This window comes from Pleurodeles waltl, chromosome 6 (genome assembly GCF_031143425.1).
Source record: "Pleurodeles waltl isolate 20211129_DDA chromosome 6, aPleWal1.hap1.20221129, whole genome shotgun sequence".
In the NCBI taxonomy this organism is placed as follows: Eukaryota; Metazoa; Chordata; class Amphibia; order Caudata; family Salamandridae; genus Pleurodeles; species Pleurodeles waltl.
The window spans coordinates 233,810,656-233,882,744 of NC_090445.1; the positions used below are offsets into that span (position 1 = coordinate 233,810,656).

The 72,089-nt window shown below is 45.5% G+C and overlaps 1 protein-coding gene across 1 annotated transcript; it reads left to right on the top strand.

Moving 5' to 3' along the window:
• The first annotated feature begins 15,653 nt into the window (after positions 1-15,653).
• On the top strand, positions 15,654-60,168 carry WNT9B (Wnt family member 9B). Its single transcript, XM_069237978.1, has 4 exons — positions 15,654-15,817; positions 46,305-46,561; positions 47,214-47,479; positions 52,400-60,168. Exons 1-4 carry the CDS (start codon positions 15,735-15,737, stop codon positions 52,871-52,873), a joined length of 1,080 nt encoding a protein of 359 aa, XP_069094079.1. The 5' UTR covers positions 15,654-15,734; the 3' UTR covers positions 52,874-60,168.
• The last annotated feature ends 11,921 nt before the right edge of the window (positions 60,169-72,089 follow it).

The window sequence follows — 72,089 nt, forward strand, 5'->3', positions numbered from 1 at the left end:
TATATGGCCTTCACATTGACTTACTGTTAAATAGTTGGATATGTTGGTTCCATTAAACGTGTCATTGATTACTTCGGTTTTCCTGTACTTCTGTTTTTTGTAATTTATGTATTTGATTTAGAATGTGTTTGTGTTATACCGTGTGGGTTCCGAAATGTTGGGAATGTTCGGCGCAGTTGGAAGGCAGAGTTGCTGAAGTGCAGTCGTAGGTCTTACTCATTGAATAAACTTTTGAATGTTTCTAATATTTTTTTGAATTCCTGGCATTTCTTGTGAACCTTCCACCTTTCATGAAAACAGATAAAGTTATTTTACTTAATGTTTTCTTGTTACAATTTTCTCAAATTATACGACAATAAAATATCTATTATCAACACACTTTTTACCTGAGATTACCTGTGTTTCATTTTTTTAATTAGCAGCTGTTGTGCTGGTTCATTTCTGCTACCCTCAGCACCTGTTCAGTTGGGTTAGCACTCCCACTGGTGACCCACAAGCATATTGATGTGTCTGTAGTCTGTAAACATCTAGGATAGGGTGACAGTGCACCTATTGTATGTTACACCTCTAGCAACCCTCACACCCATGCGATGGAAGTCAGTTTTTACATTGGGGCCAGTGGTAATTTCTTGGGAGAGCTCCGATTTCTCTTTCAAGTTCTGTTCAACTGTCTGAAAACGACTAAAGTTATTTTTTATCACCTTACTACAGACATCTGTGACTGTCTGCTTGCAGTGTTAATTAACTCCATAATAGCAGGGCCACACCATATCGGGATGGTTACATTATGCTGTAGAGCAGTGGTTCCCAACCTTTTGACTTCTGTGGACCCCCACTTTATCATTACTGGAACCCAGGGACCCCCATGGAATCATTTTTGGATTCCGGGGACCCCCCACTGAGTCATTACTGAAAGCTGAGGACCTAATCTGTTAATATTATTTCATTTTCTAAGCAGTCACGGATCCCTGAGGAGGCTTCGCGGACCCCCTGGAGCCCTCAGACCACAGGTTGGGAAGCACTGTCGTAGAGAACATTATGCTGTAGGGTAGGTCGCTCCCCCTGCCGCTGCAGCTCCTCCAAGTTCCCGAGTTCCTGTGTTCCTGAGACCCACCTAACTGTAAGTACCCCCCTCCTCCCAGCCCCTCGCCCTGCCCCGCGCCACTCACCTTCTCTCCTGCTCCTGCTTCTTTTCCTCCTCTCTGTCTCTTCCTCCTCGCTCCCCCTCTGCAATCTTCTTCTGTGTTCTTCTGTTCTTCTCTTCTGTTCTTCTGTTCTTCCCTTCTGTTCTTCTGTGTTCTTCCGGTCTTCTGTGTTCTTCTTCTCTGTTCTTCTCGGTGCTTCTGTGTTCTTCTTCTCGGTTCTTCTGTGTTCTTCTGTGTTCTTCTCTGTTCTTCTCTGTTCTTCTGCTCTTCCGATCTTCTGTTCTTCTGTTCTTCTGTCTTCTGTTCTTCTGTCTTCTGTTCTTCTGCTCTTCCGGTCTTCTGTTCTTCTGTCTTCTGTTCTTCTGTCTTCTGTTCTCCTGTCTTCGGCTCTTCTACCTCCTCCGTCTTCTTCCCCCGAGCCTGCCCTCCTGCTCCTTCCTCATCCCCCTCCCTCACTCGCCTCCCCCTCTCTCACCCCTAGCTAACCCGTTCGCTATCTACCTCCCTCACTCCTCCTATCTTCCTATCTCTCTAGCTCCCTATCTCACTAACTCCCCCACTCTCCACCTCCTCCTACCTACCTATCTGTCTATCTATCTATTTCCCTATCTATCGACTTCTCTATCTATTTTCTCTATCTATTTCTCTATCTCTCCCCCCCTCCCGCCACCCCCTCTACTACCTATCTCCCTATCCTCTCACTCTACCTCTCTCCCTCACCCACCTCTACAACCCCCCCTCCCCTATCTTCACAACCCTACTCCTATCTCTCTCCCTAATCTCCAAACCTCCTAACACTCACCCTCCTCCACCCTAAACCCCCTCCCCCAGCTCCTCTCACTCTACCTGTCCCCCCCCCTCCCTCGCGCTTTCCCGCCGCGACCTCCTGCACGCCCCCGCCCCCAGCTCCCATTCGCCCCCAGCTGACCCCTCCCCCCCCTCCTACCTCTTATGGCGGCCGCTGCGCGACAGTGGTAGCGACCCTTGACCCAAGGGTAGGTCGCTCCCCCTGCCGCTGCAGCTCCTCCAAGTTCCCGAGTTCCTGTGTTCCTGAGACCCACCTAACTGTAAGTACCCCCCTCCTCCCAGCCCCTCGCCCTGCCCCGCGCCACTCACCTTCTCTCCTGCTCCTGCTTCTTTTCCTCCTCTCTGTCTCTTCCTCCTCGCTCCCCCTCTGCAATCTTCTTCTGTGTTCTTCTGTTCTTCTCTTCTGTTCTTCTGTTCTTCCCTTCTGTTCTTCTGTGTTCTTCCGGTCTTCTGTGTTCTTCTTCTCTGTTCTTCTTGGTGCTTCTGTGTTCTTCTTCTCGGTTCTTCTGTGTTCTTCTGTGTTCTTCTCTGTTCTTCTGTGTTCTTCTCTGTTCTTCTGCTCTTCCGATCTTCTGTGCTTCTGTCTTCTGTTCTTCTGTCTTCTGTTCTTCTGTTCTTCTGTTCTTCTGTTCTTCCGGTCTTCTGCTCTTCCGGTCTTCTGTTCTTCTGTCTTCTGTTCTTCTGTCTTCTGTTCTCCTGTCTTCGGCTCTTCTACCTCCTCCGTCTTCTTCCCCCGAGCCTGCCCTCCTGCTCCTTCCTCATCCCCCTCCCTCACTCGCCTCCCCCTCTCTCACCCCTAGCTAACCCGTTCGCTATCTACCTCCCTCACTCCTCCTATCTTCCTATCTCTCTAGCTCCCTATCTCACTATCTAACTCCCCCACTCTCCACCTCCTCCTACCTACCTATCTGTCTATCTATCTATTTCCCTATCTATCGACTTCTCTATCTATTTTCTCTATCTATTTCTCTATCTCTCCCCCCCTCCCGCCACCCCCTCTACTACCTATCTCCCTATCTTCTCACTCTACCTCTCTCCCTCACCCACCTCTACAACCCCCCCTCCCCTATCTTCACAACCCTACTCCTATCTCTCTCCCTAATCTCCAAACCTCCTAACACTCACCCTCCTCCACCCTAAACCCCCTCCCCCAGCTCCTCTCACTCTACCTGTCCCCCCCCCCTCCCTCGCGCTTTCCCGCCGCGACCTCCTGCACGCCCCCGCCCCCCAGCTCCCATTCGCCCCCAGCTGACCCCTCCCCCCCCCTCCTACCTCTTATGGCGGCCGCTGCGCGACAGTGGTAGCAACCCTTGACCCAAGGGTAGGTCGCTCCCCCTGCCGCTGCAGCTCCTCCAAGTTCCCGAGTTCCTGTGTTCCTGAGACCCACCTAACTGTAAGTACCCCCCTCCTCCCAGCCCCTCGCCCTGCCCCGCGCCACTCACCTTCTCTCCTGCTCCTGCTTCTTTTCCTCCTCTCTGTCTCTTCCTCCTCGCTCCCCCTCTGCAATCTTCTTCTGTGTTCTTCTGTTCTTCTCTTCTGTTCTTCTGTTCTTCCCTTCTGTTCTTCTGTGTTCTTCCGGTCTTCTGTGTTCTTCTTCTCTGTTCTTCTTGGTGCTTCTGTGTTCTTCTTCTCGGTTCTTCTGTGTTCTTCTCTGTTCTTCTCTGTTCTTCTCTGTTCTTCTGCTCTTCCGATCTTCTGTGCTTCTGTCTTCTGTTCTTCTGTCTTCTGTTCTTCTGTTCTTCTGTTCTTCTGTTCTTCCGGTCTTCTGCTCTTCCGGTCTTCTGCTCTTCCGGTCTTCTGTTCTTCCGTCTTCTGTTCTTCTGTCTTCTGTTCTTCTGTCTTCTGTTCTCCTGTCTTCGGCTCTTCTACCTCCTCCGTCTTCTTCCCCCGAGACTGCCCTCCTGCTCCTTCCTCATCCCCCTCCCTCACTCGCCTCCCCCTCTCTCACCCCTAGCTAACCCGTTCGCTATCTACCTCCCTCACTCCTCCTATTTTCCTATCTCTCTAGCTCCCTATCTCACTATCTAACTCCCCCACTCTCCACCTCCTCCTACCTACCTATCTGTCTATCTATCTATTTCCCTATCTATCGACTTCTCTATCTATTTTCTCTATCTATTTCTCTATCTCTCCCCCCCTCCCGCCACCCCCTCTACTACCTATCTCCCTATCCTCTCACTCTACCTCTCTCCCTCACCCACCTCTACAACCCCCCCTCCCCTATCTTCACAACCCTACTCCTATCTCTCTCCCTAATCTCCAAACCTCCTAACACTCACCCTCCTCCACCCTAAACCCCCTCCCCAGCTCCTCTCACTCTACCTGTCCCCCCCCTCCCTCGCGCTTTCCCGCCGCGACCTCCTGCACGCCCCCGCCCCCCAGCTCCCATTCGCCCCCAGCTGACCCCTCCCCCCCCTCCTACCTCTTATGGCGGCCGCTGCGCAACTGCGCAGCGGGCGCGCGCAGCGGGCACGCCGCTGGCGCGCCGGAGGCGCGCCAGAGGCAAGCCCGTCTGCGCCCGTCCGCGCCTGGCCCGCGCCCAGCGCCACGACCCCTGGTCCCCAGCTCCCCCAAGCCCCGCTGATCCGCTACGACCCCACCACCCTCCACGCCCTCAACCCAGGGCGCTCCAAAACCTGCTTCCTAGCTCACCCCAAACGCACCCATGGACCCTTCGCCTGCAACTCCTGCAAACGCATCTTCCACCACGCAACTACCACGACCACAAGCCCACGCGCCATCAACCACCTCAAGTGCATCCTGATCAACGCTCGTTCCGTCCACAAGCACGCCGTTGAACTTTGGGACCTCCTGGACTCCACAGCCCCGGACGTCGCCTTCATCACGGAGACATGGATGAACGCCTCCTCTGCTCCAGACATCGCTACCCGCCATCCCCGAAGGCTACAAGATCTCCAGAAAAGACCGCACCAACCAAGTAGGAGGAGGTGTCGCCATCATCTTCAAAGACTCCATCAGCGTCACCACCTCCACCGAAGACCCCCCCCTCGCCGCTGAACACCTGCATTTTCAGATTCGCACCGACCCAAGGACCACCCTCAGAGGATCCCTCGTCTACCGTCCTCCCGGACCTCGCGCCTCTTTCAGCGACGCCATCGCCGACTTCATCTCCCCGCACGCCCTCGCCTCACCGGACTACATCCTCCTAGGCGACCTCAACTTCCATCTGGAACAAAACAACGACCCCAACACCACCACCCTGCTCGACAACCTCGCCAACCTCGGCCTCAAACAACTGGTGAACACCGCCACCCACATCGCCGGACACACGCTCGACCCTATCTTCTCCGCCAGCAAACACGTCTTCTTCAGCCACACCTCTGCCCTACACTGGACCGACCACAGCTGCGTCCACTTCACATTCCGACGCGAGACCTCCCACCTCCGCACTCAACCCATCCCTCATCGACAGTGGAACAAGATCCCTGAAGAGCAACTCTTCTCCGCTCTCGCCGCCAACCAACCCACCCTCACCACCGACCCCAACGACGCAGCTCTCAACCTCACAAACTGGATCTCCAACTGCGCTGACAACCTTGCTCCCCTCAAACGCACGCATCGACAGACCAACACCAAAAAACCTCTCTGGTTCTCTGACACCCTCAAAGAATCAAAGAAAACTTGTCGTGCCCTTGAGAAGGCCTGGCGCAAGGACCACACCGCTGACAACATGACCGCCCTCAAGAATGCTACACGCGAACACCACCACCTGATCCGCACTGCCAAAAGGAACTTTTTCACCGACAGACTAGACAAAAACAGCCACAACAGCAGAGAACTCTTCAGCATCGTCAAAGAGTTCTCCAACTCCAGCGCCAGCGCCAACGCCGTCACGCCCTCACAGGATTTGTGCGAATCCCTCGCCACTTTCTTCCATCGCAAGATCAGCGACCTCCACGACAGCTTCGGACACCAGACCCAACCATACACCACTGAACCCGCTTCCCCGGACATCACCCTCAACAACTGGACCCACATCAACACGGAAGAAACCAAATCCATCATGAACTCTATCCACTCCGGCGCCCCTTCGGACCCCTGCCCGCACTTCATCTTTAACAAAGCCGACGACATCATCGCCCCGCACCTCCAGACCGTCATCAACTCTTCTTTTTCTTCTGCTACCTTCCCCGAATGCTGGAAGCACGCTGAAGTCAACGCCCTACTAAAGAAACCTACGGCTGACCCAAGCGACCTGAAAAACTTCCGCCCCATCTCTCTTCTACCTTTCCCAGCCAAGGTAATAGAAAAGACCGTCAACAAACAGCTGACCACCTTCCTGGAAGACAACAACCTGCTCGACCCTTCACAAACCGGATTCCGAACCAACCACAGCACGGAAACCGCCCTCATCTCAGTCACAGACGACATCAGAACCCTGATGGACAACGGTGAAACAGTCGCCCTCATTCTCCTCGACCTCTCGGCTGCCTTTGACACCGTCTGTCACCGCACCCTAATCACCCGCCTACGCTCCACCGGGATCCAAGGCCAGGCCCTGGACTGGATCGCCTCCTTCCTCGCTAACCGCTCCCAAAGAGTTTACCTCCCTCCGTTTCGCTCAGAACCCACCAAGATCATCTGCGGCGTACCTCAAGGCTCATCGCTCAGCCCGACACTCTTCAATGTCTACATGAGCCCCCTCGCCGACATCGTACGCAAGCACGACATCATCATCACCTCCTACGCCGACGACACCCAACTTGTACTCTCCCTCACCAAGGACCCCGCCAGCGCCAAGACCAACCTACAAGAGGGTATGAAGGACGTCGCAGATTGGATGAGGCTCAGCCGCCTAAAACTGAACTCTGAAAAAACGGAAGTCCTCATCCTCGGCAACACCCCGTCCGCCTGGGACGACTCCTGGTGGCCCACGGCCCTCGGCACCGCACCGACCCCCGCAGACCACGCCCGCAACCTCGGCTTCATCTTGGACCCTCTTCTCACCATGACCAAGCAAGTCAACGCCGTGTCCTCCGCCTGCTTCCTCACTCTCCGCATGCTCCGCAAGATCTTCCGCTGGATCCCCGCCGACACCAGAAAAACCGTAACCCACGCCCTTGTCACGAGTCGCCTGGACTACGGCAACACCCTCTACGCCGGGACCACCGCCAAACTCCAAAACCGCCTGCAACGCATCCAAAACGCCTCGGCCCGCCTCATCCTCGACGTACCCCGCAACAGCCACATCTCCGCACACCTGAGACACCTGCATTGGCTCCCAGTCAGCAAAAGGATCACCTTCCGTCTTCTCACCCACGCACACAAAGCCCTCCACAACAAGGGACCGGAATACCTCATCAGACGCCTCAGCTTCTACGTCCCCACCCGCCCCCTCCGCTCCGCTGGCCTCGCACTTGCTGCCGTCCCTCGCACCCGCCGCTCCACGGCGGGTGGGAGATCTTTCTCCTTCCTGGCGGCCAAGACCTGGAACTCCCTCCCCACCAGCCTCAGGACCACCCAGGACCACTCCGCTTTCCGGAGACTCCTAAAGACTTGGCTGTTCGAGCAGCGATAACCCCCCCTTTCCCCCCTAGCGCCTTGAGACCCGCACGGGTGAGTAGCGCGCTTTATAAATGTTAATGATTTGATTTGATTTGAAGTGGCTATGGTCTGTTTCTGCCGCACAGTTTTAAATACACAGAGTAGTGCTGTTTCTCTGGGCCTATTCTGTGTGTTACGGGCAAGCCAGACACGTTGGATTTGCCAAATACTTGTTTAGAATGGAGATGGGTCTGTTCTCTTGTCGGGGTGACTCTCCTGGCTCTAAGAGAACTGTGCCACGATTGCCACAGATGGATAATCTGCCCTGCTAGCACATTTGTGGCCTTTAAAATTCTATGCATACATAGAGGACTGCAAGATCCAATGCTGAAATATTGAGTACCATTTGTTATATAAAGTAAAACTATATTATGGATTGTTCATTGGTATCAGCAGTTGCCAAATGCCAAGCCGTACATTTTTAATTTCAATACTAAACCTAAAATGAAAAGTTGAACCATTTTTTCAAGAAAGTGATAACTAAAATATCAGTGTTCACATTTTTTGCAGAATACTGTTTTTCAATGTCGGTTAGTTCGGTGAGTCACTATTGAATCTGATTTTGTGCTAGTTTCTTTTATTGTATGTTTCTAGTATGAATGTAGGTTTGGCATATGTGGTGTAGTGATTGAGTAGTGTTCTATTTGGGACCCGCAGTAGTTTTCTTGATTGTCTAAATTAATATATTTATTATTGTTTATTCATTTTCAAATATATATCTCTTTGTATAGGTGATATTTAGATGCGTATATAAAATAAAATAATGTATCTTGATTTATATAATATGTAGTTGTTTTTTATTCTGGCTTCAAGAATACAACATTTAGCATAATTAATAAGGTCTTTGTACCCACTCTAATATTTTAGGAGAGGTAATAATATTTTTTGCATTGTTATTACGTGTTTCCCTGGTTTTAGCTCTCCTTATCTTTTCAGGGGCCCTTTTGGAGCTTTGATGTGATCAAATTCACACTTCTCCACTTCTATGTCTACATCACAACTTTCGCTCTCTGTACTACAACCTCTCTCGCTCTTCCATGAGCCTCACTCACTTTCTCTTCTTCACCTATGTCTCTCTAGTTTTTCTCTTTATGCTGTGTATGTAATTTCTCCTTACACTTTTTATCCCTCTCTCCCTACCTTTCTGACTCTCCCCTGTTTGTCTGGCCCAGCTTCCTATACCTCATCTCATGCTGCCCCTCTCTCTACCTCACAGCTAACTTTCTAAGTGGTGTCTCTCTGTTCCTTTCCCTACCTCAAGATTTTCTAGCAATCTAACTCTACCACTCTCTGCCTTTACCTCTCTCTAATTTACATCTCTTTATACTTGAACTCTCTCTGTCTACTTCAGTCATCATTGACCCCTCTCTCTATTTCCTTCTTTCTTGCGCTCTCTCTTTCATCTCTGTATCTGTTGCTCTACCTCCCATTGCCTACACCGTCCTCTCTCAACCTCTGTATTTTTCCTTGTGACTACTTCACTTCCCACCATTTATCCGGCATCTCTCCCTATCTCTACCTTAACTCTCCCTCTCCTTTCTCACTTTTTCACCCACTTGCTATGATGCCCCTTGATTCTTCCCATCTATCATTCCCCCAATGTCTCTTACTTTGCAGAGTCAAAAGAGCAGAAACAGGAAGACGAGTAGGATGAGGAAGGGAAATGAAATAATGAGAGAATTGGAAGGTTTCACCAGCGGAATGGTGAAAATCCTCAGAGCAGTGCTTAGATACCCAATCTTGCAGCAAGAACGCTAGTAGTGAAGGGGGCTTCAATAGCAAGGGCTATATCAATATGTCTTATTTTGATATTATACATTTGCTCACTAAACGTACTTCTGTTCACCCATACAGTCTTTCCTACAATGATAGTAACAAAAAGGCTGGTTAGAATCCAAAACTCCATGTGCAACGTCATTGTGAAAGGTAAAAAAAAAACTCTATCCAGTTGCAAAAGAAAATGGCTTGATCGATTTTTGTTCAAGCTCTCATATGTTACTGTTTGGCTGGAACACAGCAGACCACCTGACAGTCGCCTGTTTGCCCATGCCTCCGTTTCTGAAAATTTTGCATATATTTCAATATTGTTTAGCATCAGAAGGACTTAAATTAGGTGAAACATTTTTGCATTATTATTACGTGTTTCCCTGTACAGCAGCAGTGGCCAACACATATGGGCTGAGGGGCCACGCCCCCCACCTTTTTCCCAGCAAGAAGAGTGTCTGTCAGGCTGAACACAGGTAAGCCTGACAGACACTCTTCTTGTTCAGGTCAGGCAGCCAGGAGCTAGACATGTGCTAAATGCGCATGCTCCTGACTGCCTGAGTTGAACTTTTCCAGGCTGAGGATTTTACAGCCCTGTGACCACTTCAGCCCGGCCAATCTCACTGACACCAACCTACTTTGTGACGAGTGAGCGACTGCTGCCTTCCCTCACTGGTCTGCAGTCGCAACCCTTATGCAACCTCCCTCCCGGCTTCCCTCTCTACAGTGGAGGTACGTTTTGTTGACTTTGTTTGGTATGTTTGGTGCCTGCATGCATGTTTGTATGTTTAAATGTATGTGTGTTTGTTAGTGCCCTGAATAGATGTGTGAGTGCATATAGTTACCGGCTGTCACTGATTCACATTCGTCCCTAACTGGGGACCACAGAATATATCTTGCCGAGGGACAAAAAAATCCTTAAGTTGCCACTAAGGAAAAGGTTCTGGACACATGGAGTGGGCAGGAGACTCTATTTTTTCACCTTTCAGTCTTGTGTTCCAGGAGGCAATGTTCAATGGGAGGCATTGTTTCTAATAGCTGAGAAAATGACAAAGGCCGAGTAGAGCACACTAACTCATCCTTAGTCAATTCTTCAATACCCTGCCTAATAAGTGTCATCTGAGTTCTTTAAAAGTTGTTTCTTTAAAAAATCCAGGTAGTTTTAGAGGCCACCTTACGAAAATGAGTCATATAGGAAAGAATGTCACCATTTTCTTTTTGTATTCCACATTAGTCTTCTCAGCTGATAATTCTCCTTCTGATCTCTCACCCATCTTCTTTAAAGAGCGCCAAAAAGTTGGATAACCATCCAGATATGGGTTTGAGCCTGCTATCAATGCAGTAGGCCAAGCCAGAGAAACTCCAGTTAGACCTTTGAGCGATAAGAGGTAAGATTAATGTGGTGAAAGGCATAATGAACTAGAAGTGAGTTCATATATTCTTTTAATGTGGTTAGCTCCCCATCAATTACTTCACCATCTGAGAGCATGAGAACAGGAGTCGCGGAGGAGGAGAGCGGCATTTTGAGGTGTAGTGAGTGACGGCGGTGAGTAGCTGAGTGGGCCCCTCAGTAAGAGAGAAGCTGGGGGTTGATTCTGGTCTCCAATTGCCAGCAGCAGGGAGAGAAAGAGCGGGAAAGGAGGAGCGAGGTGGTGCGACTGGGCTCCCGCTTGCTCAGTTTAGCATTCTCCGGAGGGGTCGGAACTCCAGCGGTCTCCAGTCTACGGGAATCCAGACACCATGCTCGGGGTACGCATGGTGGACTGCTGAGCCAGCTCTCCTTGACTGCCTCCTGGTCAGCTCTCAGGTGTAGGGTAAGAAGAGTGGGGGCTAGGGAATGCTAAGAAGAGGAGAGAGGGAGGCTAACAGCAAGTATCAGAGTAAGAAGTGAGTCAGCCGCCTTACGCGAGCTGACGCGCAGTTGAGGATAGGTGGTGTGAAAGCAGCCGGCTAAGAGGTCGATGCAGCTTGCGCCTCAGCTGCCCCCGCTCCATCTCTCTCTCAAGGCCCTAAGGTAGGTTAAGTGCAAATTAAGTTCAAATCACCTACAAAAATGCCCACATTTTTCAGCAACCTGCAGTTTTACAGCTCTTGTGTTCATCTGTATGTTTGGAGCTTGTTTGTAGTGGTAGGTTCTTAATTACTTGGCAGAATAACCCTGGATAAAAGCTTCTGCGCTCTCTAAAGGCTGCTTGGACATGCGCGCTCTCAGTTCCACAGTACTAAGTATCACTAAGGAAAAGGGCAAAAAAGCAAAAATAAAAACAAAAACAGTTACAAGGGGAGAAAAAATAATCTGCATTACGTTTTTTTAACTTGGCCGAGCACCACAGTCTGAATTTTCCCGCCCCAGATGCGCTGCAGCTGCAGAGTAGTGAGGCATAAATATTAATGAAATCTGGTGGGCAACATGAGGGCATGAAGAGATATTTTAAGCGCAAATACAATGATGAAGGAGTGCTAGGGGGTCTGATGTTCATATAACTCTCATAGACTTTGATTTCAGCGAATGCTCAGCCCATAACAAAAGCTTGCCGGCCCAAATGGGTCAGAACAAGAGTGAACAGAAAAGTTCATACAGGGGCTGACAAGGATGGCAAGAAGAAAGATGGTGAGAAATCTCAGGATAAGCATGGGGATAAGGGTAAAACCAAAGATCCTTCTTCAAATCCTAAACACTCTTCAGGGGGTGGGGATAAATCAAATTCTTCCTCTTCTTCACAACAGACACACATTAAAAAGCCTTGGTGCTTTGTGTGTAAAAATAAAGGCCATAGGCCAGGGGATAAGTCCTGTCCAGGTAAACCCCCTGAGCCTACCACCACTAATACATCAAGCTCTAGTGCCCCTAGCAGTAGTGGTACTAGTGGTGGGACTGCTGGCAACAGTCAAAGTAAGGGTGTAGTTAGGTTCACTTATGGGTCCATCATAGAAACTGGGGTAGTCAGTCCCAAGACAGTTTCTGTCACACCTAGTGGCATTGGCCTTGCCACACTGGCTGCTTGTCCCCTTACAATGGATAAGTACAGGCAGACAGTTTCAATAAATGGTGTTGAGGCACAGGCCTACAGGGACACAGGTGCCAGTGTCACTCTGGTGACTGAAAACCTAGTGGCCCCTGAACAACACATCATTAGACAACAGTACAAGATTATTGATGTCCATAACTCCACTAAGTTTCTTCCCTTAGCTATAGTTCGGCTTAGTTGGGGTGGAGTTACTGGCCCTAAGCAGGTGGTAGTATCACCTAGCTTACCTGTAGACTGTCTCTTAGGTAATGACCTAGAGACCTCAGGTTGGGCTGAGGTAGACTTTTATACCCATGCTGGGTATCCCTGAGGAATTGCTTCCTCTCATTTCAGCTGAAATGAAAAAGCAAAGGAGAGAAAAAGGCCTGAAAACTCAGGATCCTTCTCCAACAACAGGTAAAAAGGGTATCACAGTATCCCCTAACCGCCCTGCCATTCAGGATACCATTCCTGTGGTGGGAGAAACCTCTCCTGGGGTGGCACCTGTACCAAGGGAATCATCAGCTGGCACAGCTGTACTCCCTGAGGTGAAAGTACCTCTCTGTGGGATAACTAATATTGGTGAGAAAAACGGCACCATTTTAGTTAACATGGAGCATCCCTCCAACCCTCCCAGAGAAACTTTAGTGCAGAAACCCTGCACTGCCTCACAACACTTGGGACAGCAGCCCTGCCCTAGTGTGGAGCTCATAGGACAGCATCCCTGCCCTGCTCCAACTAAAGAGAAACAGCATCCCTGTTCTCTCTTACAGCCATATGGACAAAGTTTTTTCCCAGCTATGGCTTTACTGAGACTGCATCCCTGTCTGGCATTCTCATCACTAGAAATAGGTCCAGTGGACAATTCCCACTGTTCTAAACTAAAACTTACTGATAGGAACTCAGAAAAAATATATCTTCACATTGTTGGTTAGCTAAAAAAACAAAGCAGTAGAAAACAACTTCAGGACGACAGGATATCAAAGGTGGAGGCTTGTAAAGGAGCATTTGTGACACATCGTACTGATGATTCCATCTCCTTATTAGGGGAAAACAGGAAGTGAGGAAGAAGAAGTAGGAAGTGACGTGCAAGAATGTACTCAACCATAATGTATTGTGGAAAGGACTGTTGGCATTTATATTCCTGAAGATTATAAATCAGGTAAAGGGACCATCTTCTGCTGAATCCAAGTTGAGGAGATGATGTTAAAGAACGGTGGGAGATAAGTGATATAATACAAAGCACTGAGACAGATTTAGAGGGGAGAGTGTGTGTCAGTCTTTCTCCATACAGCACCTATGGAGAATGCAACAAACATGTGGGTCTGAGTTTGCTAAAGGCTAAACTTGCACTGTAACTTCCTCCTTCAGTGAGCTACACCACAAGGGCCCAAATCCACCTACAGCGTCAAAGGGTGGACTGGTAAAAAACGGTGCTGTCTGCGGCCTTGCTGACTGTGCGGTGGCATAATGCACCCTTGAGTTCAGACGTGTCATTATCAACTCTAGGGTGCGTTGGCACTGGGTTTGGACAGCGGAGCTACAATAAGGCATGCTTGGAGAGGGGTGGTGGGTGGTTCTGCAGCACCCAATAAAACCTGAAAGACTTTAATTGAAGAATGAACAATAAAGAGGCCCGTCAAAGTTTTTAAACATCTAGGATAGGGTGACAGTGCACCTATTGTATGTTACACCTCTAGCAACCCTCACACCCATGCGATGGAAGTCAGTTTTTACATTGGTGCCAGTGGTAATTTCTTGGGAGAGCTCCGATTTCTCTTTCAAGTTCTGTTCAACTGTCTGAAAACGACTAAAGTTATTTTTTATCACCTTACTACAGACATCTGTGACTGTCTGCTTGCAGTGTTAATTAACTCCATAATAGCAGGGCCACACCACATCGGGATGGTTACATTATGCTGTAGAGCAGTGGTTCCCAACCTTTTGACTTCTGTGGACCCCCACCTTATCATTACTGGAACCCAGGGACCCCCATGGAATCATTTTTGGATTCCGGGGACCCCCCACTGAGTCATTACTGAAAGATCCAATGCTGAAATGTCAAAGTTTTTACGTTTTTTTTCTTGGCAGATATTTTATATATTAAATAAAACGCTGTCAAATATATTCCTTGCTTTAAAGAGATGGTGTTATTGCACAGCACCCCCACTCAATTAATAATTCCAGCACCACTGGGTTTTGGATGTGTTTGATTTAGTATGTTTCACGGTTGCGGTTGGAATGCATCACCTTTGATTTGTAGGTGTATCCTTTTTGCTTGGATGGGGGTGTGAAAGGTGTGGGAAGTTGTTAAATTTGAGGTGTGTCACTATTTACCTGTTGCAGTTGAGCTATTGGTCTATCACTGTTAAATAAGGGAGGGGCTGCAGGTAGGTTTGGAATGTATCACAGCCGGGTTACTCCAACTAGGACAATCGTGTTTCAGTTTGGGCTGTGTCACTGGTGTGTGTTTGGGTGTCATAGTTGGGTCTGAATGGTTTCATGGCTGGGTTGCTGACGTCTCAAAGTTGTGTATGAACTGGAATACGCTTCACCATTGACGCGAAGTTCTACGATATTTGCAGAACATTAATTCGCAATTAAATTTTTAATTAACATACGGATTTATAATGCATCAAAATTACAACCTTGTGTCAGATGTGTAGCTTGTTTCTGTCACTGCTGTGTTTTTCACACATAAAGCTGGGTTCTATTGTTTTTTTTTAGTCTGGGGCTGTTTAAAGTTGGTTCGTGCGCAGAGTCACTTTAAGGATTTTGGGGGCCCCTGTCAAGAAATATTTTGAGTGTTCCTGTTTGGAAGAACTTTGAATTTCAGTACCCACTGTGTTCTAGTTGAAGCTCCATGATGCCAGTCCGAATTGAAGTATATGTTAATGGCCGAGATAGAAACACAGAGAGACGTGGGAAAGAAAAACTGTGAATTTTACTGGAGTCCCTGGAAGGTGGGTGCGATTGGGCAATTAAACAGCTTCCGCATGCCTTAAACTGCTCTGCTCGTGCGGAGTCTTGATGTTTTCACATACAAGAGTCTAAAATGCTTTTTGGCTGCAATGGTATATTTTCATAATATGTTTGAGGGGAGCGACGGCTGTGTGGACGGCTGTGTGGAGCTGCTCCTTTTACAGCCCAAAAGAATCACTGCCCGTGGACCAGAGCTCACCTGAGACCCAGACTCCTGTGTCTGCAGGTGAGCTGAGGCCCCGCCCTCGCAACCACACCCTCCTTCGGTGGGCTGGTCCCGGGAGCAGGCAGCCAATCGGAAAGACGGCTTGCCTAAGGCAGCCAATGGGCTGCGGGCTGGGTGTCGGCTGCGAGCGGGGCTGAGCCGGGTGGGGATGCAGGGCATGAGGAGATGAAGCGGCAGCTCAGAGGCCGGACACCGAGCGGCTGTGCGGCCGGAGCGGAGCGATGAAGAGCCGGCACCATGCGCTGCTGCCCCCCGGACACCTGCCTGCTGCTGCCTGCACTTCTGCTGCTACTGCTGGAGCCCGGGGCCGCATACTTTGGGTGAGCACCGGTCCACTGGGGCACCTGGGTGTAGGGGACACACACTTTGCTGCACATCGGACCCAGATACAGAAGCACATTAAAGACTGCACACTCGCCACAGGAACCTCAATGCGTGGGATACAGTTATATATACATGGCTGGAGGGGACACTCCAGTGTCTGTACACAAGGGACAGGGCCTGCTTTAGGGGATATATCAGTTTCTACGCATGGACATCGGATGTCGGGGCCACATCAAAGTCAGCACACATGTAACGAGGAAGAGGGGACACAATAGTTCTGCATGTATAAAGGAGAGACGGCCCCATCTGAGCACACGGAACATGCTTGCTGTGGGGCATGCATCAGTTTCTGCACGTGGGAACCTTATACAGAGGACACATCAAAGTCGAAATACAAGGACGGGAACTTTATGCTGGGTCATAGAAGGTGGTCATGGCTGTAAGGGGGCCGTTCATATCTGCACACAAGGGACCGGGCCCGATGTAAAGGGCGTATCAACATATAGATAGATGACCTGGATATAGGGGGCCCCTGCATATCTGCAAAAAGGGGAGAGGGGTCGCAGTGCAGGAGGCGCGTCGGTTTCTGGTCGTAGGACCTTCATGTAAGGATAGACCTATTTCCGCCGTACCGGAACACACCAGAATACAGGGGACACATCAGGTTGTGAACATGGGGGCAGGATCTGGCTATAGGGAACATCTAACTCTGCACACCTGAGCTCTGGGCCTGTAGCCTTTAGCTGCAGGAGATTTAGGAAGTTCTACACCAATGAGTATGGACCGTATCTCTGCATGAGAGGCCTCTCTAAAGGGAAAGAGAAGATTGGTAGGGCTGTCAGCATACAGGGGACACGTTCTGATTTGAACCAGGCTTGGGTGTAGGGGTCAAGGTCTACATGGAAAGTTATTTTGTATGTTATGTTGTGTTGGTTGTTTCTATAGCGCTCTATGGCACCTAAGCGCTGAGTGGCGACAGGAAAGATGGAAAGGGTGGACCAGGAAGGAGGACAGGTAGAGAGAGACAAGACATTATATGTGGTGAAGAAGTCTCCCAAGTGCTTAGACAGACCCCACCAGAGGCGTGTTTACGTAATGGGGCCCTTCGCTGTGTGGGGCCCACTGTTCCCTATACAACATTCCTTTTAGAAGGGACTCGCTTCATCTAGGGCCCATTGCCTGGTTTTGTCAGGCGTCATGCCCATATGATCATCTCTGCATATGCGGGGCCGGATTTCCGTATAGGGGATACTTAATGTGTACAGCTGCAGCTCTTTAGCACAGTGCGTGTGTGTGAGAGTAGCGGAGAGTGCACGGGGGCCTTCCAGCACACACAGGGTACTCCCTGCACGCAAGGGCACCGCCTTCTCGTCAGGGACCCTCTCCTGTGAAGTAGACGTGTACTGGAGCAAGCCACGACTCTTTCACTCACCACTCGAGCGGGAGAGTCCCATACTCACGCCGGGGGACCCGCTTGTCCTGAACACTCTCCTTTCAGGTGACGCGACCCCCCTCTGCCCTGGACACTGCATTCTTCATCGAGGGGGCTCTCTGAGACAGGGTCTCGCCTGGTAACGCTGTGCCCTCCCCGAGGTATAGGCGCCCTTGGCTTATGGCCTCCCCTCACGACCGAGGGTCACTCAGATGTCCCTCCTGTTTACCCGGCTGCCTCCATGTGTCACGCTTCCTTCCGGGCTACATCGCCCCGAGTGCGGCACTCTCGTCATACCTGGAGCATTCTGCCTGTCCGGACACCCTTCCATGGACACACTCGTCACCATGGGCCCATTCTACTCTACCCCTGGCATAGTTCCTGCCAGCCCAGATACGATTCCTTTCTACCACGGACACACCCTTGACCAAGGACCCTCTCACTGCCGCCATACCACGGACACTCTTCACCGCTGACCCCCTCACTCCGTCTCTACCACAGACCCACTCTTCACCTCTGGTCCTCTCACTCCGTCTCTACCACAGACCCACTCTTCACCTCTGGTCCTCTCACTCCGTCTCTGCCACAGACACACTCTCTCTGGCTACACGGACACACTTACCAGCCACCAAGGACCCGCACACCCTTTCTACCAGGACACTCTTCACCGCTGACCCTCTCACTGTCTACCACAGAAGCACTATCTGCCCGGAACTCTTTTCCATGGACACATGGACCACAGACCCCCTCACTCCTCCACCACGGAGCCTCTCATGCTCACTCTACCACAGATACTCTCCCCGTGTATCCCGTGCACGGTCCATCAAGGCCCCTCTCACTATCTCCCACAGACACACTATCTGCCCAGGACACTCTTCCACGGACACATTCTTTGTGTACCACGTGCACGCTCATGACGCCCCCTCTCACTCCCAGACACACGATGCCCCGGACATGCTTCCTCTCCAGCCTGCCCGCGACACTCTCCCTCCCTGCCTACCACGGGCACGCGCTGTGTCATGTGCCCCATCACTGGCATGCGCTGTGTCATGACTCCCCGTGCCACCCCGGTATAGCAGCCAAGTTACCCCATGACGCGTGTGGCACCGTTAGCCGGCCATGGGGTTTTAGCCCACATCGCTGAGCCCAATTTTACTCTGTCAAACACAAATCTACAAGTTCCTGAAAGCAACAGACGCGTGGTTGACGTTCCTAGCCTGGCTGAATGTCACCAATGACTCGGGGACACCTGGAAGATGTGCAAAACGCCCCCCCCCCTGAAATTCTCTCATGTCTTTCTCACCATTTCAAATCATTTCGGGTCACGCTGTTGTAATTTTTGCGTACGGCTTAAGCCACAATCATAGCGCGACCCTGAAAACCTTTCTGTTGCGCTACCTCCGAGCCCTTAATTTGTTTTGTCGTCTATGTTTTAATTTATTTCATGTTGCCACTCCCTCTTTGTGTCCCAGTTCCTTTTCCACCTTCCCCAGAGCACTGTGTTTTTTCTACTTTGCTATTTTCTTTTTTTAACTGTACTTGCTCCACTTTCTTATCTTGTCTTATTGTGAACACTTTTTCCCTTTGTCGTTAATTTGTTGCTCCTTTTTGATGCTTTTGTGCTTCTTACCTCTTTACGTTTTCGTTTATCATTTTTATAATTTCTTGACTTTCATCCGTTCCTCTCCATGCTATTTATTTTCCTCTCCATTTTCCCTTGTGTAATTTTTTTATGTTACGTATTTTTTTAAACCCGTTCACCCTACTTTACCCACTTTCTTTTGCTCATATTTTGGTATTTTGATCCCGTTCTTTCGTTCACATTTTGTTTTGTTCCCTTTTCTTTCTTTAGACTTGTTCACTTCTTTCTTCCTTCGTCCCTTATTTCCTTTCTTCTTCCGTACGTGCATGTCCCACCGTCTCTCGATCATTCATATTCTGTTTCGTTTTTCTCATTTTTTCACAATTTATTGCGTATTTTGGGAATTCCTCTTTTTTCGTTTTGTTGCTAATTTCAGGCACATCCGACCGTGTTATTTCAATTTTATCTTTCTCTTTTCGGGTGGTTCCTTAACTTCCCCACGCCCCCAGGTGCACAGCCCTGTCCTCGCTGTTTCGTGTTTTCACCTCTGGTGTTTTATAGTATTGGGACACTCTATTGTTTTATTCTAAATCGTGAACATTTCCCCTTCCCTCTTGTACAATTAATATTTTAGAGTTTGCGTTCCATTCTGTTTTTCGCGTGGTTCGTTCACAGCTTTGACAACCGCGATTTCAGAATTGAAACAAATCTGACAGGGCCGGCTGGGGTTATCGGTTCGATCTTCTTGTCAGCGTCTAATGAATATTGTGTTCGAATTTGTACAGCTCATGTAGGAGGTTCGCGGGGCGACCGTGAGGGCGTTTTAGACATTTTCTGTGGTTGGGAAGTATAGATCGGAGAGAGTAGGGTTGGTGCGGACGTTCGAGGGGGCTGACTTGGAGCAGAAATCCATAGGATGGGCCATTTCATAAGCGAAACACCAGGCAGCGCCAAGAAGAAATATGCACACGCGTGCGCACTCTAATTATTCTGTCTTGCAATGATCGACCATTTATCAGATAAAACAATGGTATACTGTGGAAAAAAGAGAGCTCAGTGGAGCAGGGCACCAGATATAGAGATCTGTTAAAAACCAGCATGCGAAACACGAGTGGGGTCTCGATGAATGTATCCTTTCAAATCTCCGAGGTTCTGAGGTTGTTAAAAAAAAACACAAAAAACAGAGTTGGGTAATACTGAGTGATGTTTCTCATAACAGCGCTTAGCTACCCGTTTTAGGCGCTATATAAAATCCCTTTATTGATGATTCTCACCCGATGCTTGTCAGTTTTTCCAATTAGTTTTTTAAATTGTATTACATTTTTTAATGCTAAAGTGTTGTTCTAACCTTTACAATAAGCGGTAACTCGTGACCTTAATAAAGAGGGCAGAAGTGCCGCTTTCTGTAGGCGCTAAGCACAGGGGAAAGTCCCAGAGAGGCGTGACCTGGGCCGAACCATTATTCCCCGATGGGAGTACTACGTTCTGCGCCCTACTCCATAGAAGGGTACCTTGAGCTGAACCCCTACTCTGAGCTGTATTCATATTCCCAGCCGGAGGCTCCAGGGAAAGGGGTAATCGGAGTTGCATTCACCGCGCCTGGCGGAGGTACTTTGCGCAGTACCTTTCGCCCGGTAGAGTTTTTTTGACCTGCACCCTCCCCAGAAGGCAGGAACACACACCCTAGAAGACAGAGGTACTATGCGCTGTACCCATTCTTCCCTTTAGAGGTACTTTGATCTGCGCAGACCTTTGAAGGCAGAGGTACTTTGAGCAGTATCCACTCTACCCGACAGAAGTACTTTTACTTGCACATACCCTAGAAGGCAGAGGCACCCACCCTAGAAGGCAGAGGTACTTTGAGCAGTACCCATTCTTCCCGATAGAGATGCTTCGATCTGCACATACCCTAGAAGGCAGAGATACTTTAAGTTACACTCAGAGCTGCACACATAATCCCAGGGAGAGTTAGTTAGAGTGCACCTCTACACCGAGCAGCATCCATACTCATAGGGTGGTACCTTGCGCTGCACTCACAGTCTCAGCGAGTGTTACTCTGAGAGCATCCATACTTCTAGCGTGGCACCCTGAGCTGCAATCTTACTCCCAGGGTGGTACCTTGAGATGCACCCATGATACTAGCGTGGCATCTTGAGCTGCACCTTACTCCTAGGGTGGTGCCTTGTGCTGCGCCCATACATCGAGAGAGAGTTACTTAGAGTGCACCATTACTTCGAGGTGTATCCATACTCTTAGGTTGGTACCTTGAGCTGCAACTTTACTCCCAGGTTGATATCTTGCGCTGCACCAATACTCATAGCTAGAGTTGTACCAATGCTCAGAGGGACAGTTACTCCAAATGCACCTTTATTCCTTGCTGTATCCGTATTCCTAGTGTAATTCAGCTGCACCTCTACTCCATGAAAGGGTTACTTCGAGTGCACCTCTACTCTGTGCTGCACCCATAATCCTACGTTGATACTTTGAGTTACACACATGCAGCTAGGGAGAGTTACTCAGCGCTACACCCATACTTCCAAGGAAAGTTACTCTGAGTGCGCCCATATATCGAGCAACATCCGTACTTCTACTGTGGTACTTTGAGCTGTACCCATACTCCAAGAGGAGGGCAACTTGAAGTTCCATCCACACAGAGCAAGGTGCTAGGAGCTGTACCCCTTCTTCTCGCTGGAGGCACTTGAAACTGCATCCATGCCTCAAGATGGGTTTTTTTGAACTGCAACCATACCTCAAGGCGGAAGTACACGGAGATGCGACCATTCTCTAAGATGGAGTTATTAGGCAGCTCACCCCTCCAAGAGGGAAGTGTTTTGGTTGCAAGTATACTCACTCACCCTTGATCCGTACACATACTCCTAGACAGACATACTCTGATTTCCACCGATGGGAGCTGTACCCATACTCCCAGACAGAAGACATGCGTGCCACGCCTATACTCCTAGGCTGAGGTACCTGGAGGCATACCCTTATTCCCATGTGGCACTATCATGCTCTGCACAAGTAGTCCTAAGTAGAGATACTCTGAATTGCAAACCTGCTCCCAGATAGAGAGAACAGGAGCTGTGCACATACTCACAAATGGAGATACCCGCAGCTGTACAGATACTCGCGCATGGAGGTACCTGGAGATATCTAGATACTCACACTTAGAGCTGTACACATGTTCACACATAGAGGTACCTGGAGCTATATATATATTCACATATGGAGGTGCCTGGAGCCGTACACATACACGCAGAGGTACGGGAGATGTACACATAGAGGTACAAACACATATATGAAGATAGCTGGAGTTGTACACATACTCACACATGGAGGTACTTGGAGCTGTACACATACTGACAAATGGAGGTGCCTGGAGCTGGCACATACACATAGAGGCGCCTGTGGCTGTACACATACACATGGAGGTGCCTGGAGCTGTACACATAGAGGTACATACACACATGAAGATAGCTGGATTTGTACATACTCACACATGGCGGTACATGAAGCTGTGCACATACTCACACATGGAGATAGCTAGAATTGTACATCTTCACTTGGAGGCATCTGAAGCTGTACACATACTCACACATGTAAGTGAACGAAGCTGTACATACTCACACATGGGGAGGTACCCAGTGCTGTACACATACACATGAAGGTACCTGGAGCTGTACACATACACACCCATGGAGATAGCTGGGGTTGTACATACTCACACTTGGAGGTATATGAAGTTGTACACATACACTTGGAGGTATCTGAAGCTGTACACATACACATGGGGGTACCTGGAGCTATACACGTACTCACACACGGAGGTATATGACGCTGTACACACCGAGGAACACTGAGCTGTACACATGCACGCACATGGACATAGCTGGAGTTGTACATACTCATACATGGAGGTACCTGAAGCTGTACACATACACACGGAGGTACATGGAGCTGTACACATACACACACCTGAAGGTACCTGGAGCTTCCGCCATACTTCCAGACAGAGGTACTTTGAGCTGCTCACCTACTCTTATGCCAAGGTACTTTCAGTAGTAACTTCTAGTCATGACTAGAAGCGAAGAAAATAACCGATTTTAGGCCCATATTTTTACTTTTTTAGCACCGCAGTTGCGTCGTTTTTTGACGCAAAATCGGCGCAAACTTACAAAATACAATTGTATTTTGTAAATTTGCACCGATTTTGCGTCAAAAAGCGGCACAAATGCGGCGCTAAAAAAGTATAAATATTGTTCTTTGCTTTCCAGTTGTTGCATGATCTTCTTGCGTGTTATTGGTATCTCCGCTACTGTTGCTCACCGTTATCTTACATACATCACGGTGCCGCTGTGCTGTGCGCAAGCAGAGTCCGACGCAGGAAACATTTCAGTGTCACGTATACATAGGCCTCATCACACGTGCAACTCGTGCACCTATCGTTACTGCAGCAGGTGCAGTGGCACCGGAGCACAAGGGTCCGTAAGCTCCACTACTCCACTATCATGGCTGTTTTTGAATACCTTACCGATGGCAGCGTTTTGGGTCGTTACAGTAGGGCCCGTTGCCCTCGCGCTGCACCACTGCACGCACGCAAACATGGATGACGCGATAGTAACCCGCGCGGGTATCGAGAAAACATCACGAAGTAATGCTTTTACGTCTTGCGTACGTAGTTCTGTCACTTCTATTCTACGCAGTGGTTGAGGTACATACAAGTATGAGAACTGTGATCCTGAGTGCAATAAGGGTGGGGGAGGGGGCTAGGACTGGTTAAAAAATAACGAAATAATCTGTAACTACATTGTTGGTCGTCCACTTTCAGGCAACAGCATATGAAGTAACGCACAAATCTAAAGTGAAAACGAATTTCGAGGGAAACTAATCATTGGGGAATATACTCTTTTATTTAATGAAATCACGGCTAATGAATGTAATCACTGTAGATGTCCGAGTGTGTAACCAGGGAGTCCCAGTATTGAATGGTTTGCGCAGTGGGGAATAGTGAATTGCATATGAACAGGGCTAAAGGGTCCCAGCTTGTGAGAGAAAGCAGTCTGATAATGTCACTTATTACTTACAAATTGTGTTCCTCACAGTATAAGATAGGGTGCCAAAAATTGCAAAAGATTTAACGTTTACAATAAATTACACACACTACATTTCTTTAAGGCACCCCGGTGAAAACATCTGTACTCTTTAGACCTTTATGCTTCCCTTATCTTCACAGTAAAGGTGAAAGGAGGACACAGACCTTGCCATCTGTACTGAACGTCTGTGAAAATTCCCATTCTAGCCCAATTTTAGATGTTTAGGAACCAACCAATTCACGTATCCGAAATGCCTATGTGAATAGGCCCCAGTTTTCCTGAATCTACTCACGTCTATTGTGTACATTTCATAATCAAATGATTCAGAATCACTGCATTTTGCACCTTTTCTGTTCTTACCATCTTTTTGGTGTTTTCTCTAAATATTATTACGTTGACTAAGCATTCCAAACAAAAAGTGGCACCAGTCTCCCAAACTCTCACATGCATAGGTTATGGTACCAGATGTTGTTGCAACTGCTCGACGATTCTTTGGAGTTTTAAGTAGGACACGCATCTATATTGAAAGGAAAAGTTTATATTTCAAATTTAACCCAATGCTTCTGGGTATCATTATGTCCCCTGATACAGTGTGCGACACAAGGGTCAATCCCACCCGTAACCACCCATGTAGCACATCCGGCCCTGTTAAAAAATATGTGTTTCTTTATAAATGCACAATGTTTCCTACCACCAGGCCAGGGAAAGCAAAGGCCTCATGTGCATGGCTAGAATTCAGTCTACAAGATTTGATGGGTCCACCCGTCTCTAATCACACAAAGCATGGCATGACAGTGTGCTCACCTATTGGATAACAATAGAATGATCGTGCAACAATCTGATTATAACTACCAATAGTAGGAGCAGAGAGGATTTCTTCCCAGGCTATTTTGTTCACATTGGAAAATTACACAGAAATAGTTTTTAAGTATGCAGTGTGTCACGTACCCACAAAAGGAGCGCAATGAGAATACCACTTACATGTGTGCAAATTGTCATGAGTTGTGTTTACCTATATCCACAGAAGTAGTTGTCTAGTAGCATCCAGGATCCGATTGAAGCATCACACCAAATGAATTGGTGATATAGAGTGACTGACTGCAGGGATTGTGTGCATGTATATCATGAATGAACAGAAGGATATTCTCATACCTATAGAGTAAGTCTCCCAATGCAACACGTTGCAAAGGTTAAGTTAAGTCCTGAAGACATCCAGATGACCTAAACAGCAGTTCCAAATATGGGTTGAAACATGTTGACCATCTGAGAGAGGAATCAATAATTATTCCTCAGGCATCCTGCTCGGTTTGTAAAGTGCCAAAGGTTCCCCAAGAATTAAAAAAAAATGGATATCACCTGAAGGCAATTTTAATTCTTCCGCTGATCCCGTTAGTTTACACCACACTTTCATCGAAGTGCTTTCTCCATTATTGAGGTTGAGTCCACCCAGTAATGTTAAATATACCGTGCATGCCACACGTTGCGGGCCTCAGTCCTTTTAGAAAATCTAAGTTTAGTTTACAAATTCAGTTTCGCTATAGGTGTGATGAGAAATATTTGTAGCAGACATCTCCTCAGGTATAGCGAGCTAAGCATCTTCATCAAGTGTCGTAGGCCCAGATTTGCAAAGGTGTCACGCTTTGCAGCGCAGCACCCAAAGGTACCGCGCTGCCTTGAGTGACAGGGAGAGAGGAGGCGAGATACCTATATAGACATGGCGCTCTCCTCCCTTCTCCCTTGCACCAGCGCAGAACTTTGCTGCCAAACGACATACACACACCTTTGCGCTATAATGCAAGGGTGGGTGCATGAGTCTACCATGGGTCTGTACCACCTATGTAATGCCCCACATGATGCCAAGTAATGCAAAGCTTTACTTGCATTACTTTTGCTTATAAGTCAATGCAGGTATCAATTTGCGTTGGGTTGTAAATCCCCAAGAAGGCTTTATGTTGAGTTTGCATTAAATAAATAATACAACCCGGATGCAAAACCTTTGTAAACCTTGGCCTAAGTTTGTCACCTTTGCCGAACTTTGGCTGTGGACGAAATTGCCAGCCAAAAAAGGTTTCTGTTGGAGATATTCACTGCAAAAACTTTTTTCCTTTTTCACAGAGAATTTGCCAGCAAAACAGTGGGGCTTCATAGGTTATTCACTCACAAAACCTATTGCATGCAGGAGTTTTCACGCCTTTTCTTAAAGAATTCACCAACTTCATGTGGTTGGAAAAGTGTACAAGATAACATTCACCAAGTTTACAAAAACACATTTTCGCGACTTTTGCACATTTCTAATTCTTTCCCTTTGGGTATTTTATTTTTTCCTACATCTACTATTTTTTTTATTTAATGGTGGTCTTTTCTGCACACTTCAGCCAATTTACATCATGTTTAGTAAACATTTAATTTTAGTGTTCCCAAAACTTGGAACTTCCTCTGAAGTCTATTTCCACAAGGGAATTCACAAAATTAGAATGGCTCGTTCTTGAGGGCCTGTGACTTCCACATTATCGAAGCGTGGCTCCCCACTATACCCCGCCAGAAGTTTATGGTCAGCAAGCTTGCACCTTCAGAAGACACACATATTGGGGAAGATCTTTGGTGGCCCACACTCTGGAGCTCATTGAACTCAGTATTGAGAGCAGAATAAAAGTCACGTTTGTTTCAGAAAAATTGAAAACTGAATTTTCAAAACAAAGTTTGGATAAAATCTTGGCATTAACTGGTGTTCGATATCATGGGGAAAGCAAGTAACAGTTAAAAGGGGCCACACTTGTATTTGGTTGGATTCCTGAGGCCATAATATCAGAAGTGTCCCAGATCGACATGTGCACCTGCTTTTTGGCGCCCTAGAAGCACTTTTGATTTACAAAAGAGACTGAAGACTGCTGCACAGGCTCTTTCTGTACTGCAGATTGGGATCATGTAAAACTAGTGCTATCTCAAGCAGGGATTGCCTCACTCTCATTGGGGCATGGCCCCATGCAAATGAGGAAACACTTTGCCTCTGCCCCTGCCATATTACAGACGCAGCAATGAAGCAGCCGGGAGGAACACGGACTATCTTCCACATAGAGGTGGCAGACAGAGCCTCTTCCAGAGCTCAGTTATTCACTGAATCCACCATCCGGTGGATATTAGCATCCATTTAAAATGCACAAAGGGTTTCCGAAAGGCAGACCAGTAGTTTCAAACATCGGTCTGCCTATCACTAATGTGGTGTCCCAAGGGCATGCATGAGTTTTTGGATGAGCCGGGGACAGTTAAGATGGCAGGCTCTGACTAGGGGTGGGCAGAAATTGCAGAGTTTTACTCCACATTATTCCGTCGAGTTACATACAAAGTGGTTGAGATTCTGTGGAGTTCCGCCAATGGAAAATATGCATTTCTCACTGTATGTGCTCAATTTTAGTGCCAGTAGCGCGAGCAGCACTGAAAAATCAGTATTTGGCACCATGTGGAGCACAAGAGCACGCAACCATTCGAGTAGAAAATCTTCTTGAGTGCAGCAAATATTCTTGAGAAGCAACTATCTGATCACTACTGCTTGCCATAGCCCAAATTAGAAAATGGCGCTAGGGAATGCAAATCTCGCTCGCATTGCTGGAGCCTTGTAGGAAAAAATTCAGCCATGCAGTGATTGGCAGAATTTGGCTGGAACTCTGCGTTATGAGTTGCCATGAGTTGTTAATTAAAATAGAAACTAGGTAAGAGTAAAATATTGACAGTCTGTTCTTCAATTACAAGCCCAGACACAACCTAAGGCCATCCTGCTTGTACAGGCATATCTAATTATAAGACCCTCGGAAACAGATCAATGCTGTGCTGGGAGGCCAGCACTGGAAGGCGCTGAGGGAGCAGTTAAACCTGTCAGCATTTAGGAAACAAAAATTGGCAAAGCCAAAATGTACAGTATTGGCCACCAGCATTTTGTCTTTGTCACTGCTGGTTTTGTTTTGTCATGGCTTTTGTAAAACATTATCATTGGGGAAGTTAGTTTGTCCTCATCAACCTAAAAAACATATTGACTAAAATAAAAATATTTTGGTGTTTCAGAAAGTACACATTGCCATAGTAGTCCCTGATACTTACGGGAACTACTTTGTGTGTGGAGAGGCTCCTTGTGAAAGAGAAGAATGCTGTTTCTCACTTTAAAGTTAACCAATGGCTGAAATGGGCTGACTATGAAAAATGTGAGTGGCACAATGACAGACCCATGGATGAAGAGGGCTGGCTGAAAGCCCCTATAGGTGTATTATACATATACCTTTGGTGAAATCAAAAGGTCTTGGCTAATGCCAGACCTAACAACTGAAGATAAGTTTCTGCAAAGAGGCCTTTCCATATCTTCAGTAATCCACAGGGTCGACCCACTCCTAAAAAGGAGCAGGGCCTTGCAGAAAGCAGCTGACACTTATCATTACAAGATTTGATAAAATGGATCATGCTTTATATATCAAAGGGACTGACTTTCCTAAGGTTGCCTTTGTTGATACCATCAGCGCCACAAAACCACTGTTGATCACAAGCCAGTGTTCTCCAAGAAAATTGGAATAAAGTCAATCTAAGAAATGGAAAATCTCCCATAAATTGTTGTTTCGTGTTTCCCTTCATTCCTCTGCTTGCCTGCAGCACAACTGACATAGAGGAGACAAAACACTACACACTATTAATATTTGATTTGAGTTTTTGAAATATGAAGTAAGTTTGAAGGAGTTATGACTTATCTTGACCTGCATAAAAACACAAACATCAAGTTTTTGGATTCAAGTAGGTAAATATAAAGATATTTGGCCACCGATATGAATATATCCACACTTCATCAATGTTCATGATCAAAGCCAACCTATTGTAAATCCGTTCATGGTAGTCTGTGGCCCCCAATGTGGGACAGCTGTGCTGATCCTCAGGCTCGTGCATTAGTCCTTTGCTTTACTCTTTCCGGATCAGTGGGCACACATTCTTTATGAACTGTACAGTCATGCCAGGCACTTGCCCTATTGAAAAACACTGATTGCCAGGGTATGGGAGAAACCTATCTGTGAGCTGCAGTTTCATGCCAGGGACTTGCCCTATGAAGACCATTCTTTGCCAGAGCATAGGACAAACCTCCCTGTGAGCTGCAGGATCATGCCTAGGACTTGCCCTATTGAAGAACACTGCTTGTCAGGACATTGGACAAACTTCCCTATAAGCTGCGGGCTCATGCCTGCGACTTACCCTATTGAAGAACACTGCTTGTCAGGGCATGGGGCAGACCTTCCTGTGAGCTGCAGGTTCATCCCTGGGAATTACCTTATTGAAAAACGTTGTTTGCCAGAGCATGGGCCAAATTTCCTTATAAGCTGTGGGTTCATGTCTGGGACTTGCCCTATGAAGACCATTCTTTGCCAGGGTGTGGGACAAACCTCCCCGTGAGCTGCAGGATCATGCCTAGGGCTTTCCCTATTGAAGACCATTCCTTGCCAGGGTGTGGGACAAACCTCCCCGCGAGCTGCAGGATCATGCCTAGGGCTTTCCCTATTGAAGACCATTCCTTGCCAGAGTGTGGGACAAACCTCCCCGTGAGCTGCAGGATCATGCACAGTACTTGCCGCACTAAAGACTGCTGCTTCTCCTACCAAGTGAAACACATCCGGTGGGCGGGGCTTGTTTTTTTAAATATTATTGAACAGGTATCAATGGATCTAAGGCTCTGCAAACTCTCCTCGGTTTTTATAAGAGGCCCCCCTTCCAGCGTACCACAATGCTGCCTTGTACCATCCATATCCTTATTTACATCTCGTGTTATAGTTTGCTGGTTCCTTGTAAAGCGTCTTGTGCATCACCAAGGCCACCGCAAAGCACTGGGATGGAAGGAGGGGGGATAAGAAGAGAGGTATGAGAGAAAACTTGTGAGTAGACGAACAGGAAAATTTCCAAAACGCTAAGACCACATCATGCTGGCAGAATAGGTGTTGTTTAGTCGGGGCTTTAAGTGGGATGAAAAAAGTTGGGGGGCCTCTCTATGTAATTGTAGGCGTGGCTTAAAGCGTAAATTACATTTTTGTGACTTTCATAGCGTGGCATCCAACCGGTATTTTGGTTCCTCTCTGATGTTTCTGTTATTGCATGGAGATATATAACACAACAACTGACATACACCTAAAACTAGCCAGGACTATTGGCTTTACTAATGTTTGTCTCGGAGCGCTGTGCAGAGAGGCCAGTGATTGGATGGCCATGTATTTTAAACACCCTTTTCACCCACAGGCACAGTGAGAAACCTCGTGGCCGATTATAAACACCTCGAGGCGACTTAGTTCAAATAATGCACTATACAGGTGCAATGTGCTGCACGAAATAACATATAGAAACACCACGTAATGGACATAGCTAACGGTCTTATGGAGCGCAAGATTAAGTAAAGCATGTGAAATATATATATAGGAACTAAATCCGAATTAATGCCGTGAACTACTTAAAATGTTTGGCATTCAATGTTCAGAATTCGATCAATATATTTTTCTTGTAAATTTAAGAACATGAATATAGGGCCCGATACGGACCCGTTTCGATGTCCGTTTTAAATTACTAGGTGGTCTAAGATGTGGATGGACCCGGCCCACTTAAAGCCTTGGTCGTATCGCTTAATATTGGTTTTCAGGACGGTTTCAAGAGCTGACATTGCTTGTAAGAGGAGGTAACCGAGGCAGGAGCAGATAAAGTGATTGACCCAAGATCACACAGTTTTGTAAAGTTATGGGCATGAGATTAACATCGAATTCCTCTTCTTTTCACAGGAGAAAACGATCTGGAATTAGTAGTGTGCTAAAATATGACAGAAGAAATAATAATAATTTTTATTATTGATAAAATACCGTCTACTGCAAGTCAACAAGGTGTTCTCTGATCAAGTCACGAAACTGCAAAGGACTATCCCTTTTAGCACATAGCAGGTCCTTTTATTCCGCATAATGCACGGCTGTTCCATCGAGGTCTTCCTGATCCACTATCAGATTATTGGTATTGTGGACATCTTCTGAAAATAGTATCTGGCTGCAGATACACAGAATAAGTTTGAATCCCTGGAGCCTGATCAGCTCCAGCACTGTCAAGTTTCTGAGGCCCATGCAATATTTGCTTCTCCAGTCCAGATTTTTCCTTTGAATTCTGGTACTTGTAATCGTGTTCATTCCAATATAAAACAGAACTATAAGTATCAGCATTCAAAGAAAAAACCTGGAATGGATCACGCATAGAACTGGGGTTCTTGGCAGCTTTGCATCTTCCAGATCCACTGGGGCACCTAAGCAGGAACCGCTGTATTGTTGTAGTGTTGCCATTTGGGTATGTAAGGTTGACAACACTGTCATGATTCCTGTCCAGGACTCTTCTGTAAAAATCATCGTTGTGAGATGTGTTAGTCCAGTCGGTTAAGTAGAAGCAAGCCAAGACTACAACGCCCAGAATTCCTTAGGATGCTAAATGAAGGCTCGTGACTGGATTCTTGCTGCCTTGAGGTCATGGCGCTAGTTGGAAATTCTGCCTAAAAAATAGGCCCTGGCACAGGTCTGGCGCCCTAGCTCGTAGCAGGCACGTCACCTTGGCCAACGATGTACAAAAGAGGTTTTAAAATCATATAGATGTAAATTTTAATTTCTATGTAGCGTTTAGTGCTGGATGACTGCATATGTGTGTGTTCTTGTGCTCCCCGTGTCGGTAGTTATGGAAATTGAGTAATATGGTGAGAACTGATTTGTCTAGGATCACACAGCTTGGCAAGGCAGAAAAGCTGTGCTTGCCACATTGCAATCTATATTGGAATTTCCCGAAAAGAGTTTTTCATTAAAATTGTAATTTGTTTTCATTAGCTGAAAGCATGCAAGATGGGGGAGGGGTAAATGTTTAGGCACGTCGACATTGTCCAGGAGCACAATGGGAGTTGATTGATGTTTGTGTATTTGCTGATGCATCGTTTTTGTAATGGACGTGCCATCTAGAGCTCAATGAGTGGTTATTGGACCAACTATATTAAGGTGATAAAGACGTCGATCGCAACCATTAAAGTAAAATTTCCTGTAGTTCTGGATTTAATGGATGCGATAAATACTATAAAACGAAATCTGCATGTTCCTATGGTAACTGGGCCTTTATCCTGTGAAAGTTTTAGCTGGTCGGAACTGTAATTACAGATTGTGGTGTTGATAAACGTGGTGTTGCTTGGTCAGTAAGATGAGGGGGGGGGGGAGGGGGCGTGATCTTCTGATTTCCCAACAATCACGCTGGCACATACTGTTAAAATATATGACAAGCAGGGCGCACGAGAGGGGCTTAAGGGGACGCGGAAACCGAGAGGAGTGAGGATCTGTAGGGGTACTAAGTGGGAGAAAGCACATTATTTTGTGAAATAGCTAACACTTTTTAAGTCTTCACAAACAGTGACGGGGAGAGAGTATGTGTGCGTTTTTGTCTGTGTTTTTACAAATTGCTGGTGGAACCCGACAAGCCGCATCATACCCGACTGAAGGCACCTGTACCCAACTATTTATCACAAAACACATTTATTAGGGGAGTGTAGCACCTCCAACACCCCGCCCCTGAAGCCTTGGTCATTTAGGGGTCAACAGGGGTTGCAGCTCCGACCCCTGGCTTGTCCTTTGCGGCCCCCTGGCACTGCCTTTGCGACCCCTGGCTTAAGGTGGCAAATTCAGTGCCAAGAACACAGGGGCAGCTCGTCCTTATGGACTTCAGTTGGGACTCCTCTCCCTTTGTTTTCTGTCACTTTTGTATAACACTAATAGTGAATGATAACAAATATTTCCCTATTAGTGTAATAAAAATGGGGTACAGTTGGCTTGAATATGCCCTTCCATGGCAGCTGAGGTAAGTAAAATGCTTTTAAATGATTGTTGTGTTCATGCTTGCGGCTGAGAGTGTTTATGTGAGAGAGTGTGTGTGTAAGTGTGAATTTGTTTGTATGTGTAAGTGTGTGTCTGTGAGTGGAAGTTGAGGGCAAAGGGCGCTTGTTGTCACTTCCAGTACCCCTGGCATTTTGATGAATTGACGTCAGTACCTAAAGCTGCGCCCACTTGCAATTGTGACCCGTGCACAACTGGATCATAATGTAACCAGGCGCTCATAATCAAAGTCCTATGTGATGGAGGGTAGGAGAGGGGGATATCAAGGGAAAGGTGAGTGTTGTACACAGTGACTGAACATGTAAGAGAGCAGAGCTTAAGTGGACAAACAAGCCTTGGCAAACACAACAAGTTTAGCTATGGAAAGTGATATGGTAGGTGAATGGTAATAGTTGGGCAACTTTGTGTGTGTTTCCTGTTGTCTTACAAAGTATTAATGAAGCATCATCTTCGGCTACAGTAACATGGAAAATGGGAGTAGGACCTTTTTGTTAAATAGACTGAAGAGTTAATTTATACCCCTCCCCCAAACGGGGTTTTCATGGAAAAGAGTTAGAAGACAATGTTTGCATTCTAAGTGGTGTACTTAAAAGTCATACAAAGCTAAATAATGCACAGCAGATCCTCTTGACAAGGTCCAGAAAATGAAATACATCAAACAATACACACTAGGTCTCAGTTACAAGGTACACCTAACAGTCTAACAAAAGGAATACTTGATACTTTTTACCAAAACCTATTGACACAGGGTAACCACCTTAGAAACATAGTGGTCTTCATCCACAGCCGATCCAAGCAATGCCAAATCAAAAAAGCACAAAGGGTAATGACTGACAGGGGCTTACCTAAAGCATTTTCCATCGTGGTACCTCTTATTATACCATTTTGAAGAATTGATAACATGAGGTTCAACAGCAAAGCTGTCCCTACCACCAAACCTAAAAAAGTGCAGGTACTTTATGTCTCAATGTAACCGGTCCAAACAGAAAAGTGCCTGAATTGCCACATTAGAAGCGATCCATCCCATTATCTTCACTGCCCCCAGTCCTTGAGAAGTTCATAACCTGAGTCAAACATACTATACTAGACATATACGCTTGCACTTTTTGACTAAAGTACTTCTTGTCCGCTAACAGGTGCCATCACAGTCTGACTGAAAGTGCTGTCGACATTTGTATTTGTGTTCTGCTATTCCTGGTAATACCACAGGACCACAAGTGTCAACGTTAAAAACATCACTGGATCAGCTACTCATACATGACCAAGGACAACTTGAGATCCCTTAGCAAACCCTAATTTGATGAATACCACGAGGGGCCAGGAAGTCGCAGAAGTAGTGTTTGGGTTTCATACAGGAATCCTCATTAGCCTTTGGTTCCTCCTTATCAGGGCCACAAGAATTGGGCGAATAGGTGGCCACCATGAACCCTGATTTTTGGTGAGACCCTGCCGTAAAAGGTGTGACGTTGGCTCTGAGGGGCACCATGCTCCCGCCATTTTCCTGTACACTCAGCAATAATGGCCCACGTACTGAAACATGCTTTAACTGCCGCACCAGCATGGCTGTCAACTGGCTCCATGTTAGGAGGGAGACTTTCAGCAAGTTCCAGTTCTTCATCCAACAGCACTAAGGGGCAGATTTATGGAAAGTGGCACTGCACTGAGTGCAGCATCACTTTCCCTGTGCCCCTTAGCGCCCCCCTACCGCCACCATGTGTGCACTGTATTTAAAATATGGCGCACCATGGCGCAGGGTAAGGGGCAAAAGCATAATTTTCATGACACTATATATGTACTCTGCAGGAGTAGCGCCAGCACATTGGTGCTACTCCTGCAGAGTACATAGGGGCCCATTATAAATAATGCAAGCCCCATTTTAACGCCTGCAAAAGTGCCGTACAAAATGATGCAAGGAAATCCCTTAGATTTCCTTGCTCCATTTTTTCACCCCCCCCAACGGGGATACGCCCCCTTTGCATACACTATGCCTGGTGCAGGCATAATGTAGCGCAGAGGGTTACAAAGTGGTGCAATGCATGCATTGCTGCACTTTGTAAATAAGGAGCTATGATTTTGGCCTCATTGGGCCACATTTGTGTAAAAAAAATGATGCTAATGTGGCGCAAAGGGTTTATAAATATGCTCCTAAGTATGCAGAGACTTTCTTTCCCATAATTACAATGAGTGTGAAACTGCAAGAACCAGTCTACACAGTGCTGTTGCTAGCTGGAAGTAAAACTCACAACATTGGCCCAGGACACAGCTATGTGCATGTATCCTGTGCTCTGTTTTTTCACTATGCAAAAAGAATAGATGATGGACGGAATGCTAAACAATGCAAACATTCACCCCCCCCCCCCCCCCCAAGTCACAAAGATCTGTGTTTAATCCATCGTTTTTTTGCTCCCCACACCACCCCAGTTTGGACCCAGCCATATGTAAATCAGTCTTTACCCTGTTTCCCATGGGGACAGTCCAGCCTGAACTGCCAAGCCAGGTCCTCCCTGGACCGGAAACAAGCAGCCTAGGACCAGTTTCAGGGTATCACCCTTCATCAGCCAGGCTAGCTTGAATCCAGTGGCGCAGTGAGCACGGGACCCACGTCTGGGCATACCCTTCCGAATTAGGTTGACAAATGCAAAAAGATGATGTCAAGACTGATTAGCATACGAATGGGTCCAAACTGGGAATGATTCAGTTCTGGGAAGGTAAATCCTAACTGCTTGCCACCACTAAAGGTGGTGGTGGTATCACCATCATCATCATCCCCATCCCGTCCCGGATATGCTGAGACAGTCCCGGTTTCTTCACAACATGTGCTGACCAAATTCACAAAATTTAGCCCATGTCCCAGTTTTTAGCGAGAGTTGATTGAACACATAGTGGTAAGTTATCCTGTGTTCCAGTAAAGAATTAATTAGCAACAGGGCCTAGCAGAAAGGAATTTAGTTAGTACAGATACTACTGTGTGTAAAAACTGCACTGAACTGCCCTTCGTGCCTTATTAGCTTCTCTACAATTGAATACTTCTTAATTACGTTTTACGCACAATGTTGGAAAGAAAATGAACTGAAAATAAAATACATTATCTTTAACGTTTATAAGTGCTGTGTGTAAAAAATGGCCCTAATAGGCACATTCTGAAGTAAATTCGTACTTAGGCTTGATTTCTGTGACAGGCCATTAAAATAATCATTATGTCGTATAATTATGGTTCACAATGGTAGAGAAGCTCATATAAGATGAACGAACAGTACTAATGAGTTAAGTTATTTGTAATATCAGTGACGCACTTTATATAATGTGTGGTGATGCGGCTTTTAATACTTACAGTGCTATATTTTATATTTCAAATCAATGTTGGATGTTGACAGTTAACCAGTAATAGAACTATAAATGTTCATTTCTAGGCGCTATAGTGCATAGAAGGCAAGTTCGAAATCTGTGATAGGCGAGAGTATTTTGTTTATGTTCATTGCTGTTTAGGTATTTAAACACTTATCAAAAATGGCTTCACGCAGTGTGACCCAGGCTAGTCTGCATCCGAAACGCGTCCTGTGTCTCTGTTTGCCGAAATAAAGCCTAAATGAAACATCTTCGAGTGCCGGAGCCTCCTGATTTCGAGTGTGAATTTTGTATGTATATCTTTGTGTGGATTTCGTATGAATACATATATATTTGTTTACCAGTGCCTGCCTGTGAGACCGAGGGATGTCTAAGACTAGGAAGTGTGATGCGAAGGTAATGTGCCCAAGAGCACACTGAGCATTTTGTGGCTGAGCGGCGAGTTGAACTGTTTGCTTTCAAAGGCAGCGCCCTAATCACTTCTTCAGATGTGGTGTTTGAACAAGCCTGTTTGTGCCTTGTATAATACAGCATGTAAAACCCACATTTCCACACCTTCCTGACCGGAGAGCTGTGTACTTACGTGTTAACTTGAATCAACACTGCAACCGCGGCTCACTCTAAGTTGTGCTCCGTTTCCTCCGCCTAAAGGGGTTTTGTGCCGATTCTGGTTCTGGTTGTTCTTTAGGTTCTTGTTAGAGGTAAAGGCTTTCAGGCAGGAGGCTTTTATTTTTTCCCTCCTTTCCATGAAGAGAGTAGATGGTGTTTGGAAGGGGAAGGAGGAGGGGGCTAGGTCTGTTCCTAGCTGGAATGAAACAAGTGATTGATGAACATAAGTCGAGAATGGTGCTTGGAGCTTTATTTCGAACTGATATGAAGTCGCTAGCTTACCATTGGTTGGCTTCATTGTCACTCTTATTTGGTCGCTTCTGATTTATGAATACTAGTGGGCTACAGTCTTCTTCTATTTGGCACTCATCTGAAGCATGGCCCAAGTACTTGTGTGGTTCCCCTGTTGACGTTTTGGGAGCTCCTTTCTACTTTTTGTTGAAGCTCTCCATGAGAGTGCATGTGTTTGCAAGTTTCTTTACCACGTGTGCCTATATTCTCCTGTCCCTCTCAATCACACATTTCCCCCACCCACTGTGTGGTGTTGCTTGAACCTCCCACATCTGTGTTTTTGCTCGTACACTCCCACTGTCTTTTGTTACATGTCCCTCCTGCCTTTGTCCCACTGCCCATGTTGTTGCTTGCCTCCTCCGGCTCTAAGTGTTGTTTCTTGCCCTCCTCCTGCTGTCTGTTGTTATTTGTTCCCACTCACTGTATGTGTTGTTGTTTTCCATGCCCACGATCTGTGTTCTTGTTTGCACCCCTATAATGTGCTGGCTCGTCTATAGCTGTTTAGGCATGAAAGATGTCAGTGCCATCCGCACCCATGACATCAAGACCCTCTCCTGCACAGGTGACATGCAACATACTGTCTCTCTCTGACAAATCCCCAACACGAAGAACAAGCTTGCTGCTTGTATATCTTAGGTTGCCACCGGGATGAAGTCCAACTGTCTTAAACTTAACAAGTCTAAAAACAGATGTGAGCGTCAGAAAAAACACCTCCCCATGGGACTCCACCTGGTGGCCAGCTAACTTCACACCGAATCCCACTCCTAGCTCACAAGCCAGAAACCTCAGGGGTGTCATTGACAAGATGGACATGTCCACTCAAGTCAACACCATCACCGCATTTTGTTTACTCACCCTGAAGATGCCAAGAAAGATGTTCAAAGGTCTCCTGGCAATTCCAGAAGAACTGTTACCCACGCCCCCATCACAAGCAAACTGGACTATGGTAACTCTCGCTACCCTGGGATCACCAAACATCTCACCAATAGACTACAAACCATCCAGAACGAAGCAGCCAGGCTCCTGCTCAGACCTCTCATGCAGGATTCTCCTCACATCACACTACACCTGAGGAACCTCCACTGGCTCCCGATCCACAAATGTTCACAGTTAAAGCTCCTCACGCACACTTTCAAACCATTCCTCGACACAGCCCGGTCTAGCTGAACAACTGCATCTCCTTACACTACCTGTCCAGGCATCTCCACTCAGCTGGACACCTTCTTGCACAGCTCCCAAGCATATACAGAAACAGAACCAGAGGGTGAACCTTCTCATACATCACTCCCAAAGCATGAACAACCTCCAGCTTCACACCAGAGCCTCCTCCTTGCTTCTTGAATTCCATGAGAGACTGAAAACCTGGCTCTTTAACTAGCTCCCATCTCCTACTCATGGGGCCAGACTCCTATGCCTGCAGAGTGCCAGGATTCCCGTGCAGGTGATAGTGTGCTCTACAAATGACAATAACATACTATGTGGTTGCTTGTCCTCTCCTGCCCTCGTCCTGCTGTTGCTTGTCCCCTTCCGCTGTCTGTGTTGTTGCTTGCCTCTTCCCAGCGACCATGTTGTTGCTTGCCCCTCATGCCGTCATCCTGCTATCTGTGTTCTTGTTTGTTCTATCTGGTTGTCTTTGTTGTTGACTGCCTCCTCCTGCTGTCCACGTTATTGCTTGCCCTCTGCTGCCCTCCTTCCTCTGTGTTGTTGCTTGCCACCTCCCACTCTCTGTGTTGCTTGCTACCCTCCCGTCCTCTGTATTTTTGCTTGCCCCTCCACCCTTCTGTTTACTGTGTTGTTGCTTGCCCTCTCTCACCATCTGTGTTGTTGCTTGCCCACTTGCTGTAAAGCGACCATTGCTAACCCCGTCATAGCTTTTCTTTTTTAAAAAAAGCTCCTGTCATGCAGCAATCCCTGACGTTTTACACATATGGGAATGTCTTTTACAATGAGAGTGGTGTCAGAACCCCACCACATAATCAGGATTTCAGGTAGAGTGAGGAGGGACTTGCAAGAGTGGATGAGATTTCTTGAACAGCACAATGGTGTGACTATATGACTGCAAGAAAATCCAGTGACCTAGATAATAGATTTTTTTTCTGATGTGTTGAGGGGAGGGGGGGCTGTGCTGTAAGGGACTGTGATCTGCAGAAAGGTGGCCAGAGGAATGGAAGAGGCCACACAGTATCGCCTTTCCAGGATGCTTCATGGAAACAGTTGTTTACACTGAAGTAGTATTTCATTCATTCATTCTTTCTGGTGAAACTGGCAGTGAGGTGAGGCTGCAGGGCAGAAAGCACCAGAAGAGGAGGATGATGTTCATGGTGGACAATAAGCAAGTGATGTAGGTTGTCTACGAGTTACTAGAATGTGGTGAGTTTGCTGAGGCAGCAGGCATTGCCCTGCTTGATCTGAAACATAAGGGTTCATGCACAGCACATCCCAGGACTTTACAATGAGGTGGGTGATGTGCTATATTGCTCACATGGCTGATGCTGTGTGGTTTTGCACTAGAAGTGGACTTGACAGACGTGGCAGTACCATTGAAATGTGGAGTGTCTGATAGTGAGGGCTTAGAAATCCTGAGCTACATCAGTGATGAAGAGGCACTGTCAAATATTGCGGCACACACAGGAGGGGTAGGTGTGAGAGCGGGATGGAGAGCAGCAAAGGAGACAAAGAGAAGTTTTTGATAAGACAAAGAAAAAAAGTGCTGGGCCAGTAACAATAGCAGTTAAGTTGGCAGGTATAGCACTGTGGTGGAAATGGTACTGGGAATATGAGCTAAGCCAATGTGAGGTGGAGATGGCTAGAAGGAAACGTGAAAGCAGGTCCAGAGCAATGGGAAAGTTGTGGGTTGTGTTTTGTAGCATTCATATATCAGAGTGTTGGGGGCAAAAGTGTACGAAGAGCTACAGCTGGAGAATATGTGGTTGATGATGGATGAGATGTGGATCTGAGTAAAGAAATCTAAGACAGACTAGAATGTCGTGGGCAGCAAAGTAAAGACAGGAACATCATACGTTCCCGAAAAAGAGAAGAGGGTTACAGCCAGAAAGGTGCTGGGGCTGCTAAGAATATGGGAGGATGGGTGTTTTGGTATTCATTCTTTCAGAGTGGTGGGTGCACTGAGGGGTTTGGACTGGGCATGCGAGAAAGCGATTTGAAGAAGCTGGGACGATACATGAGTGACAGCGTGTGGAATTGTGGAAGATGAAGGGGACAGGGAGCTGGAGGCCAGGACTGACATTCCAGTTTTATTACCAGGTCCAATATCGAGGAGAGGTAGAAAGAGAAATATGGGGACTATTCTGAGGCCACTTACCAACCCTGAAGGACAGACTTTACAAGGGGGGAGTCAGAGGTGAGGTCCTTTGGGGCGTCCACTGTGACCAGATCAAAGACCGCATTCAGTAGAAATCCCTCCCTATGAATCTGGTGTAAGGGAGGTCACTGTGGAGTCTCACAGAGCTCACCTAGTCCACGTTTGTATTACCCACAAGTCACCCACTGCATATCTCAGCGGAACAGTGGTTTTGAAGTCTACTTTTGTGTGGACAATAACTAAACCGTCCTCCTCTGCTGGATATACTGGGAATGAAGAATCTCGCAGATTGGGGTAAAACTTGACTTGTATGCTTTTAAATAGATGAAATAAACATATTTGTTCACCACCAATTCTCTGTAGTGATGGCTCACTCAAGAAGACTGTGACTTAATGTACTTAGAGGTTATCCAGAAGGATGACTTACCTTGGAAGGATGTACTGTATGGGGTCTCCATGTGAGGAGCTCTCCACCTCATGAGCAGTGGATGTGAAAAAAAGAGCCCTTCCCCGTTGTACTTTTGGGAGACCTGGACAATGTTGCCATGATCCAGAAATCTAAAGCCCCTGTGTTTACTTCCGGGAAGTCACCATAAGGTATTGCTCCATGTTATGATCAAGGCCAACTATTCCTCCCACTTCTCAGAACCCATCCTCACATGGCTGCTCAAAGTGATAATCTGTGCCACACCCTGCTGGGTAAACTGATTAAGACATATTCAGTACCAGATTGCTTAAAATTGGCTATGTCTCCCCATTGCTAAAATGAATATGGTGTACTGAGAGGACTTGGATAATTTCAGCCTGGTCTGAAACCAACCTTTCTTAGCAAAAGTCTCTGAGAGCTGTGTGGAGACCCAAAAATGCTCCGTACATGCAAACAACCTCCATGACAAGCTCCAGTCAGGATCCAAGTCACGATGCAGTACAGCGAACACAACTCTAGTTGACAAAGCTCATACCATCTGGACAAAGGTGGCTCCTGCTTGCCCCTCCTTCTCAACCTATCAGCGGCATTTAATACCCCGAGCCGCATAATTCTCATGCAGATTCTTAAGGAGAGAAAAGGCTGAACGTTGCAAACCTTAATTGGTTCACAGCATATCTGGATAACTGGCATCAATGCAAAAAAACAGCTGACTCCACCTGTAACCCAGAAATTCTACACCAACGGGTTTATCAAGACTCCTTCCCTCTCACCCACATAGTACACCTTGTATGCACTCTCAAACATCCTAACATTTTGTACAATGTCTACGTGCTGATGATAATCAAGAAAAAGTCCTGCTGAAAGATGTACACCTCATAGCCCAAATCTTGGAGGGCATTTAAACGTGGACAGTACACCATCAGATTAAAACTAACTCCACTGAAAATAGAGTTCCTTTTGATCTCTCCCCAGCTAATCCCACCTGCTCCAATCTTGGGTCAACACACTATCTGTTCTGAATTGCAGACTATTTGTTGTGGAGTGTGCAGAATATCTTGACGTCATCTTAAGTAAGAACCGCAACCTAGAAGTTGACATAAACGTAGTATCCAAAGGGGAACAATGTGAAATCAAAGACATTCAAGAAATTACACCTGTTGTACCTGATTTCAAACAAGTGATCCAATCCCTCATGCTACTGAGCGTGGACTCTGGTAACTGCTTGTAGGTATTGCTATACTGTATCTGTCCCCTCACAAAGCAACACTGCATGCAGCTGCCAGGTTGGGTAGCGTTTTGAGATATTTCATCACACCACACCCATCTTCACCCCACTGAATTGTCATCCCACAGAGGCAAGGAGCCTTTACAAAAAAAATAGCATACCTAACTCACTAGGAAATACACTCAGAGATCCCCAACTATCTCTCCAAGAAAGTGGTCATCTCAGGCAGCCAATGGCAGCTTCATAACTCTGACACACCTGTGCTTGAAATTCAGCTTTTAAAAAGGCTAAAGCTTTTAAGTAATTATTTGGGGAGAGTACCCTGTGTGGGGAACTCATTTTGCCATCCATCATGTCATCGTTGAGCTTTGAAGTGTTCAAAAGGGAGCTACAGAGCTTGTCATTTTAGCATCACTTCTCTGCATGAAAGGCCCACGAGGTATTTAAGTTCTGACGTAAACCATTTCCTTTCCATCTTTGCTGCTCCAGACATCTCTGTAAATAGTGGTTTTATTCATGTAGCCTTAGCTTCACTGCCCTCAAGCAAGCTATTTAACAAATGTAACTATATTTATTATTCAATTGCATTGTTTAAGGTGACTTTTTATGCAATAAATACTTATCGCTGACTCTTGGATTTTCTCACATTTGGATGTTGAAGAGGTTTTACTTTTGGACAGCCACTGCTGGCTCAAAGTCATTTAGTATGTGTGTTAAGCAGCTGTTTGCATTGGTTGGGCACGGTGGCTTGGTGGAGAGAAGATGGGGACTTTTGCTGCCTTTTTTCGAGGCTCTGATCCGTTTTTTAGTTGGCCAACATCTATGTCGAACAATCTGTTGATAGCTTTATACACTAACTGAATTTACAGATTAGTAGCTAAGATTCCCTGTATTTTAAAAAAATCACATTCACATCAGCATTAATGCAGTGTTACATTTTACAAAACCACTCCGAGCCCTGGCGCTGTCTGCAACCTAAAAGCTCTCAGCATTTGTCAAAAGGACACAGATGATGCTTACAAAAAAGTTGTTAAAAGGTTTTTTTCCTAGTATGGAAAGTTAACAGGTTGATGTGGAACAGTTTATCCAGAATTGGTGGTGTCACCTCCATTTCCCACCACCTAAGTAGTCGACCCAGAAGGAGTGTTTTACAACATGGATGTATTCATTGACTTGTTTTGAGAGCGTCACACTGTGCATGCTGGAGATTATAGCCACTGCTCGCTTGTTTATAATTTTGTCTGACTGCAGGTAACTTGGCATTGCATGGTGAATCAGGATCATAATGAGGAATTTATGTAGGAATTCAGAGTCCAAATTAGAGCATCTGGTTTTAATTCCAGTGGTAAATTAGCTGTTTTTCACTATTGTGCGTTTGATATACAAAAAGCTAGGCAACTATGGTACTATTGTTGCAGATCCCAACATGTAAGGTACAGTCCTCTGATCAACTGTTGGTGCTCATACAATATTAGATGTCCGTTGCCACAATGTCAATAAACAGGGTATCATACATCCATGGCATACCCTCCTATACCGAATTAAACATAATAATATTGGAGCACTCATACAGATATATTGAAACATGTAGTATTATGGCCAGTATAATATTTACGCCAGCAGTCAAATGCTATAGTCCTTATTTTCTCCTCCTCAAACAAATAATTCAGAACACCAAAGAAGTGGTGAATGTAGTGTCTTTTATTGTTTTCACGCTGTCATATTGCATACGGATGATTCAGCCGACATGTTTTGTCCAACAGTGGACTTTCTCAAGGCTAATTGAGAAATTTAGGACAGCAGTGAGGACGAGGAATACGACATGACCATGTCCCATTCAAACGGCAGACCCAGGTTATTTGCAAATCGAACGTAGTCAGTAACCTGTTGTTATTGTAAAGAGCTTCAAATTATAATGTTTCCTCTTCAATAGTCAATGCTTAATTGCATTGAAACCACTCTCCAATTCCTGGAGCCTATCACCTGTTGTGTGTCCATATACTTGGCCTTGGACATTATTAAGTCCTGCCTGTTCCTTGAACCTTCTTATGTCCCGTATGTGCCATATGGGCATGAAAATTCCTGCATGTATCTTACCCGTCAGTCTATTCTAAATGTTTCAATATGCGTATGAGTTCTCCAATAATATTATGTTTAATTGGGTTTGATGTTTGATGGTGGATGGATCGTCACAGTGATTTCAGATGATGTTAATGTGAGATTGTGAAACAGTGCTTCTCCATCTCAGTTTATCATCTAGCTGTGTCCTTTTTCTTAAGCATCGATTAGGAGTTTATCTATAATAGCGATAAGATGATTTCACAACCAGATCTGTCTAGGATTGAAATAAGGTCATTAGACAACCAGGTTTATCCAGTATAGCAAAATCATTAGACAACCAGGTGTCTCAAGGATAACTAAAGAAAAAATAGTACACCGTTCCAAGACAGAAGGCATGTGAGATAGAGGCGTACCAGTATTTTCAGGAGAGCCCTCAAGCATCTACTAGGATGCTGAGTATCATCATTGGGCAATCTCCTCGTCAGACCGGCACTGCAATGTCTGGCGGACCACCCCAATCAAGGTGGTGGTACTCAACCGAAGATCCTCCAGCAGGTGTAAATTAGTCTGCGGAAAATACTGACAAAAAGACACAAGTGTAGGAGAGACGAGTGATTAAAATGGTCTCTGAGCCTTAGACATCATATTTTAATAACTCAGAAGAGAAGGAACAGGCCAAGATTAAAACAGAACTAGAGGAGTAGACACAGGGAACAATGTCCCATTATACTCCTTGAGAGGAGATAAGGTAGAGTACCCAATCCTAACAAAAAGTGGTCAACATGTTTTGCGCCTCTATGGTCAAAAAATTGATCCCTTGGCGCTTCATCAGGACCTAGACAGCTACTTCTCCTAATAAAAAGAAAAATAAGTGCTAAAAGTCACTTACTGACCGAGGACTACTCGTCACCATCAATTGGTCGAATGGTCGCCCCTCCCATGGTAGAGAAAAGGCATCATAGGCACATGTCAGTCTCAAACCAAATAATTAATCACTCGTCTCTCCTACACTTGTGTCTTTTTGTCAGTATTTTCCGCAGACTAATTTACACCTGCTGGAGGATCTTCGGTTGAGTACCACCACCTTGATTGGGGTGGTCCGCCAGACATTGCAGTGCCGGTCTGACGAGGAGATTGCCCAATGATGATACTCAGCATCCTAGTAGATGCTTGAGGGCTCTCCTGAAAATACTGGTACGCCTCTATCTCACATGCCTTCTGTCTTGGAACAGTGTACTATTTTTTCTATAGGTTCTGGTTTTGGGAGACCGTACACTGGACCACAATTCTCCCAGTCCCTCTCTTTTTTTGATAAGTCTCAAGGATAGCAACAAGACCATTGGACAACCAGGTTTGTCAAGTATAGCAACAAGACCACTGGACAACCAGGTTTGTCTAGGAGAGTGCTTAGATCATTAGACAACTAGGTTGATTCACAAAAGTTATAGGATCAATAAATAAACAGGTCTCCATCACTGTTGTCTGAAATTATTATTGATAATGAGATCATGAATGATAGCTGCATTTTTTACTGGTGATCGAAGGTTCACGTGGCTGTCTGGCTGTGCTGTCCGAGTAGAAGGGGAAGGGAGCACACTGCCACTAGTGCCAAAGTAGTAGACTTCAGTATTATGATTAAATAAAGCCACGGAAAAGACTGAGCTATACTTCATGGGCACCACTGTTGATGTGAAACGCATCTTAAAAGTGATTTACTACTTACCCTCAAGGCTGACACTGCATCGAAAGCTTTGAGTGAGTTCAGGTTGTGGCACTAGACATGGGCTTGTAATTGATCTGGACATTCAATTAGTGCTGGGGGGTTGTGACCATCACAGTTCTGGAGGGCTGTGCCCTTCACACGAGGAAACTATACAAGCCACTCAGCTGGTAATTAAGACAGTAGGCAGACCAACCTACTCTGTTTTCAAGTGAGGGCACAAACTTAAGTAAAGTTCGTTTTTATTTGTATTTCCCATCTTCTTGATAATTTCTACCTAAGCATTCCTAAATCAGAGGCTAGAACTGAAATCCCACTAACCTTGCGGGAAACTGATGAGCCACCTACCTCGACTCAGTCATAAAAACTGAACATGATGATCACAGTGATATCCAATGCTGCATTTTCCTTTGAAGCACTTATACTAAGACCGCTAAGATTTTAACTGTTCCTACTATGTTTTTTGCCTTTAGACTGACGAGTAAAGAAACTCTGACACACTTCCCATTATTGGGGTCATCTACCAATCCCCCCCCTCGGCGGGAGCACCTGAAGCAGTGTGATCTTCTGAAACTCACCCGGAAGCAGAGGCGGCTCTGTCGCAAGGAGCCTGGACTGGCCACCACCTTGCGCGATGCCATCCGCCTGGGCCTTCTGGAGTGTCAGTACCAGTTCCGCAACGAACGTTGGAACTGCAGCTTGGAGGGGCGGGTCAGCCTCTTGAAGCGAGGTAAGTGCAGACATTTATACTGACTGTCTAGAGACCAGTCTCCCATGCTCAGTCCCATAGGTACAAGCTTGCTGATCAGCCACTGCCTGGAACAAAACCTGTCCCTTTATCAAAAGCTGCAAAAAAATGACCAACTCCTAATTAATTCTATAATTCTGCTTACACTTTTACTCGTCCATCTCGGACTAATAATCACCTTTTCCACTATCATACTCACTTCAGCCTCTTAAGACTGCCCACCAGTACTCACTCACAAAGGATCACCTTTTTGAGTGTATCCTCTCAACAATCTGTGTGTATTGGTTTCCTAGAAGTGTTCTCTTGCTTACCACAGTGCTCTGTGCTCTTCTTTATGTTTCCCGGGTGTGGCAGGCTGTTACATTAATGCCCCACACATGTTCATTCTTCTCTAGTGATCAGTCCGCCAATACAGCTGTACTCCTTCATGTTGAAAATCTGCAAATTCCCAAGGATATTCAGAAGTGAAAAGCTCCGCAATAAATTGTTCCAATTAAGTTTCCCAGTGGTGATTCACTGCTCATCACAGCATCACAGTAGTCTGTCTTCTATTTTCCTTCACCTCTGATGAGGTGGTGCCCTTGGCCATATTCACATAAAAGTATTTCCCAAGTCTCCTCTGTTTTTTTTGTAGGCTTTAAAGAGACTGCCTTTCTCTATGCAGTCTCAGCGGCAGCCCTCAGCCACTCCTTGGCAAAGGCGTGCAGCAGCGGGCGCATGGAGAGGTGCACGTGTGACGACTCTCCAGATCTGGAGTACCAGAAGGCCTGGCAGTGGGGTGTGTGTGGTGACAACCTCAAGTACAGTGCCCGCTTCCTAAAAAACTTTCTGGGGCAGAAGAAGACCAACAAAGACCTGCGTGCAAAAGTGGACATCCATAACACGCTTGTGGGCATCAAGGTAAGCAGAGCACAGGCTAGACATGGCACCTGGGGGGTCTGTTACTTCAATACTTTTTATGTAGAGGCAAAGCTATTAGTGTCCAGATTTTTGTGGGCATGTTCTTCTGGTTGTCAAGGAAATGGTTTAGTTGTCAGTGACATGTTGTTGAGTACTCTGTGCAGAGTTATATGATAAGAATTAGAACTTGTCTTATATACTGCTGTGTGCCACACTGCTGTCATTTCTAATTGCTGTAATTAACAGGTTTTAATGTTGTCTAGTTTAACCCCCTCACTTGACTAACCATGGAATGATTCAAGGCTCACCTGGCCTTTCTAGGATTTGAACTTGTGATCTGCAGATCCCATCAGACGTCATCAGCCAGCTCGCTGAGCATCTTTTCTGATATCTGTGGGACCACAAAACCCTTAAACTCTCTGAAAAATGTTGTCTGGTAATGCATTAAAGAGCTTACTGTATGCCCCATGCAAAAAAGCCAGTAGGAAAAAATGGAGCACAGAGCATATTCAAAGGTAACAAACAGCATCTTCCGTTTAAAAAAAGGTAGATTTAAGTACTGATGTACTGAAATGATGTGACTGACCTCAGAACAGGTACAGTTAGGCTGAAGGATTCATATTCCAGTCACTAAGGCATATTTTGGAAACATTTTACGGACACAGTAATTTTTTTATATTGTACTTCTAAATAACATTGACAGCACATTACATGGATTTTAACCAATTTTATCAGTAAACAGCGCTACAGTCAAGGAATGGGGGAATCACTACAACAGTTTATTGCTGTGATTGACACAGAGCTGCAGACTCTGACTGATGCGCTTATTTGATGTTGGTTGGAACGCTTGCCACTGGTAGTTACTCAAAGTTGCATTCCTGTGCATCTTTGACCTGCCTACCATGCCCCCTCATACAGGAACCAACCATAAACAAATCAGCCTTGGCCCTGGTCTGATAGGAACAATTCAGCCCGAAGTGACATACCAGTTCCCCGTTGACTGTGAAAAAAGGCCACTCCAAACCAATTTTAGACTATTTGGGCCCTATCAGTAGGGTGCAGCTTGAGTCTTATGACAGTCTGCACAGCACCCACATCTGGACATACCTTTTGCAAATAAGGTGTTGCAATGAAGAAAACATAAAAGTGATGGGTGGGATCCTTGAATTAATCTAAGCTACTAGGATTTACTCAGGTACTAGTATTTACTCAAGGGCGCATCCCAGTCCTTTGGTTCCATGTCACCTTCGACAGGGTCTGGGCTGATTTGCATATGGCTGGGTAATTTAGTGAGATAGATAGGAAAAGAGAAAGGGGTTGGGCAATGGCAGAAGCTCGCATTAGGAAATGACAGAAATTCCCAATGTCTCTTTCAACTGTGGTACACAGGAAAATCTCAATATTGTCAGTAGTCATCCTCATTTAACTAAAAAAAACAAAAAACTTTTTAGGTCTCGCTTGTAGACTGCTTTACCATATAATTTAGTATTTTTTGTTCTTACAATTTCTTTTGCGAAGGCCCGGTACCTAAATGCAGACTACTACCAGGCTAGGGCTTCTTTCATTATGTGCTCACACACATACTTTTTTTTTAAATTAATTTTTCTAAGATGGCTGTCAGACATCTTGGACATAAAAGAGCCAAAATCAACACTTGAGTGTCACAAAGCAGCGCACACTTGCATATGTTTCGACAGCAGTCTTGCAATGATTTTTGTCATAAAGAAAAAACATTTTTAGATGGCTGCACAGGCATCGTGATACACCGATGGCCATTTTTTTTTTTACTATGAAAATAAAAACAGTCTCGTTTTGACTGTGAGATCTACCGGTTCTGCTAATGCTTGTTCAGCCCTCCTTTTAAGAAGCCTTAATTCCTGTAAATACCCCTCTCCCGAGTCGAGAGCGCTTAAATATCACCAAGCTACAGAAGTTTTGGCTACAGAATTTTTGGCTTGAAGGCCATGTTTGAGAATATAAGGAAAATCAATCAATGAACAATCACTATTGAGTAAACAGTTGTTATCAGCGCCAGTAATCCACCTTGGCAGCGAACAAGCTGTCTAACAAATACAAGATTAGGCTAAGATATTATAGTCATTTATTGGTAGCATTGTAACTTATCTTATATGGTAGCTATATTCTCAAAAGAGTAAACTCAACTCCCATCCAACCCACACAGATTGAGGAAACTCCCAGCACTGGAGAAAAGAACAGGTTTCTCAGTCTGAACAGCAGCCTTGGGCTGGACATCACACTCTGACTAAACTGATTTGCCATACAGTGCTTGCTTAATACCACTTTTCAGCAGGCTCATTAGGACAAAGAGAGAACATTTCGATATCTCTCGTATGTTGTCTAGCTTGTATTGTTCCTAGGCATTTCAATAGTGGGGTTCGTTGGTAAACACACAGTGGTGAAGATCTCCACTTCACCATCAGATCCTGGATACCACATCAGATTATAAATGCTTCACACCAGGCAGGAGTGCCCATATCACACAACCAAACCCCCTTCATGCTAGGAATGTGCTTTCTCACACCTCCAACCTGCTCTTCAGATGCCACATAGGAGTGATAGGCACTGAGGTCTAGAAGAGGGCATGTGCATGGCTCATCTTTGATTCCTCCCTGGATGCAGAGCAGGGGATTGGCATCGCTGCACTTCGGTCCAGCTCTATAATGAAGCTACAGTGATGCCCACTCTCTGTCCTTTAAATCAGCAGGACAGTGGGGAGGGCTCGATGAGCAGTAAAATGCAAAGAACATGTGCTGAGGCCTTTTTTCACCTTCTTTTTCCTTCTTATCAGGAGAAGTGCTGAGTGGTGTTGCACGGAAGAGTGTCTGGTGACACAAACAGGACTGTCTGTCTCATTTTTACTAAATTAATTCTCAGTTGTTCAACACAGAAAAACACATTTTTTTGCTAGGGATGAAAATTTAATTCAGACTTTTATTTCTTCTCAATAAAATCGCCAAAAAGTTATCATGCAAAAAAGTTCGAAAAACGTTCCCAAAGATAAAATTCAAAAGTAGCTTTTCTTACCAGTTCCCCAATAAAATAAACACAAAAATAGGAGGGAAAAACATAAAACAGGGAACAAAATTAGAAACAACAATGGTACGGCAAGATATAACAAACTGAATGATAATTTGTCCCAAACTTCCATTTGAAAGGTTAACCCAACTAATATGAGGTAACATATCGTTAGAAATCCAATTTCAGTCCCATTCTAGAGAAAAACCAATCTAGGAACTCATTCTAACTGTACCCCATGATCAGTGTGACTTTATGCCAAGAGGATGTGGCAGCCGTATGTAGAACAATGGCGTAGGAGAACAATTTTTGGTGCAGAAAATAATCTTCAGTTGCTCTGAAGTTACTTCTTTGCCCTTATTGTGGAAAATATATGAGGTCATTTGTTATTGGATCCAAATAGTATACTCAGCACCAAAGGCAGAATTTAAGGTTGGTGATAATTTTGCAAATCTTTCTTTTCAGTATAGATTCTAGATAAGGATGTGCCTCTTGTCTCATGTGTGGATTAATCCCTACTTGAAGTTGTTTAGATGACTGGGAGGAGCTAATCTCCATACACACAAGAACACACTGTTCCAGAAAGCGCCAGAAAGCCACTAGGCACTTCTATATCTAGAAGGAAACGCCCTCACACATCCATTGGATGCCATGCTTCATCATAGGGCTTGCTCCTTGTCAGATTGGCCCTGCAATGTCTGACTGGTCCCCCCAAAAAGGGGGGCTCTTTGCAAGAGATCTTCACAGGTAATCCGTGCCATGGTTTAAAGTGTGTAGGGGTAAATTTTAACCTACAGGCAAAGTGAGAGCAGGAGAGAAAAAAGGGTAAAATTGGCTCATAACCCTATGAAGAACCTACACTTTATTGATCAAGGAAGGGTCTTGGTCGAACTTAAAAAATACTTGGGAGTGGAAAAGAGATAATGCTCATCCACTCTACCAGGAAGCAAAGAAATGGATGAAGGGACTACCTTCTACCACTTATAACAGGTCAACATGTTTTGCGCCTAGAAGGTCCATACAGATCAAATGGCGCTTCATCAGGACTGAACACAAAAAACAAAAAACACTTCTCCTAAACTACAGTCGAAGATCACAATGTGTCTAAAAATGTATACACAGAAATTCGAGTCACTTACTCAAAAAATCTAAACGTCAGATAGTCAAATCTAGAAGGAGACCATCCTCAATTAGGCAAGGCTCCATAGGAACAAGCGTACCATAGGACTGTCGTAGTATTTGTTTGAAGACAATCCCCCTCCTGGAGACCTACCCTGGGGACGCGTTCCCAAACAGCTAATCTCCTTCAGTGAAGATGACCTACCAGCCTATCATCCTTGTCGGACCCCAGTTCAATTAACTTCAAGAAGCCAATTCGACACATATGCATGCCTAGTCTATTAATTATACAAAAAAACGAACATTTTTTCCTCAGTGCGGGGCAAAATATTATCTAGCAGCACAGGTGATCTCTTTTCGCATTAGAACGTTTTTATGTACAATAGAATGCACATTTCAAGAGACGGAGAAAGATTCTTGATGTATAACATGTACAAAGTTTTGATAATTTTGTTAGAGACATTGGACCACTGCTAAACCCAACTATATCCAATTGATCTTTGTTGATGCTAGTTCTAGAACATTTCACACTTTGGAAACTTGTTCATATAGAATTCCCAAGTACAGTACTTTATTAAGACCATACAGGGTCTATCTGCCATATAGGTTATAATATGTATACATTCTCAATAAACATCCAACATGCATACTTGTACATATTTGTCCAACAACAAGGTACTGACATTTTCAAATTTCTGTCAATTGTCCATTTTCTGTCTGGCAATCTTAAAACTGACTATCATTTTTTGTCATTTTCTTCCTCAGGCGGTGACAAGTGGCTTAAAGACCACATGCAAATGTCACGGGGTGTCTGGTTCCTGTGCCGTGAGGACCTGCTGGAAGCAGCTTTCTCCCTTCCAAGAGACAGGCAAGCTGCTGAAGATTAAGTATGACAACGTTGTGAAGATTTTCAGTGCCACCAATGAGGCCATGGGGCACTCAGAACTCATGGTGTCCCCAAAGTCTGGACACTCACTTTCTGGCCGAGGCCCTCGGAACACTGACCTTGTGTCCATTGAGGACTCCCCAAGCTTCTGCCGGCCCAGTAAATACTCGCTGGGCACCGCTGGACGGTCGTGCTCCAAGGAGACCAATTGCGAGAGCATGTGCTGTGGGCGGGGTTACAACACACAGAGCCAAATGGTGACTTTCTCTTGCCACTGCCAGGTCCAATGGTGCTGCCACGTGGAGTGCCAGAATTGTATGCAGTTGGAGGAGGTGTACACATGCAAGCCATGAGCAATTCCAAGAAGACAAGAGTGGAATCACAGAGAAGATTAATGCAGGACTCCTACTCCCAAATTAAGGTGTATTTGAAAGTTAGGGATGGGCCAGCCCCTCTGGGAAAAGTGTTCATGAATTCCCGGAATCAAGAGTTCCCTTCAAGAACATAAGCCACGCTCAAGTTGACAATTCTGTAATGGAGGTGAGGAAACATGCATGAGAAAGAGAATAAGAAAAAATCCTACTCAGCACGTACTAATGCCTCTTCCTACCCAGTTAGCGTATTCATTGTATATTGGATGGCAATAGACGCTAAAGGAACCTGCAAGAGTCGCCCGCTGCTGGACAGTGTCCTGGAATAAAGGAGTTTCCTTCAACAACTTCCACCACTAGAAAGTTTGACCACCGTGGAGGGTGTAAGGAAAAGTGTTTGAAAAGGACATCATGAAAATACATTTATATAATACATTTTAAGCACTCCTTTTTCTGTAGCTTATTAACAGCACATGCACAGAGTCCAAGGCTCCTGCCACCTCTGCAGACTAGCGTGCACTTGTCATAGGGCGAGTGGATGTTTTGGACCAGCGCCCTTTGCCCTCCCCAGGAAGAAGTGACCAGAGCTGCAGAAAGCGGCCTCGCCACGAGGCTGTCACGTGGGAGATCAAACAGAATGTTGGACGCTGAGGTCAGAGCAGGAAGCGGTGCGAATATTTGCCCTACACACGGTATACGAACACGTGCATCCTGATGAGAAGGGCGAGGGATGTTTTTGCTGTCTCTCCAGGAAGAGCGGGAACGCCTGTCATGTACTGAATGGGGTGTGACTTGATGCCAGGCTGCCCCCAGATGCTGAACCGACTGACACTAGCCACACACTGCCTGGGATTCAGGTCAGGTGGAAAAGAGGTAGAAACCACACTTGTGCAGTGTCTGACTTGCGTTGGGCATGATTTGGTTTGGTGCTTAAACGAATAGTTGTGGAAAGGTAGAGACCGGAATCGCAATCTCTGGTTTACCACTTTAAAAAATTATGCGACTCTGGCTTTATCTGCCTACAAAAGATCTAGAAATTTGCAAGCGCTTAGAAATAGGTTAAAGCCCAGTATAAAGCACTACATGAGAACTGGACCCACAAATCATAATGTACTCCACTCCCCCTACACTGTGATAGTAATGGATGCCCTTCTGTCCAGTCTATCACAATGCACTGTTTAGGGACAGATACTGAGTCTTGCATGTGAAGTGTTGGTGTGAATTGCACTCGATGGACCTGCTGGAGCTGTCAATTCATGTATAAAAACAAATGGAGCGCGAGTGCATTCCCATTGGTCTTGGGTTAAGTTTGCTTTGGAATGCATGGGTAAGTCGAACTTAGGTGAATCTTGGTTGGTTGAGGTGTTTTGAGCAGACGGACAATGACAAGAAATGGAAGAAGTAGAGTACAGAATCATAGTTACATAAGTAATGACAGTCTATGGCTAGGTCCCTTACAGAGATTTGCGCAAGTGTGATGCACCAACAAAGAGTTTGTATAGTAGTTAAAACATATATAGCATTTACTGCCATTCAAGACGTATTTCTCTCACTGACAACATATGTAATCATGGCACAGCAGTGCGTGGGTACATGAGTTTGCAGATGTGATCTTTTACTTCTGGATTGACATTACCACAAGGATCTATGTCCCCCCAAAATCCAGTGACAGCTTCCACTTGCCTTTCAGGCACTAGATGGGCTGTCTGCTGCTTTTTCTTAGTCCTACAGGACCAGTTGAGGGGGTGGCCGGGGAGGCCTGTTCCATATCACCTTAGTAAGCAATTCATTCACTCTGCAGTGTGTTCAAAGATGCGTAAACAGAGGCCTCTAGATCGCAGTCGCACGGCGGAGCCATAAGTCTCGCACCACGAGGATGTGGGTCTGGGATTGTATCCTTCTTGGAAGCTCCTTATCATGTGGGCAAACACTACCATTAAACATGCAGGTCTGGGAGAGCAGATAACCCACTGGGCTGGGGACAGGTTGGCGACATGTATTTTGCAGTGCTCCCACAGTGCAGGCCTCTGTTCCCACCACCATGCACCTAACAAGGCCCCGCAACTGGTATCACACATGCAGAATTGTTGTGCACACGGCACAATAGCACATGGTGCGCTTATCATTGGGCGTTGCCTATGTCATGTGTCTTTGATTCAGAATCTACAATCTTGAGTAAAGGAATGCCACTGAGGCAAAATGATGTCGCCTTTGAAGTACTCTGGTGAGTGACAAGCACAATCTCCATTCGGTGAGCCCTTTGTGCTTGTAAACAGTGCAGGAAAGCATATGGTGACGTCAAAAACCCTGAGAGTGGGCGTGATTTCCAGAAGCTTGACCTGCCAGGTGGCTCTTATCTGTTGTCTCCTCACAGCGAGCCCTGCATTTCCAAGCCCCCACGTGGCTCTGCCTGACATTCATTTTCAGTGAGCCCAGCCCTTAATTCCTGTCAGTGCTGGAGGGCCCTAGCACTCAATTTTGGAGACCAGGATTTTGCCTCATCAGATTTTACCTCAGAGGAAGTAAATTAAGTCAGAAATGGGTGAAAGATGGAGGAAGAGAAACATAGTAAAACAGTGACGAGGAGAGAATGAAGGGGTGAAAAAGAACCGGCAAGAGTGATATAAAGATACAGTAAGTTTACAGTGGTGGTAGAAAGAGACATGAGCTGCAATCCAAGCTAGACAAGTTTGGTACGCAACCTCCACATTCTGCAGCACAGGTTGCCGGTTGCCGGTTCGTAAGAAAAACTATAGGCAAGTGCACTTACTTTTTTCTTTTTTTACAAATGAAGCGCTGACTGTCTCTCTGATGAAGGACCTCATTTTATTGTTCTAGTGTCTCTCTAAGCACTTATTGCACACACAGGCTTTGTGGTGGTCTATAGCGCTGCCATACATGAGGCTACTGCAGCCAACATGGCACAATCGCTTTCCACTTACACCGAGTAACAACAATCAGGCCCTCTTAGTGGGCCACTGAGGCATGCAACTCACAGCCTTCAAACCTGAACTATAATTTTAGATTTAACAAAAGAACAAAAGAACAAATTGAACTTGGAGCTGTGGCTTGTGTGACAGCTGCGTAGCCTTCTAGGGCTCTATCAACATTCTTGGTTTAAGTTCTTACACTCTTTTTGGAGTTCCCAGAAGTTGGATTTGTTCTTCCTTTCTCCAGTGTGATATGCAGAACCTAGATATTTTATTTTGTTGCCCCAATTCATAGAGCTTTTTTGCTTCCTAGGGATGGCCTACTCTTAAGAGGTACAACAGCCTTTGCAATATATATGCAATCCTGCTATGGTGCATTGAAGTCAATGGAGATTTTTTTAGGTTTTGCTTGATTTACTGTTTTTAATCAGTTATGCAAATTTTACCTTTCTACTAAAACTACATTTTGGTTTCAAAGGTACCATTGTGTCCTGAACTGTGGCTACAAATCCAATGTTGTGTTTATGGAGAATGAACCTCAAGCATTTATAAGAAGAGTTGTTTGTCTCCATTAGGGTTCCGCTTAGAATTTGAGTGAGAAGGGACTTAGGGGGTCATTCTGACCCTGGCGGTAATTACCGCCATGGCGGAGGTCGGCGGTAGCACCGCCAATAGGCTGGCGGTGCACCGCTGGGCATTCTGACCGCGGCGGTTCCGCCGCGGCCAGAAACGGAAAGTCGGCAGTGTACCGCCGACTTCCCGCTGCCCTTGAGAATCCTCCATGGCGGCGGAGCGCGCTCCGCCGCCATGGGGATTCTGACACCCCCTACCGCCATCCTGTTCCTGGTGGGTCTCCCGCCAGGAACAGGATGGCAGTAGGGGGTGCCGCGGGGCCCCTGGGGGCCCCTGCAGTGCCCATGCCAATGGCATGGGCACTGCAGGGGCCCCCGTAAGAGGGCCCCACAAAGAATTTCAGTGTCTGCTTTGCAGACAGTGAAATTCGCGACGGGTGCAACTGCACCCGTCGCACCTTCCCACTCCGCCGGCTCCATTCTGAGCCGGCGTCCTCGTGGGAAGGGTGTTTCCCGCTGGGCTGGCGGGCGGACTTTCGGCGGTCGCCCGCCAGCCCAGTGGGAAAGCCAGAATGACCGCCGCGGTCTTTTGACCGCGGAGCGGTCTTTCGGCGGGAACCGCTTGGCGGGCGGCGACCGCCGTCCGCCGCGGTCAGAATCACCCCCTTATTTTGCTAAACAAGTCATTTTTTTAAATTGTCTTTGATTGCTCATTCTTTTGTGTAGACTTTGACACACAGGCACTCTACTACGTTGAGATTAATCTCTTGACGGCTCTCCAAAGACAAAATGCTTCCACTTCTTACATAAAGGTAAGTTAGGTGAAACAAATTGGCCCAGATTCACAATGCCATTCATACCTACGTCCACCTGATGAGCGGAAATGGCATGATTTTAAGAATGCAAATTCACATTTCCCATTCACTAAATTTGGATTGACTTGTAAATCAGTTAACTTCCTATATGAGATTACCCCAAAGCAGGAACCTCCTGCCGAAAAGGTGAACACTCACAACCTTGTGACTTTGTGGGTACACACAACTTTTTTTCAATGCACCTTTCCACCCTGAATGCGATCTGAGATTTACTACTGCCAACATTAGATATACATTAATATCCAAGGAGTGGAAAGAGAGAGCGCACTCACAATCTGCCATAGGTGTGTAGGGAAAGCTTTTTCCCAACTGGGAACATATTGTCCTGTGGAGATAAAAGTCAGCATTCACAAATGCCCTTCGCTAAACCTTTCCACTTGTTTGACAGTAGGTATTATATGGGCCAGTAATGTAAACATATGTTGGCAGCTTCAAAAATTGTAACAAGGGATCAGGAGAGGGGCTAAGCTTTTGTGGGATTAAAAAAAATACGATTTTCAGATATCAGATACAAATGGACTGCCAGAGCCCCATTTGTGTGCGTGGGAATGGAGTTTCCTGCCTATGACATTAGCACATCAGTTTGTTAACACCTAGGAGGACTTGTTGATGCCCTGATAATACCAGGCAAAGTGTTTCACAAGGGAGCAATCTAAAAAGAGATAAGACAACTATTGCCCTGATAGAGACACAGAGGTTGGGTTTAATTGTTGAATTGATGCATGAGTACAGTTACTTTCTTACTCCCCATGTCCTCATATGTTACTTCAGGCTGCTGACCAATCGTTAACAAGAGATGAAAAACAAGACATCGCAGATGCGGTGCTGGGCTGCAGAGTGCAAGTGAAGTACAGACATTCTTGAAGGGAACAATTTTGAAACCTATGAAAAGGGGTAGGTGGTGATATCTGGTCCTCAACCCCGAGCAGAGTGACAGCTGATGCTAGACCTAGGGCAAAAGATGCTCCTCGCCGTTTGTCTGCCTTTGCAAAATTCTGGAAATGATGAGGTTCTGAATTGACTGTTTGCAAAAGCGTATACAAGACTGGTAACCAGAACATATCATAGGCTGTTGCATGCCAAAAAGGACACATGATTGTTTGACCACTGGCACCAAAGTATGTGGCACAGACTTAACGGACATTCATGTAAGTTTATGATTGTTTGCTATTCACAAAGGGATTTACGAGTAGGATCTTTACGAGTGCAAGGTCTCCACACATAAAAAATACCTATCTTCAGGCCCTTGGTTATGAAGAGGACAGAAAGTAGTAAGTATGTTAGAGACATCTGTGGACATTTTATTTGGTTACTTTCCACATTAGTAGAACCATCATAACTGTTGAAAACATATTTAGGCCTTTAGCAGTCTCAACAGAAAAGCCACATTGGAACGTGCATAGAACTGGATCCATCAAATCCAGTCACAAAATCTTTTCTGTTGCTAGTAAGTCCTTAAAAAACTGACTTAAATTAACGTTTTATTTTCTTTATCGTTCCTTTTGATAACTGCTTTCCAGGTAATCTTACAACTATCTTCACCTTGCGTGCCCTGGGTCGTACCCAATCCTGCACCACCTTAAAAACCTCTTTCGCAGATAGCCATAGTAAATCACCACAATACACAATTTATGTTAAAAATGTTTGTTGTCTGAATTCACAGTTTGGATGATTATTTGGTGACAAGAATCTACCAGTGTAGATTTCTATGCTGACATTCTATGTTGATTTTTTTTGCAAATGTTGTTTTCCCTATCTCAGTCCTGTGAACAGTACTTCCTGTGTTCTTTGTGTATGCTTGGTATACCTTATTTCCCATGGCAGGGACTTTGCACCGGCAATCAACACAATATATATTGTTAGTCTCCATTTCCTACATCTAACCAGTTCTAAAGGAAATACAACAATGAACAATACAAGGTAGAAAAGTTGAGCAACAGTCATCGAGAAACCCTTGTAAATTATTTTTTTGTTACAAAAAAACAAAAAAAAAAGTGCACAGGCCCAAAGTGTCTCAATGTAAGGCCGCCATGTGTGCTGCTAAATGCTGGGGTTGCCAAATACCAAGGCTGCTAAGTCTTTATTCCAAAGTATGCTGCACTGTTCCATCATCCTACACTTCCAGTCTCTAACCACAGTCTTGCATCTTCTTCACATCTCCTTTCTACGTTCATCACAGTTTTCCTATATTTTTCTTCCTTCTTCTTTGTCTCTTTTCTGTCCTTCTCTTTTTTGTCCCCAAAAATGAGTACTGGTGCTCTTCAGTGGCAACCAATTGTGCAAAGTAACCACTGGTTTCAAGAATCTTCTTGATTAGTGGATAAAATAATTTAGTATCTATCATCACTTAACTCATTTCTCAAACTTAGTTCATTCTTCAGATTAGCAATCAGCGAATGACTAAAGATAATTGTCAAGGGTAGGTAGGAGAGTATCTGTTAATAGGACAGTAAATCATGAGCATTATTATCTCCAGTCCTACATATTTTCTCTGGAGAAAGAGCAGGCTTTATGCCATGAGGTATCTACTAAATGCTCTGCAGTGAAAGGAGTTGTTAACTGACAATTTTCTTTTATATATTTTCCATGTATTGTGCTTTTGTATATCTTTTTTATGCTTTACTGGATACAGAAATAATATTTTTCTACCTCAGATGTACAGCTTTTAGGATAAAAAGTATATATTTATGTTATTTATAGCTTTTATATGCCAAAAAAATAAAATAATTAATTTTTTACAGTTTCTGGTTGTACATGTCACTGAGTTGTACATAAGGTAACCTTCACTCTGTATACTGTTTGATATTTATATTGTGTTGGCGGCAGTCATATATTCGTTGCTTTGCGCATCTGCCAATCTGCTTTGTGCTTCTTCTAAATAAAAAATATTTTAAATATTTGATCTTGTTTCATTGCATCTGTATTACATTTGGTTCTCAGCAATTTATCACTGGGCCTCACCACCATTTGGACTGGCTTTTTACTTTTTCACTTGGGCGATCTTTGCTGGGTCATTGAAATGTCCTGTAATGGTGACTTGGTAGGAGAAAATATTGAACTTTTTGATATATGAATGAGCAGATGAAGGAGAGAAGAGGGCTTATTTGGGATAATTAACCAACTGGATACCAAAACCTGGTTATGTAAACAGGTTGATGATCAAATAGTTGAACACTTAGATGGATTAGTGCTCAAGTTAATGGCTAGGTGGATGCTCAGTGGCCACTGGTGACTTCTGAAGTGGTGGTAAAGCACACAAAATCATTTGCATACAAATATTTCAGCGATATTAAATACTATTAAGTTGTAATTAACCATAAATCAGATTCCATAAATAAATAAATCTTCAAACTGCGTGTAATTAGTTTCTGGAAAAATTAAGATTTTTTGTATATTCACTAATAATATATTCATCAATGTAGCAAAACAACTAAGAGAATTGTTATTGTTTTTATACAAATGCACTGGTGACCACTCCAGTCCACAATCCCTTTACATCTGAAAGACAGAAGGAGAGCACCAACACCCCTGACTCTCCACGACAAAAGTTTTGAGTCCCATATGCAGTCTTTCAAACAATCAGAAATCACTCCTAATGGACTTCAGCTGCTCATACGATGAATTGAGTCATGGAGAGTATAAGGCCAATGTTTCGGTCTCCCAAGGCTCAAACCGTCCATGAGACCATCCTCAGGACAATGTATCAAGAAACAGAGGGTCGTCAACATCCCGTTTGTCAGCCAGCGACAGAGGGTCGTCCAGCTTCGAACACCGCTTGGCCGCGACCTGGGGCAGGGGCAAGTCAGCAAGAAATACATCAACAGCATTCAGGGGAGGGTGGGAGACAGCACTATATAGGGACTCATAATGAGCGTGAAATGCTGCATAAATTGAATCCTGCGTGTACAACAAGTCACCCGTCTGGGTCCGAATAGACATTACCGAGCTAGGGGAAGTCTCTTGACGTATCAACCGGGCAAGTAGAGTTTCGTCTCTACCCGTCTTTGCATGCGTGTTGGACGGCAGCTCTGTCTTAATGCTACATTCTGACTTCTCCTCAGTATGCAAATATGATTGAATATTAAAAAAAGTATTCCTGACCAAAGACGAGGATGAGCACAAGCTGTTGAGCAACTGATGTAAACAAACGGGTTATTCTCTCCCAATATTTATTTTTTGATTATGAGCCGGGTCTAGGAGGGTTTGGCTACTGTTGCTGCTACAAGCAGCATATATTACAGATGATGCGCCTCTGAAATTATTAAACCTGCCCAGTTATGATTCCTTGGTACTCGCATATGAAGACTCATTGTGTTTATAATAAACTTGCACCTTGACCCTCGCTTTGTGCAGAAACAGTAGATGAAAGGTGATATTCTGTTGGAATTATTAACACATTTTCTGTGTTCTATCAGAGGCTCACGCTGGGGTGATTCAGGGAACCTCCATGATGTGGAACACAAGGCCAAACAAGCCCACGTGCCAGAGTTAGTTTAAGGCCAGTGATCTGCCACGCTAACATTCAGCGGCCTATAAGTAAGGAATCCACACAATGCTGGGATTTTACTGTGAAACAGAGAAACACAAACCACATTTCAGGCCTAGGATACTTTGGAATGGATTAAGAGTTTAATAACCACCTCACTTTATACTTTGGATCCAATCAGATGCCCATCGAGAACTGGCCATGACGGTGCCTACTTTAAGCAGGCCTAGACAGACAGGGCCACAACCATCACTGGCCTGGTTACATGTGCTCAGAGTGTGGGCCTAAGACGCGCGAGATGGTGACTGCTATCTCTACTCTCTGCTGTCACTGGCAGGTGGGGAAAACAGTGCCATCATGCCAACATTAAATAAATGTGACCAATCACTGTGTGACTTTAAAATAAAGCCACACAGTGATTGGTCATGTCTTTAATGATTCCCTCCCCAGTGCTGACTTGAAAGTGCGGCCTGCTGGGACAGGCTTGTCTGCCCAAACAAATCCAGGCTTTGTTCTCATACTTAAATCTGCATTAGAGCAAAGCATGGATTGGTTTGGACAGGTGAAATCAGTGCTCACAAAGTGACTAAAGGGGCTCTGCTGTGTACCCCCGGCTCCTAAACAGATTGAGCGCTGGAATGAGACCTGAGTGCGCATGTCTTTGTTGGCTACAGTGAGAGACCTGTCCAATCTGACACATGCACTGGACTTCACCTTGCTGGTGTTGCCAATCACCCGGATTGACCATCCGGCAGCATTACACCGCCCTGCACCCACAGGCCACACTACTTAACACATGGAGCAGCCACGGGCCCAGTAGTCCTTGAATAGGACTTTATTGAATTATGCCACTGGCGCCCCAGATGGAGGGGCGATGCTCTTACGTCTCAGAGGAGTAACCTGGGTATGCTTGGGTGAGTTTGTGTGCAGTGAATTGAAGATGGGTGGGACAAGGTCATGCATGAGAGGCTGGCTGGATGAAAATGGCTTTTGGGTGCATCCCACATTCCCATGGTAAGGTGTTAGGCAATATGTTCTGCCTTGTGACCTTTACCAGAACTGAGCAGAAAAGCACTACCAATACCAATGTTGAAGGGGCGGCCATCTTGGGATAAACTTGTGATACTAACTCTCTGCTCTGGAAAAAGGATCACTAAATATAGGTTAGATTTTCTGCTTTCCTGGCTAATACGTTTTAGCCACTGATACATACGCTTTTATTGTATTATGCTAAAAAGTCTATGATCCCATAAAAACATACAAAATCACTGAACCTGCCTAATTAAGGTGATCCGCCACCCTATAGAAATAGTACAGATACCACCAGGGATATAAATGCTATGAACCCATCTGACAGTCCATAGCCAGTGTCCACAGAGTGGCCTCATATTTCTGGAGAGAATCCCTAGGCAGATTATGTGAAAGACAAGAACTCAGTTTCCGAGATTTTCATAATAATTATAGGAGCCACGCAGCATGAAGCACGCAACAAGCAGAGCAAAGCTGAATCTTAAGTGAGGGGATACACTGCATTCAAGCCATGCACCACAATAGACACAAAGTGCAATGAGACCAACACTAAAACAGTAAAGCAAACAAAATCCATATGGTCAGAACCCATTCCGGGCCACAGGCCTAGTAGCAGTTACTGACCCACAACCACTGGGCTTAGCGTCTTTTACCACTGATGCCGAAGGGCCTGACCTACTATGGCATTGCGAACTGGTTACCAGGTACACCCTCTCCACACTTAACTCTCAGGATAGTGTGGCTAGCAGCCCAAGGCTTCTCAGGGAGGATGTGTGGGGACAAAGACCCTGAACTCGAAAAGCCAACCAATGGCCACATTCAGTACTGTCCAGCTCAGTGCTTTACTTTGTGAAACACGTACTTTAATTGCACATCAGAAACTACTACTACACATAGAAAATGTTAATTAGCTACACTGTTCTAATACCAGCGCTAGAGGGTTCTAAAAACACGCAAATATTCAGTCGTAAATCTTGCACAGGTGCAAGCACACTGTAATATTGTACAAGTAGCTTCATTGGTTCTGTGACTTGTAGGTCAATCCGTATATGTCTGACTACTAAAGCTCTTTAGAACGATTCAATCCTCTTGAGTTTTGGCAGAGAGAAAATGTCAATATTCACTTTCACGCGGCTGAAGTTACCTGGCATATTGGGCACTTGGAACACAAGCGTGCAGTGGTTGGTAACCGAAGCATGGGCAAGCAGCCTTCCTTGCAGCTCTCAGTAGTGCCAACTCTTGGTATTGATGCGTGAACATGGTGGCTCCTGATGAGAGCAGCACAGGTCACACTGCACTCCAGGTAATCTTGATGACAGGATCTTCTCATTGGGGCGGCCTAAGTTCTTCGAACTCAATGCTTGAAGTTGCAACCTAGGCAGCATCAGTTCTCCTGACTCTGGTAGACAACAGGCCGGTAACAATGGTGCTGGTTGACATGTACCGGGGTTGATTTGGCCAATTTAGCTTGTGGAATCTCGTAGGAAGGCTGGGAGAACCCATCTAGGGTCCCATTGGATCCCAAATTTCCATGACATACCAAATTCAAATTGCTGATTTCTCCAAACTCGTGGTGGAGAAATCTGCAGTAGCAATTGCATTTACGCCTGCTAGAAATCTCTATGTGAATTCATGGCATGGGTAAATGAGGTATTTTAAGATGTTAATCTAGGCTAGACCTTTGTGAATACCAATTTATTATCTACCATTCTATGTCTAATTATTTACTATAATCGAATACCAATTTCGGCTCTCATTGCAAGCATCCCATGGCAGTATTCCTATAGTGGGCGATACCACTCCTGGCGGTGCTGAGTAGCTCATTATTTCTGGGTAGTGGACTATGTGGCATGGTAACCCTGGGCACAGAAAGACCAACCAGAAGCCTTGGGCAGGAGCCGCAGAGAGCCTGTTCTCTTCCTGTACAAGATAAGGAGCAGCACATGCTCTACTAGCTTCCCCATCATCTAATCTACCCCCCCCTCTCCCCAGCCACCAACCCCTGCCATTCACAACACGGCCATCAAAATAGCCCTGCGCCAATTTAACACCTGCTCGAAGCAGATGGTAAATGTATGTGGATTTGGGCCCATTTCTTTCAAGGGAAGAGGAAAACATGCTGAATGTGTCTCAGTATCCTCACATTGGATGTTATCCTCCTTCAGAAGGAAATATCTCAAAATCCCTGGATTTAGGTGTGGAATATCAAGGTGAATATTATATTAGTCCTTAATCCAGCCACGTGTATGGATGGAGGAATATCTGTAAAAGCCTTCAACTTTTCCAATTGCGCTGAAATACGAGAAAAAGTGAGGATTTTTAAATATAAACCCATACATGATTCACAAAAGGCACTTACGTGAGCAGATATGTATCATACCCTTTGCTGTTCTTTTGCAAGGCTAAAATGGAAACAGGCACGTTCAGATTTGTATACATACTTTAGATATTGTCTTTTCTACATATTCTTGAGCAGCCAATGGTTACTGAGCGGTCCTCTGGCGTGTTTGAATACTAGTGATGCACCAGAGCCCTCTTTCTTAGTGCCCTGCAGAACATGTCAAATGTTCCTATTTCTGCCTGAACTCTCTTGCAGTAGTGAGCTCTCACACTTAAGGTTTATTTTAATAGCTGGATATGCATTAGAAGGCTGGCATTATCAAATAGCAAAGAAACAAGAATTGCCAAAGATAATATTTCTGGGTTTAATATGTTAACATACGCAGTGCCATTAGAAAAACACAGAATGCATCCGCGAGAGGCTATAAATGTGCCTCATGCAGTTCAATTCAAGTATTTCAGTGGTGACGAAAGGATACATCCAAACAGTCAATAGCGTTAGGTAAGAGATGAATCCTGCACTTGACCAAGTCAAGATGTGGTTGACAAAGTCTCCAGCCAGTAGCTGAAAGGGGATGATCGAAGAAAATAAAAGCTTGAGAGGGGAGGACCCAAAGCCCACTTTATGAATATTAGTAAAAATACGTCTGTTTGACAGCTGTATTTCAACGCCCAGACAATGAAGGTTGCTGCCCAGTCATATATATAGTTTTGGAGACAATGCACATATTGATTGCCATTATAAATGGTACAACAGTATAAGTAGGAATCACCAAAGATTCTAATTACTTCTTTGCCTTAGATATGCCCCAACCATTATACTAGAAGTTGGATGTGTAGTCGATACAGATTCGGTAATTCTATATCTACGCCAACTTTTAAGTATATGAAAAGGCTGCACATGGCCAGAGATCTCTATACTGTGCTCCAGGGGCAACAGAATGTACTCAGATTTCCAGAAATGTGAATCACAACAGATAACTTGGGACCACAAAGACTCACAAATCTTTCTCTAGCACACCTTCACACATCCTAGCTTGTAACAATGTTAATATGTGTATCTCTGATGTGAGGGACATGGCACGATTCAGGTTCCTCGGTGAGTGTGCTTACACAGGAAGCTTGTTTCAATAGTTTCTCAGCATTTGGATATACAAATCTTAGCTAGGGAACTCAGCAGTCAGGGCCAATGTTGCAGAGGCCGACATCTGCAGACATATAAATCCAACCACCAAATCCATCACTAAAATGGAATGACAAACTTCTAGCACCTCTGTTTTGATGTGCCAGACGCAAGTAGGGGATTGGCCACTCTGCCGCTTCAGTATTTTCCCGCTGGCTGCAGGCGGGGGGGGGGGGAGGGGGGGGGCTGCTTCCAGCGCTGGCTGGGCTGCCATGGCCACATTTTAATTATTGCCTCCTGCAAACACACACACCATTGACACTGCACCCACACATGGCACAACCACAACAACCAACACAACTACACACTCCGCTACACAAACTCACACACAAGCAGAACTACACACATCACAACAACGTCTGCCACACAACAACACTCACCTGAATGTGTCACACAGCAACAAAAGATACACAACATCGGTCTCACATGCAAGTGACACAACCACATCACCCACTCCAGCTCCCTCCACCTCAACTAGCCAGTCCACACACAGACACATTCATATACTGACTGCTGCCTTTTGGCTATGTTCACACTATAGAAATATCATACCACAAACATACACATCTCCACAAACCAATACTCACTGCATTGACAACCAGAAAACTGTGGGAAAGTCATCCAAGGCTTCAGAGAGAATGGCAGTGCTATAGTAATGGCCAATACCCATCAATAGAATGGTGAGCTATGCTTTCTTGGATCTCAAGTCACAATTAGCTGCTATTCTCATGCACACCCACTCCACACGTCTGGAACGCACCACACTGCTTTAAATTCTTCTAGGAAATGGGAGATGCAACCTCACTCTAAAAATTGTGGTCGTTAACCAACTATGACCTGACCGCCTGTCATTGTTTGTAAGGACTTGTGGCGTACCAAATGGCTTGAACTAAGAAACATTGATGCTTGCTTGCACAATACAATCCAACACTCAGTTGTGAAGAATGTTATGTTGTACTACAGCAGGCTGAAACATATTATGATGCAGCTTAGTGGCCATGTTTAATTGTAAGACGGGTACAGTATTGTGTTATGGCCTGGAAAAGTAATCAGTTTTTTTACTTAGTACAGCAACCGAATAAAATGTGCATTGTTGGCACTTTTTAGGTCGAGCGTGAGCGTACAACACCGTGTATACTTTTAAGTATACTTCTTCTGTGGGCTTCCAGCTATTACATTTCTTAGTTTCAGTGTCATTTAAACATCCTTGCTTACTAGTGCTCAGTCATGCCTCTTTGTGTCTACTTCTGTGTGGAAGCAGGGACCAACTGCTGTAGAATTACGCTTTGTCCTGTTTATCTGGTCAGTAGGGGACTTTTTTTTTACTTTGTCTCCTGCTCCTGTCCAGGGAAGCTTCACTTTTCATTTGCAGAACATTCTTGCCTTGAACTTACCTGTAAACAAGGCAATAAATCAGGATGTTATCTTGGTCAAAATTGTTTTTTGTGGGCTCTCTCCACCCTCTCTCAGCTGCCTGGCTCACACCCTTCCCTTTCTTGGCTTGGATTTTCTTTACCAAGTGTGGCTGTCTGTTGCTTATAGCCTAGGCACCCAGCTCTATCAGGGCTCCGTGATCCTTAGAGACAGTGCCCACTTCTGCTCCATACTGGGATCCTACTCGCGGCTCCATCAGTGCCACCTCAATTCACACACTCCAAGCCCCTAAGCCTTGCCCGAGCCAGAACCCCACACACGCTCTCTGCCACAGCACCTCAGTTCTTCCAGTCAGTACACTCTGCTGCTCCAGTACTGGGACCTCTGGCGCAGCTCCATCATTGCACCTCAGTTCACACACTCCGTGCCCTCCGCTGTGCCAGTGCCAGGAACTGCACACGTGCTGTCTGCTAGAGCACCTCAGTTCTTCCAGTCAGTACACTCTGCTGCTCCAGTACTGGGACCTCGAGTGCAACTCCGTCAGTGCACCTTAGTTCACACACTCCAAGACCCTCAGCCATGCCTGAACCCCACACACTGTGTCTGCCAGAGGACCTCAGTTTTTTCAGTCAGTACATTCTCCTGCTCCAGTACTGGGACCTAGGGCACAGCTCCATCGGTGCCACCTCAGTTCACACACTCCAAGCCCCTCAGCCGTGCCAGAACCCTACAGAAGCTCACTGCCAGAGCACCTCAGTTCCTACAGTCAGTACACTCTGCTTTACCAGTACTGGGACCTCAGGTGCAGCTCCATCAGTGCACCTCAGTTCTACCCCGGCAAGGTCACTTCCTTTCCTATTCTGGGACCCCGCTCACATACAGTTCCATTACAGCATCTCAATTCTAATATTTAGTCCCTCTGCCAAGCCAATACTAGACCAAAAAGAGCAAAACACATCTCAGCCAGTGCACCTCAAGTCTAACATCCACCGCCACTGTTGATGGGAACCAACACAGCTCCGCCAGAATCCATCAATTTTAACATTCAGTGGAAATTTCTTCTCAGTACTAAGGCTCACACACACACACACACCCTTCAGGATTCCTCACTTCTGTGTTTCAGAGGCAATGCCATTCCCATGCTGGGCCCCATTTGCAGCTTCACCAGGGCCAACAGGCTAACACTCAGCAACACTAGCATGCCAATACTAGGTACATTACATACCTCACTTCTGACCTTGTGTGCCTGTTAATATTTCAGTACTGCAGCCCACATTCAACTCTTTCAGTGTACCTCAACCCTAACTTGCAGCGCCTGATTATCCAAATACCAGGAATTACATGGCATGCGGTTTCTAATTCCTCACCCGCTGCCTTTCTATGATTCTACCACTGGGCTGGGACACAGCTCTGTCTACATCCCCAATCCTGATCTGAAGCGCCCAATTATTGCTGTATTGGGGTTCACATACAACTCTGCTAATGCTCCTCCTGCTGTTCAGCAGTGCCCCCTACTGTTTCACACTCTGACTTCTGTTTGAGGACGTGGGCGAGCCAATTAAATCTATTGTTAGCTGCCATCTTTAATTGAGAGGGTCTGCTCCACCTATCTCACTCTGTTCTTTCCTTTGCTCTATTTACTCTCAATGTTTTCTTTCTCCCCCACGGTTCCCTCTCCAGCTCTTAAGTTCCACATTTGCTCTTTTTTTCAAGTGTTTATTTCTACTCCTCTCCCTTTTTTTAATTTCCCTCTTTCTCTTGCTACCTCCTCCTTCAAACTCACAAAAACGTGTCTATTTATTTCCTTGTTTCGTTCCTCTCTTTTTTTTCATCAGACATTCATTCTTTCACTATTTTTTCTGTTCCCTTCATTCTTTCTTTTTCTTTTTTATTTGCTGTTTCCTTTGACTCGGTATGCGTCCTATCACTTTTTTTTAGATCTTTTTTCCTTCCTTTCGTTTGTGTTTTTCATATCTTTATCTGTCAACACACGTTTTACTATAAATCGCTCTTTTTCCCATCTGTATTTGGAAGCCACAAGTTACTTGTTGTTACCCAAAGTGTAAAATTGGTTTTCCCATTCTGTGTCTGTGGGAAATGTGTCTGTATATACATGCCCAGGTTCTTTTGCTTCTTGTTTCTTTTACCATCTCTCTTTTTTCTCTAGTGTTCATTTTTCTCTTTCTTTTCACACTTCTTTCATTATTTTTTCCTCTTTATCTTTCGTTCGCTAGCTACCTTCCCTTTTTAATTTTGTCTCACACGTTTGCTCTAGTTCTTCCTAGTTGTGTTTTCATATTCGGATTCTTTCCTTCCCTTCTTTCTTTTATTTCTTTGCGACCCCTTCTCTTTCTTCGTTTTGTCTGTTGTATTCCTTTCGCTTCTCTTTTCTGCCCCATCTGCTTTCTCTCCTGAGGCCTATTTATCACTGGAGTAACAGGTGCAATGGCACCGGGGCCCAGAGACCTACGGACTTCACTCAACTCTAATTACTGCTGTATTTTCCTACCAAAATTCCAGTCAACCATTTTCATTTCTTATTCCAGGGCCCATGTCACTGTTACTACGCCACTTGTCCTCTCCATCTTTACTTCCGACTCCCTCTTTCCTTTCACCCTCCAATCTATCCAAAATTATATGTTTGTTATAGTGTTTTGAGCATTACACTCTGATGAAAAAATTTGTATTTCTGATAAATGCTTATATGGTAACTGTATATGTTTTATGATAGAGGAGGAATGTAAATGGAAGTGCTTTAGTTAAATCCTGGGCCACTGGAAATACATGGCAGGAAAAGACAAAATTATGAGGCAGGGTTGACCAATTTATGTGTCAAGAAAAGTCTGATTATGAATTTACAATGCCAATAGCTCTAACTCAAGAAAATGCGAGACCTGTTGGATTGCAAATGCTTGTTACAATTGCAGGTCGCCCAATATCCAAAACAGCACATTAGACAGAACATATCACAGACACCCAGAGATGTCTGTGATCGCAGAGATCAGATATGCCATGAAATCAGCTGAGAAGGGGCTCCCACCAGAATTTGCCAACAAGACTTGCTGCACATAAACATCCCATGATACAAGGAGTACATGTCACACATCCAACATAGCAAAGATACACCGGGCCATATTTATACTCCGTTTGCGCCGAAATTGCGTCGTTTTTTTTTACGCAATTTCGACGCAAAACTAACGCCAACTAACGCCATATTTATACTATGGCGTTAGAGGCGAATAGCGCCAAAGTTCCCAGAATGTGCGTCATTTTTTAGCGTGAACCCCTTCCTTGCGTTAATGATATGCAAGGGAGGCGTTCCCGTCTAAAAAATGACTCCCAGGCCTTTACGTGGTATTTATACTCCCGGGCAAAAGAGACGCCCGGGAGTTGGCGTGGCTAAAAACGGCGCATTTGCGCCACTTTTTAACGCCTGCTCAGGGCAGGCGTTAAGGGGCCTGTGGGCTCAAAATGAGCCCACAGGTGCCCTCCCCTGCCCCCAGGGACCCCCCCTGCCACCCTTGCCCACCCCAGGAGGACCCCCAAGGATGGAGGGACCCACCCCAGGGACATTCAGGTAAGTTCAGGTAAGTATAATTTTTTATTTTTTATATTTTTTTATGGTGGCATAGGGGGGCCTTATTTGTGCCCCCCTACATGCCACTATGCCCAATGACCATGCCCAGGGGACAGAAGTCCCCTGGGCATGGCCATTGGGCAAGGGGGCATGACTCCTATCTTTACAATGATAGGAGTCATGTTGATGGGGGATGGGCGTCGTTAAAAAATGGCGCAAGTCGGGTTAAGACGATTTTTTCGACGTAACCTGACTTGCCCCATTTTAAGACGCCCATGCGCCATTTTCCCCCTACGCCGGCGCTGTCTGGTCTACGTGGTTTTTTCCCACGCAAACCAGGCAGCGCCGGTCTGATTGCGCCGTCTAACGCCATTCCATAAATACGGCGCCCGCATGGCGCTTCAGAATGGCGTTAGACGGCGCAAAACTTTTTGACGCTAAACTGCGTTAGCGCAGTTTAGCGTCAAAAAGTATAAATATGGGCCACCATGTGGTTAGTTATCATGGTACTCACATCTTCATATGCCATAAAAACGAGCAGCACAATAAGATCCAGAGCCTTAGACCCTATCACATACATCAAACACAACTCAGATATGCGTTGTAGTCAACTATCAAGGGGGTCCCAACAGCATTAGCCACCAAGATATGCCACATAAATACCTAGAGCATAACACATTAACAAAACAGTCTCATACATCCAGTCATCATTTACATTGGAAGCATCACGAACCACAACAAATATACCTACATTACAAATGTAAGAAAACATTACACTGAACTTTACACACGTCACATACACCTAGAATACATTTCCCCTAACACAGTACAT

What these genes read in the sequence shown, in the direction of transcription:
- WNT9B (XM_069237978.1), top strand. Translation starts at nt 15,735, where the DNA reads ATGCGCTGCTGCCCCCCGGACACCTGCCTGCTGCTGCCTGCACTTCTG. An exon ending in GGTCAGCCTCTTGAAGCGAG is followed by an intron (nt 46,562 to 47,213) that starts GTAAGTGCAGAC and finishes TTTTTTTTGTAG; the next exon opens with GCTTTAAAGAGACTGCCTTT. An exon ending in ACACGCTTGTGGGCATCAAG is followed by an intron (nt 47,480 to 52,399) that starts GTAAGCAGAGCA and finishes TTTCTTCCTCAG; the next exon opens with GCGGTGACAAGTGGCTTAAA.